We start from the raw sequence: 60,948 nt of genomic DNA on the forward strand, positions 1-60,948 counted from the left end.
AACCAAGGTAGGAAGACGATTAATAACATAAACAGCATGAAAAGCTGCTTCTCCCCAAAATTTTTCTGGACATGAGGCAGAAAGAAGAAGAGTACGTACAGAATCAAGAATATGGCGATGCTTGCGTTCGGCTCGCCCATTCTGTTGAGAGGTGTGAGGACAAGAACGTTGAACAACGGTGCCTTGTTGACTAAGAAACTGAAGCAAAGAAGAATCCCGATATTCCATGGCATTGTCTGTTCGGAGAATTTTAATGTCACAAGAGAACTGAGTTTTAATCATTTTTGCAAATGTGATGTAAATTTGTGATAACTATGATCGATGTTTCAAAAATATATCCAAGTAAACCGAGAATAATCATCAATAAATATTACAAAATAACGAAAACCATTTATTGAAGAAATAGGAGAAGGACCCCAAATGTCAGAATGAATTAAACCAAAAGGAGTGTCTGAAGTAGTATTATTATGGGAAAAAGATAATGCAGGTTGTTTTGCAAGCTGACAATTTAAACAATTAAATGACTCAAACTTAGTAGATCCTAATAATCCACGAGAAATTAAAGGTTGAATTTTACTGGTAGAAGCATGACCAAGACGAAGATGCCATTGGTGAATGGAGGAATTAGGGATTGTAGCTGCAGACACAAATCTCTGAGGAAGATGTAAAGATGTAAGCTCAAATAATCGACCCACTCTGCGACCCTCCCCAAGAATCTGTCCGTTTGTGGATCCTGTACCTGGACACCATGGTGAGAAAAAATAACATTTAGTCCTTTTTCACACAACTGACCAACAGAAATAAGATTGAGTGCCAAATTAGGGATATAATAGGTGTCAGGGAGATGAAGATTTGAGGTAGACACATGACCAGTATGTGTGATGTTCATTTTAGTACCATTTGCAGTATGGATTGGTGGTAAGGAAGATACAGGTTTTGCAGAAGACAAGAATTTAAGATTAGTGGTCATATGATTACAACATGCAGAGTCAAAAAGCCAATAAGAATTACCCGGAGTGGCAGACATGGCAGCAGGAGAATTAGAAGAGATAACATGTTTTAATAGTGCCTCAAGATCACTCATGGTGATGGCAGTAGAGCCCTCAGTAGCAGCAACAGCAGTGACAGAGGAAGATCCAGGCTTTGAGACATTCTTGAATTTAGAATGCCCTCCTTTTGATCTTGGAGGGCGTGTGGGACAATGTTCAAGAATATGACCGTAACCATGACAATATCTGCATTTTATGGTAGGACAATATGCAAAAGCATGACCAATTTGATTACAATTCTTACGAGTTGATTGCCGATTACGATGTGAGGATCGAGTAGTTGCAAGAGCGACTTCAAATTGAGGAGTTTTATCCAAACCGAGACGAGTCTCTTCAAAAATAATCTCTTGAATAGTTTCCAATGATGGGAGTGGATTTCGATGTAGCAGGACGCTCGAGCGGCCTCATATTACGATCGAAGAGCCATTAGAACTTGAATGAGATGAAGATGATCTTCACTAATTTTGGCCTGAGATATTTGATTCCAAATGGGTTGGACCTGGGCAAGAAAATCATTCATAGATTGACTTGCTTCTTGTTTCAGATTATGAAGAGTAGTCCACCACTGATAATAGTGGGCAAGTCCAGTGGTCCGATATTAATTAGCCAAAAAATCTCAGATTTCTTTTATAGAGTCATAATCAGCAAATTGGATGTGAATGGACAGGATAGAGGTATTACAAAACTAGGTGATGATCTGATGATTTTCACTATCCTAATCCTCAAGATGGCCAGGAAATTTTGCATCAGTTTCATTGTTCTCTCTTGTCGGCGTAGGGTAACAATACGCCAAAGCTTGCGACCTATCAAAAAACTTTTCATTCCTTGAACCCAAAGATTATAGTTGGAACCAGTCAGAACTGTTGCAATAGGTTTTGAAATATCAGATTTCTCCATTGATAACAAGATGAGGAGAAAAAAAAAAATGGTATAATAATAGGTATGAAAGAATGAACCAGAACAGGTTGTAGAGAGAGCAGAGAGACCCCAAAAAACTAGAAATAAAAGTTTTATGGCTCTGATACCATGTTAGAAGAAAGAATACAAGTAATGAAGAAAAGGATTGTGTATTTGTCTGTGTCTCATTTACAGAGATATTACATCTATTTATACATGAGAATATGAACTAATTTGGACAAGAATAATAATTGCTATAATTATGCTACACAAATCTCCTATAATCATGTTGATTGCTGTAATTATGTTACACAAATCTCCTATAATCATGCTGATTGCTGTAATTATGCTAACAAGAGAGGTGCAGGGTACACAATATAGTACAAACACGGGATCTGTTGTATAGAAGGAAGCAGCCTCCGTAAGAAAACTTTCAGCTTTTTCTTTTAAGACTTTCTCCGTCCTCATATACATGACAATTCAATACAAACACACATCAGTATTCACATCCCTTGCTCAATTCCTCGCGATTTTACATGCACGCGGCTCCCTATATTTACTTTCTTTTCACTCAATCCAACAACTTTTTAGTTCCATCTCATTGATTACCATATAGATTAAAGGGTTAAAGTTTACACACGCATGTGCATGTGTTCTAGCTCGTCAATTAAATTAACTCTATATATAATTACATAATGATTGATTAGTTAATCTACTGATTGCTCTTAGCCATGCTGTACGAATTAATTTATACATTTAATAAATAAAAAATTAAAATTTCATAAATCTTATTTATTATTTTTATAGAATCCATCATAATTTTAAATGATGTATCAATTTTAGATTGAATGATGTATATAACTGATTGCGTATAAAATTTTTTATCCATGAAATTATTGAGCGGATTGAGATAAAATTAAAGAAGGGCAGTACACTTACCTCATTGAATAGTCAAGTCTGTAGACCCTTTAGATAGAAAAAAAAAAAAAAAGCATGCATGCAAATGTGTTGTCAAGTGTCAACCAAACATGTGGTAATAAGAAAGAAATATACTTTAGATTATTCAACCCTTAGAAAGGAAAACAAGAAATTGGTGTAAAAGATCAGCTAAAATAGCAAAAACACAAGGAACCTCACCGAAAGGTTAAAGAACAAGAACAATAATAATGCAAACTAGAACAAAAGCATCAACTACTGTTACATATTAACCACATAACATGCATGTCACTTTAATTCCCTCTCTAGATCACATCTACATGAATGTAATTCGTACACCTTCAAATCTTTATAGGGAATCGATACCTAACCTTACGAGATGTAGCTTCCAAAGCAGACACTAAAATGGGTATATGTCATCTCCTTTGCTTCCCTACTGTATGATTATATGTGAAGGGATCAAACACTAAGTAGCTAGCTAGCTAGTTAGCCTAGTCCTTTGCTGAAGGGTCACGAACTTCAAAGAAAGAGCGATTCTTAACGACAATATCATACATGTGAATAGACTTGAAGTTGGAGAAATTTTTAGGGAGAGAGATGAGATCGGCAGAGTGATCAGACTTGTGGAATTGGATGAGGTTTGGCTGACTGGAGTTAGGGTAACGAGTCCAACCAAGTTCGGTGAGTCTTTGTTCGAGCTCAGTGTATGAGCGAATGACTTGGTTGGTTGGAAGATAGACAAGGACTCTCGGTCGAGCCCCTGGTGCCGTAGCTGTGCCAGGAGAAGGTGGCTCTTTTTGCTCGAAAGACTCTCTTGTAGGGTTGCTTATCAAGCGAGCCACGCCATTCTTGTCGAATATCCACACACCGGACATTGAGATTGAGAGAAAGAGGGAGGAAGGGAAGCGAAGTGAGAGTGTAAGATGTGTGCAGTTGATGAACATTTTATAAGAGGGAAAGCACAATGTGAGGAGTTTCTTTTCATTCCAAAAAAGGAAAAATCCGCTCAGACATGTTTATAATAGATTCAAACCATCAATACATAGGCTATATGTGTTGAGTGCTGTCACGACCCAACCTATGGGCCGGACCGGCACTAGGACCTGGGCCAGCTTAAAGCCCCCGAGGCCCGTAGTAAGCCTAACTATTCCTCAAATCCATAACCAGGCCCACAATTTAGGCCCAATATGCATATAAAATAATTTAAATCAAACTGTTATAATTTTATTTCGGGCCAACTTAACCCAGAAATTTTCTGAAACTAAAATCAGGGGAGCCCAGTTCAACCCTGTTACCTCATTTACAAACTGTTTAAATACCATACAAATCTTCATTTATTAATCTTAAAAATTTAAGTTCACACAACCTCTACCAAGGTCCACACTATTTCTAACACATGCGGAGTTCTAGATTTTTAATTTAGAAAAGATAGTAAAACAATTAAATAATTGACGTTAAACCTGCGAGGAAGAAACCAGGTTGCTCTGTAAAATAACTCCTTCTGTGGCCTGGAAAAATATTGAACATGAGTGAGCGTTCGACTCAGAGAGTAAAATATCAATTTTAACCATAATCTCTATAACTATCTAAAACTAATGCACCCTGTAGAGTGAAATGCAACATCAACAACATTTTCACATCATAACATCAAAAAGGTAATTTGGAGCACTCACACACCCTGTAGTATCAATCATAACATATGGGAGCTGATCCCCTATACAGCTCTCTTAAATCCAACCTGGTGCCAGCGAATTAGTCAAGCTCGGACTTCCACTTAATAACCAAATCGAGGGTCCCAGCGAATTACTCAAGCCGTGACTACCCCTCGAAGGATCGGGTCCCAGCGAATTACTCAAGCCGTGACTACCCCGTCCTATCCATAGTCCACACCACATCACACGCACGCCAACGCACGCACACTGCTCCAAATTACCACAACAACATCCATGGCACATCAACAGTTATGAATGCAATATAAATCGTGCCTAGAGTTTAACTACATAAATATATGCATATAAGTGATGCATGGGCATGCTTGAACATATAATAATATCGAAATTACAATTAAAATTAATATTCTATTCACAGTACACCGATGACTATTGTGGCTGCTGGATGCAGAAAAATAGCCGACCTCGATCACCTAATAATTAAATTATAAATTTATTAGTACTAAGTTAAGATAAAACTCTAAAGAGGCAATAGACAGCCTAATTCATGCCGGAAATCCGGCAGAGTTTCTCCTATACCTAGGACCTACCCAACCTGCAAAAAGGCTCAAATAACACTTCTAAATTCTCAATTTCCACAACCACATCTCATCAATATCACATGGCCCCTCCTGGGCCCTCCAAATTAGACAATACTCAAAATTTTAAAAATTATGTTTTAGTCCCTATAATTGACATTTTTCCAAAAATCCACTCAAACAAGCTCTAAAAATTCTAAAATTTCACTCCGCGGTCCCTAATAATATTATAAGACTATTGCAAAAGGAATTATAATTTTTCGATCATCTACAAATATTTTATGAATTTTATTCTAAATCGATATTCGTCGAAAATGAGCAACTTGGAGTTCGGGTTTACCTATGTCAATTCTGACACCTGGAACGCGTCCAGAACGTCTGAAAATGCTAGGATTGACTGTAATATTGACCATGTTCTGAGACGGGCCGTCTGGCAGCCGGATCTGGCTGAAAATGCAGTCCCGACGCCGGTGAGCTATCCTCGATCCGATCGCACCTAATTTAAGTGCAAAATTTGTTAATAATTATCATAAAATTATTTTTAAATTTTAAAAATAAAAAAAGTTCGAAAATCTCACCAAGCGATCTGGACCGTCCGATTATCGCCTTTTTCAAACAGTGTCCGATCGGAGCGGGACCAGTCATATCTCGAAGATCTCGTCGTCCTGAGTCCATCGGTGGCCTCGGATTTCCGATCCGATGGTCGGATCTCCGGAAAAGTGATCGGAAACCGAGAAATCCATATGATTTTCTTCCAACTTTCCCTCGTCGGTTCTCTTTCCTCCGGCCACCAAACGAGGTGCCACTGGTCTCATCTGAAAGTTCATCATCTTGGGAGTCCGTAGCACTTGAAATCACCGGAAATGGCCGCCGGAGTTGGCCGAGGCGACGCCGAGAAGTCGGGCCCCCGGTCGTGCTCTCTCCCTCTCTCCTCTCTTTCCTCTCTCCTTCTCTCTCCTTCTCTCTCCTTCTGTTGTCCCCTGCTCGCTGCTGCCGCCGCCTGGTGGTTGTTCCGGCACGGGGGAGGGCCGGCGGTACCTCACCGGCACTGACGCTGGCCGGCCGGACGAAAATGGGAGGGAGAAAGTGAGGGGGAGAGTGGAGTCGGGGAGAGAGAAATGGGGGGGGGGGCTGCTGCGTTTTGTTTTCTGCAGTTTTTTTTTTTGGGTTGTTACATTCTTCCCTCCTTATGGAAAATTCGTCCTCGAATTTTCGAATAAACAAGAGATATGAAAAAGAAGATTATCGGAACAAGTGCAATCATTACTCCTCCAGCTATGCAGAGATTGGTAAAACATTTATTCTTCAAACTCTTTGTATATTATATATGACATTTACTGCTCTCTGATTCTACTATTCATTGACCATTTTTTTGACATTTCAAGTATTTGCTACACTTAACTGTTCTTGACTTGATGTCTCATAACTTCAATCGACTTTGGTGCTTACCTCACTTTTATTACGCCTCAACATGTCTCTTGGTGACTTCAGTCATCATTCCTTTGTTTTAATAATTTCTGTTTCCCCAATGACATAACTTATGTTCCTTATTTCATGGTATCCTATGAGTAGCTTTCCTGTAGCACCTAATCTAGGCATCTTGTTCGAGATCTTCACTCTTCTTATGACCTCAGTGGTCAATACCTATAAATCTTCTCACTCCCATAATACTCCAAATTTTTAATCTCTTTTGTGTCATTACTAAGGTACTTAGACCAACCTCTGTCCATCTTATGTAACTAGTCAGGTAGAGTCTCCTCCAGGGGCCAAGTGTATCATTTATCAACATTGGAAAGTAAACTGGGTCCCTCCTTCTAGGTAACAAAAGTGTTTATATTCCCTGACAACTCAATCCAATGCGACTTTATCAATTCTCACTCCTTCTCTGGAATGGAAATATCTAGACTTCTTTCTTTAGCTTCTTAGTATGTGGCCTATTTCTGACACATTGGCACTCAGATCGAGGCTCCACTACTCCTTTAATCTATCATCTCATAATAATTTATTTTAAACATCCCTTAGTGTGTTCCTAGCATACCTACTCCTCCTTATCCTCATCATTATAACTGGCTCTATCGAGCTTTCTTCGTGTCCTTTGCATCTTATCCACTTCCCTTTTCCTATTTTTGGTATTGTTGATATCTTTTCAACCTGCTGTACTTATTCCTTAATTTTTAGTCCTATCTCATCCTTACACCTTTTCCTTCAAGAATGTCCATCCCATCGTCAACTTTAACTTTCATTTTATTTCTTAGTCTTATCTTGATTATTAGTTCTATTACTTCAGGAATTCTAACCTTACGATTTTCTCCTACCAACACATTCTTCACCTTTTGTAACAATTAACCGTAGAAAATTTCTTTTTGTATCTCCTTTTCCCAACTTAACTATCGGAACATTATCATTCCCTACCAGCCTTAGTAGGAAATTGCTTATCCTGGATGGATATGAGCCCCAGAACTATAAGTTCCATCTGAACTAACACGGCTATGGAAAATGTGTGCCATGCCTTAATTCTAAACAAGATACTTTATGTGTTCATTCTCCTTAATATAATCACATATACTGCCCATAGCTTTCCAAATTTCAACCTCAACTTTTTCCATTAGAAACAATTTTATCTATTGAATCTCATCCATAAATAGTACTTCCTCTAGCTCATAGTTTAAAACAGTTGCAAGCCTTGGTAGCTAACTCCATTTGACTCCTGTCACTATTCTGATCGTCCTTTCATACTTAACACTAGGTACGTACTTACTGTCATTCTCATATCAGGAAATTATGTATGAATTAGTGCCTACCAAACTCTCAATTAACTAGGTCTCCTTGCCTCAGTCTCTGCTCCTTATATAACGCTCTAGAATCAAAAACACGAGCTAAACTTGAAAAGAAAGAAAAATATTCTCTTATATTCAACTACGCTCGATTGTCCATATAATAATGTTTAACCTATGTTTCTTGGTTTTTCTCTCCAAATTTCATTATCTCCTAGCACAATTGTGCTCTACCTATAAGGTATCATCTGCATGAACCCTTTACCGTACCATTGTCCTTCCTGACATAATATTTTATAATTTATTAACTTTACTTATATTCGACCTATGATTCATATCTATTATCATTTATATTGTGCCCTTAACTTTTGTTGATTCCTGAAAGATTTCTCTTACTAATAGATTCTTCCAACACTAATTCCACCCTTATCTATGGTCATTAATTTGATGCTTGAACTTTCTAGTGATTTATAACCACCCATACTTGTCACTTCTCGTTCTACCCCTACTGTTGTTCTGCCATCATTGCTTCACTGCAAAGTGATTCTGTTGATCACACTAACAATGCTTGCCTGACATTCATAATGAACTTCTACTATCTTCTCACTATTTCAAAAGTTTAACCTAAAACCTATGTGTCATTGTCTATAATTCTTTCCACTCATCATACCTATTCGATCCCTTAGATTAACTTTTATTCAACTTACTACTTACTAACTTCTTTTTCTCTGCCTAATTAGATAGTCCGCAATATCATCGCATACCTTCTACTTTTTGCTCATTATTATTGTATTCCTCGCCTAATCTTCTTGATACTGTTAACAAGTTAAAAGAATCTTGCCCCATCACTATCCACTTCACTTTAGAAATAGGGAATAAATAAAGTATGATCCAATCATGTAACTCCAAGCTCTATATTTTAGCCCCTATCACAATCTCAACTACATCATGCTATGAGTATCACATTACTAGATTCCACACCTCTATCACTATTCTCACTAATATGGTCCCATTTTGGGTTTTCCATCCTTGTCATGCACCTTGCCAAGAATAACACTTAGCCTACCCTATATCTTAACTTTGTTCCTTTTATTATGCGCTCTTCAGGTTGTCCTTCCGTTTATCTCCTTTGTCTTACCCAAAATAGAACTTGACTATTCTATCCCTGGTTCCATTCTTCTTCCTAACATGACAACTGTACCTGCAAACTATATCTTTCAGAGTTTCTACCACGTTATCACATGTCTATGCTACTCAGATTTGGTCCTTTGACCACTCTAGCTAGTACTTCCACTAGCATTTAGATTATATTGCATCTACAATCAATTGTCCAAACTTTCATTCTGCACTTTCTCTATCCATTGGCCTTCTATAATTTATCTTTGCTAATTTATTACTCTTGACACTATTATAATTAGATTATACTATTGTTTTGAACGATATGAAGTTAGAAAGGAACTCAGGAAATTGCAGTCATACCTTTATCGTATGATTTCTATTCTTATCCTTTAGTTTATATAATACCCTTACTACCTCGAGAACTGATTCTGCAGCAATTTTATTTATTTGTAAATGTTATTATCATTATTATTATTTTCCATGTTTACTCAATTAGCCAAAACTTAAGATTCCGGGCACCCAAACCCGTCATCCAATTCAAAGGATTTACATCCATTGTGATCTGATTATATATGATTCTTATAATGAAACTTGTATCCTCTGCAGGATACCCGAGCCAACTATTCTCTACCACACTCTACAGTCCTATCTGGGGCACTATTTTGTTGGTCACCATTATTAGTAATAACTTTCGATCCCTTCTGAAAAGATAGGACTATACCCTAACTTGCTGCAACAAAGGTACTACATTTACCACCTTGCCCAAAACCATGTCAAATTAATGTCTGCTTTATCATATCATAGCTCTGTAAATCATCAATTCATAGTTTCGACCTTCTCTAAGTAATAGGGTTGTACTTTATTCCATACTGATACCCACAAGATATACTATTCTCACTAAGCTCTAAGCAAAACGTCTGTCGTACTACAAAAATGATCCAAAATTCCATACTGATGACTAGATGATCTCACTCTATAGGTGTCACATTTACTTTGCAACTAGTCCGAAGCCTCTGGTCTGATGGCAACTCTTACTGTAACTCTAACTCATGCTAGGGCAACTGAGTCACTGACTCTAATTATCACCCAACTGTGGCCTTTCAATATTCTAACTCTAGACTCTTAACCAGGAGTTCCCAACTTCTCTGCAGATATAGAACTCTGTTCTGGTATTACTGTACCAAAACAGAGACTGCCTGCAACATCCTCATCATAAGCACTATAGGGAAGTACGCAACTCTACACAATAATCTCATGTCGGTACTGTAATCTGCAGCTTACAGAGCAGACATCGAGAACATTGTATAGTTACTACGATACGTCCTGACCAACTAGGTCTCTTAATCTCTTATCTCTCTTGAATCTTCTATTATCATAAACTTACTCGACTGGTCATCCATCGATGATCGCCGAAGTGGTATCCTCATCCTTATATAGGGCAACCGTACTTTTAAGACTCACCTTTATGTACTCGTGCCTTGCACGAAATGGGCACACCATTTAAACCCATACTGACAAAAATATAGCATTTCTTGGAGTACGTATCCTCATGATAGACCTCAACTTGTCTGCTAACTCTATTTCACATTTCTATGTACTCCACGAAAATCAAGACACTAACTGAGGCACTTTTATATTTCCCGAGGTATAACGCAGAATCTAGAAACAAAGAATTACAGAAAAAGACGAAACAGAATCCTATACTCCGCATGTAACATCCTAACAAGACTCCTTTTACACTCCCAATTATATTATTTCCCATGAATCTAGAGCCTAAGCTCTGATACCAACTTTGTCACGACCCAACCTATGGGCCGGACCGGCACTAGGACCTGGGCCAGCTTAAAGCCCCCGAGGCCCGTAGTAAGCCTAACTATTCCTCAAATCCATAACCAGGCCCACAATTTAGGCCCAATATGCATATAAAATAATTTAAATCAAACTGTTATAATTTCATTTCGGGCCAACTTAGCCCAGAAATTTTCAGAAACTAAAATCAGGGGAGCCCAGCTCAACCCTGTTACCTCATTTACAAACTGTTTAAATACCATACAAATCTTCATTTATTAATCTTAAAAATTTAAGTTCACACAACCTCTACCAAGGTCCACACTATTTCTAACACATGCGGAGTTCTAGATTTTTAATTTAGAAAAGATAGTAAAATAATTAAATAATTGACGTTAAACCTGCGAGGAAGAAACCAGGTTGCTCTGTAAAATAACTCCTCCTGTGGCCTGGAAAAATATTGAACAGGAGTGAGCGTTCGACTCAGAGAGTAAAATATCAATTTTAACCATAATCTCTATAACTATCTAAAACTAATGCACCCTGTAGAGTGAAATGCAACATCAACAACATTTTCACATCATAACATCAAAAAGGTAATTTGGAGCACTCACACACCCTGTAGTATCAATCATAACATATGGGGTGATCCCTATCTGACTCTCTTAAATCCAACACGGTGCCGTAATTACTCAAGCTCGGACTTCCACTTAATAACCAAATCGTGGGTCCAAGCGAATAACTCAAGCCGTGACTACCCCCCGAAGGATCAGTCCCAAATTACTCAAGCGTGACTACCCGTCCTATCCATAGTCCACACCACATCACACGCACGCCAACGCACGCTGCTGCTCCAAATTACCACAACAACATCCATGGCACATCATGATTATGAATGCAACATAAATCGTGCCTAGAGTTTAACTACATAAATATATGCATATAAGTGATGCATGGGCATGCTTGAACATATAATAATATCGAAATTACAATTAAAATTAATATTCTACTCACAATACACCGATAACTATTGTGGCTGCTGGATGCAGAAAAATAGCCGACCTCGATCACCTAATAATTAAATTATAAATTTATTAGTACTAAGTTAAGATAAAACTCTAAAGAGGCAATAGACAGCCTAATTCATGCCGGAAATCGTGAGTTTCCCTATACCTAGGACCTACCCAACCTGCAAAAAGGCTCAAATAACACTTCTAAATTCTCAATTTCCACAACCACATCTCATCAATATCACATGGCCCCTCCTGGGCCCTCCAAATCAGACAATACTCAAAATTTTAAAAATTATGTTTTAGTCCCTATAATTGACATTTTTCCAAAAATCCACTCAAACAAGCTCTAAAAATTCTAAAATTTCACTCCGCGGTCCCTAATAATATTATAAGACTATTGCAAAAGGAATTATAATTTTTCGATCATCCACAAATATTTTATGAATTTTATTCTAAATCGATATTCGTCGAAAATGAGCAACTTGGAGTTCGGGTTTACCTATGTCAATTCTGACACCAGGAACGTCGAGCGTAACGAAAATGCTAGGATTGACTGTAATATTGACCATGTTCTGAGACGGGCCGTCGGGCAGCCGGATCTGGCTGAAAATGCAGTCCCGACGCCGGTGAGCTATCCTCGATCCGATCGCACCTAATTTAAGTGCAAAATTTGTTAATAATTATCATAAAATTATTTTTAAATTTTAAAAATCAAAAAGTTCGAAAATCTCACCAAGCGATCTGGACCGTCTGATTATCGCCTTTTTCAAACAGTGTCCGATCGGAGCGGGACCAGTCATATCTTGAAGATCTCGTCGTCCTGAGTCCATCGGTGGCCTCGGATTTCCGATCCGATGGTCGGATCGCCGGAAAGTGATCGGAAACCGAGAAACCCATATGATTTTCTTCCAACTTTCCCTCGTCGGTTCTCTTTCCTCCAGCCACCAAACGAGGTGCCACTGGTCTCATCTGAAAGTTCATCATCTTGGGAGTCCGTAGCACTTGAAATCACCGGAAATGGCCGCCGGAGTTGGCCGAGGCGACGCCGCGAAGTCGGGCCCCCGGTTGCGCGCTCTCCCTCTCTCCTCTCTTTCCTCTCTCCTTCTCTCTCCTTACATTTGTCCCTGCTCATTCTGCTGCGCCTTTGGTGGTTGTTAAGACGAGGAGGCGTGTACCTCATCGGCCTTGTGGCCGTGGGACGAAAATGGGAGGGAGAAAGTGAGGGGGAGAGTGGAGTCGGGGAGAGAGAAATGGGGGGGGGGGGCTGCTGCGTTTTGTTTTCTGCAGTTTTTTTTTTTTTTTTTTGGGTTGTTACAAGTGCACAATAATTTAAGTCTTAAAAAATAATTATCATATATATTCAATTATTTTATTAGATTATTATAATCTCTTATTTTATATAAAAACAAGTTTAATAATTTTTAAATTAATAATACTTTAGCTAAAATTTATGTATTTATTATTTTAATTATATATAATATATAAATATCTATATAAATTTTTAATTTAAACACTGTCAAATTTATTTTTATATAAAATCAGACTTATATCACATTTACATTTCTGTTTAATCGAAATTGAATTGATTAAAAAAAAATTATAAATAGATTTTTTGTTTAAAAATTAATGATAAGTCCTAAATAAATAAATATATTAAAGTAGAAAAATTATAGAATATTTTCGGTATAATAGTCCATTCTCTCATAAAAAAATGAGTCTCACGTAATTATAAGAAATAATATATATATACTAGATGCATCAAATAATATCTCAAGTAAAGCTCTTTACATATATTTTATTATTTATTTATTAAAATATATATTTATAAATAAAATCTACCCGCACAAAAAAGGTTAAGGTAATATTATATGAATTGATTAATAATTGTAAAATTATAATTAACAAACAATTAGATATTAAAAAAAAGGTTTGGCTTAAAAAAAAAAACTTTTAACTTTTCTGAGAACCATTGCTACAATTATACAACATTTTTGTAATTGTGCTTGTTCTTATTATCTTTAATATGAAGAATTAAAAATAATTTTTTTCATAAATCCCTTTTACTTACTACCCTTCATATCTTTTAGAAATATTTAATGGTCGTACTTGTTAATTTAAAAGCCAAAAAATAAATGAATGCAACGCCGTCTTAGCTCAGCTGGTAGAGCGCATGGCTTTTAACCATGTGGTCGTGGGTTCGATTCCCACAGACGGCGTTTTGTAATTTCTTGACGAAGTTGAGGAGCCTTTCAAATTGTAACTGTGTTTCTCTACCTTCCTGTGGTTCTAAAATTACTCATTTTCATATCTTATGATAAGAATTTCAAACAACTTCCATTTCCTTTTGTTATCACGAAGGAGATTATTTGATAATCTTTGAATTTCTCCGCCTACAGCTGAGGAAAACAAAAAAAAAAAAAAATTTACTTTGAAGAAATTAATTAATGAAACCAACTGATTCAAATTTTATTTTTCCTTTCACATTTTATTATATTTTGTTCTGACAAAAGCCTTGAAAGAAATATTTGAGCATACCCCCAGTGGTAGGTACATATGGTAAGGAGGTTTGGAATTTCTAAGGAGAACAGAAAAGCAACACTGAAGGAGAGAGTAATGCATTTAATGAAACAGTGGAAGCTGTATAAGTGCATGTGTGTATGTGTGTGTGTGTATATATATATATGTCATCAGCTTTACATATCAATGCAAAAAATTTGTTGTTTTTGAGTTTATTTGCAATTTTTTTTCCTCTTAGTGGTTAAGGATTTGCATGATTATTGAATCGTTCATATCATGTACACTGTTGGAGAGAGGCGGCCTCTCTTATTCTTTCTCTTCTCTCAGAGATTTAGTCTCCATTTTTTATCGACCCTGTAGTTTTTTTTCTTGTCTCTTCTAGAAGGGGGATGGCTTCTTTCCCCCAACCTAAAGTGTGAGTTGTTTTTGCTTGGATTTTTTTATGTAGGTCAGAAGTTTCTCAGCAAAGATACTTTTGTGCAACCTGTTTGATGTAGTTTGGGCTTGCTCCCATTGATCCTCTGTTAAGATTAAGCATCTCAGGGAATCCTTGGCTCCTTCTGTGGTTTTCTTATCCTTCAAAGGCTAGATGAGAGTGAGATGTTGAGAGCTCTGCCCGCCTCCCCTGTTTTATGGCCTTTTTGCTCCTCTGTTGTTCTTTGGCTTCTAACTTGGCCTTTTGCAGATCCTTGGGTGTTGATTTGCTTAGGGCCTTTTGGTCAGGCTTTCAACCGTGCATGACCGCTAACATTGCTCTTTAATACCCCACGTGAAAGTTTGGCCGAAGAGTTGCGGTGCTGCACTCCCCTGCTGCCGGTTACAAGTCTCTGGCATAGATCTAGTTGCTCGTATGGTTTCTCTTTGTGGACTTTGGGCCTTCTTAACTTGTTGGGCTGGGTCTATAGTTAACAGTGAGATTCCTTATAATTTGCAACATGAACATGTATTTGTACTGGGGAATGTATAAGCTTTTAATTTAATGAGTCAGACTTTTGAAAAAAAAAAAAAATTCATGTCACGTCTAGTCAATAATGAAGTTAAAATTTATTTTTAGGGGAAGCCAAAATAACACTTAAAATATTTATACTTGTAAAATTTTTTTTTTATCCATAAAAATACGTGTGTATTCTTTTTTTTTTTTTCCAACAAAGTTAGAAGCCATGACACCCCAACTCCCCTCCCTCCATCAAAATAATTTTTATGTATATTAGAATATAACTATGATATCTTTATCACTCGACTCACATAGACTCTGAATTGTTAGAAGAAAGAATACAAGTAATGAAGGAAAGGATTGTGTATTTGTCTGTTTATTTGTGTGTAACATTTACAGAGATATTACATCTATTTATACATGAGAATATGAACTAATTTAGAAATATGAGCTAATTTAGACAAGAATAATAATTGCTATAATTATGCTATAAATCTCCTATAATCATATTAATTACTGTAATTATGCTAATTGCTATAATTATGCTAATTGCTATAATTATGCTAACACCCCCCCTCAAACTCAAGGTGGTAGCGCATGTGCCAACTTGAGTTTGCTTAAGAGATCCTGAAAGCGAGTGGGATGATGCGTTTTGGTGAATATATCAGCGGTTTGGCTGATAGAGGAGACAGGAATCAAACTGAACGGGTAGAGCAGCGAAGAGTAGTGCTAGGAGCGGATGCAGCGCAGTCTGGATCAACAATCGTGCAGATTCAACGAGACAGTAAGGGCGGGTAGAACTACGAAGAGTAGTGCTAGGAGCATGGACTAGGAGCGGATGCAGCGCAGTTTTGGATCAACAATCGTGCAGATTCAACAGACAGTAAATCGGGCCAGATAGAACTACGAAGAGTAGTGCTAGGAGCAGATGGCGCAGTATCTGGATCAACAATCGTGCAGATTCAACGAGACAGTAAATCGAGATAGAACTACGAAGAGTAGTGCTAGGAGCATGCGACTAGGAAGCGGGATCAACAATCGTGCGATTCAACGAGACAGTAAATCGGGCGGTAGAACTACGAGCGTAGTGCTAGGAGCGGCTAGGAAGCGGATGCAGCGCAGTCTGGATCAACAAGCGGTGCGATTCAACGAGACAGTAAATCGGGCGGTAGAACTACGAAGAGTAGTGCTAGGAAGCGAATCTGCGCAGTCTGGATCAACACGTGCGATTCAACGAGGCAGGTGTAGTTGGACTAATATTGAGCACATCACAATCCCCTGGATCAGGATTTGGAAACGGCACTTTGGTATAATAACAGAAATAAAAGAATGAACCAGAACATGTTGTAGAGAGAGAAGAGAGACCCCAGAAACTATAAATAAAAGCTTTATGGCTCTGATACCATGTTAGAAGAAAGAATACAAGTAATGAAGGAAAGGATTGTGTATTTGTCTGTTTATTTGTGTGTAATATTTACAGAGATATTACATCTATTTATACATGAGAATATGAACTAATTTAGAAATATGAGCTAATTTAGACAAGAATAATAATTGCTATAATTATGCTATAAATCTCCTATAATCATATTAATTACTGTAATTATGCTAATTGCTATAATTATGCTAATTGCTATAATTATGCTAACATGAATGATGTTCAATTCATTCACTTTATGTTTGGAGATGAGCTGCAAATGTTTGTGGAACTATGACAACTCGGTGTGCAGATGTAGACATTTAAGGGTTCCTAATCGGATGAAAGCCCTCTTTTGTCTGTCTACTTTGGGACAATGAACTGTCTGTTAATGCATTTTCTTTTGAAAACCATGATTATAATCCTATTTCACAAATTTGTGTTAATGACTTGTTTCTGCCGTCATGATATTATAGTGAGAGCGGACCAACGCTCCTTTTGGATGAAGTCATGTCATTAATTATTAAACGTTTAGATTTAAAAAAAAAAATAAAATAAAATTTTTTGAGTTTTTAATTATGCCTCAGCTTTCTTAATTTTAATAAATTTATTTCATTTTCAAAAGTAATGACAAATTTATTTAATGGTCAAAATTAATATTAAGGGTGCATATAGATAGAATGAAAATACTATTTTTTTTTAATTATATATGAATCTCACAATTTTAGAAAATAGAATATTTTAATTACAATTATATGTACTCACATGTTTAAAAAAATATATATTTTCATATATTAATGTTGCTACATAAGTATTACAATTTTAATTTTGACTATGGAATAAATCTACAACTAATCTTTAAAATTAAAATAAATTTATTAAAAATTAAAAAATATATAATTAAAAAAAATTTAAAAGTTCATTCTTTTTAAACATTAGGATTCTGTAATGAAAAAATTTAACTTTTGATAATATAATTATAATTTTAAAGTGTGAATCACTTAAAAAGTTGATATAAAAATTATCTTTGTCAAATATCCAAATTAGTAGTTGAAAGCCTACTAATAAGTAATTACAATAGAACAAATCCATCTAAATTTTAATTCTAGGGGGAGGAAGGAAAAATTCTAAAATATAATGTAATTATAAAAAAAAAGAGGAAAAATCAGATTCGAGAAAAAAAAGTAGAAGAAATTAAAAAAAAAATAAATAAATAAAACCTTGAGAACTCATCAAATCTATAATGGCCTTATTGGCCATTGTGTTTACCATTATTACATAATCTATGTTGTAATTATTATTTGGTATAGTGGTGCCTAATGAATGCCTGAGGCAGGCCAAATGTTTGTGCCACCAATTGAATTATCTGTGAATGCTTACTAGTGGAATTATAAATAAATGCTTAGTAGTGGTCCAAATGGATGATGCATAAGTTAGTGTGTGCGTGAGTCACGTAATTTTTTTTTTTATTTATTAGAGTATTTTTTATGTCTTTTTCTAATTTATAAAAAATTAATATTTTAGAGATATGTGATTGTCTATTTCAATGATATTTTTTTTAAAAAAATCAAACTTAAATTATAAGAGGGCTGATGATTGCACCCAACACTTATTAATTGTGAGTGATATAATATTAAGATGTAAATATATTTATACATATATAAAATAAATATATATTATTAATTTAATATTGCAATCAAATAATAAAAAATATTTTTTGTGAAAAATATTTTTCATATATAAATTATTTTTCATGAAATAAATAAATCTGAGTAAAAAAGATAAATTTATTAATAAATAAAAAGTAAAAAATTAATTTATTTAAATTTTAAAATAAAAAAACTAAATTATTGATCATATCAGCCCTCACAAATTAAACTATTCTGTAATTAATTTACCCCAAATTTTCAATACGTCAATTGAAAAGCTTGCTCTCCATTCTGTGTAAAAATTTTTGCTTTTAGTGGGCATCATCTCACTCGATTATTTGTTCTTGTTTCCACTAAATTTGTCCACTTTGCTCTCCATTTTATTTTATTTTAAGCATAAATACATGGCTAATTCGTGTAGCACGTACGGTTTCAACTGGCAATGTAAAAAAAAATGTCTAGTACTTCAAATGGAGGTTCGTGGCGCCAATAGAATAATCCCTAAGTGAAAAAACGCTTGAGATCCGTTTATTTAATACTATATATATATATATATATATATATATATATATATATATATATATATATATATATATATATAATTAAATTTAAATAAGAAAAATTTAAATTAATTGAGAAATTTTTATTTAAATTTGATTTACTATAAATTTAAAATAAAAATATATGAGATTTATATATATATATATATATATATATATATATATATATATGATAAATTAAATTTAAATAAGAAAAATTTAAATTAATTGAGAAATTTTTATTTAAATTTGATTTATTATAAATTTAAAATAAAAATATATGAGATTTATATATTGAATATATATATATGATAAATTAAATTTAAATAAAAAAATTTAAATTAATTGAGAAATTTTTATTTAAATTCGATTTACTATAAATTTAAAATAAAAATATATGAGATTTATATATTGAATATGCAGATTCTACTATATATTTTGTGTCTTAAGACCATTTAAATACATTTAAAATAAATAGTTTTACAATAATTTATAATAAAATTTAATTCTAATTAATAAAAAAAAAACTTCAAATTTTAATAATTAGATGAACTCAATTGAGTTTCTTAAATTTTTTAGTTTATTAATTTATCATGAAGAAAAAGCAGTAATCATAATTAAGGTGATAAAAGGATCATCCGCTCCCCTATAAAAGGAGATTAAATGAGAGGCAAAAAACCCATCTCATTCTCTTCATCAATTGCTCGCTGTAAGTGATGAAGCTGGCTTCTCTCTCTCTCTCTCTCTCTCTAAATTCAAAGAAGTTCAGATATAGTTGAATGATAATTTTAAAATAAATTTCTTTTAATAAAAGTGTACATTTTTTAATATTAAAATCTCTTCATTCTTTATATGCGATCAAATAAGCTATTTCTCTCATAAATTTTTTTCAATAATTTTCACATTTTCGTACACATATGTTGCCAACAATTTTTTATTAAGGTTTATTTTCTTATTTATTGGTAATTAACCATTTTCTATCTTTTGCTTGTTATTGTACTCCTGAATTTCAATAGATATTTCATTTCTTATTACTTTATCTTTTAGTGTTACTGTAGTCATCTCTATGTTGATATTTGTGATCTCATTTCATTTCAAAGTGGATAATTAAATTCACTTTGAGGCTTCAAATTTTCATTTCTCTAGGTCGTTTGATCTGATGATTTGCATATGCATATGCTTATACTAATTATATGCTAATATCAACTAATTAATCTCTTTTACTAACTTGTTCTGTTAATTCCTTGGTTTATTTTATTTTCATAAATGAAAATAGCTTATACGATATGCAGATAATATATTAATATTATGCTATTTTTAATAATTCGAAGTGTGCCCTGCTAAAAATAAAAATAACCCAATATTTAAAATAAAAAAGAAATTAATTTTGATGTATTAATATAAGCTTTTCTTTTTTATCCTTCCTAAAAAAAGTACAAATGAAGTGAGTAAACACATGCATGCTAGCTAGCTTAAGAAAAATAATTAGTTTGGTTAACTAATTGATAATATATAATCTAGATTCTGAGCATCAATATTAATTAATTAATTAATTTTGACAGTTATTAGACAGTTGGGGATCCATGAAAGGAACTATAATAGCATGGCTTTGGTTGAGTAGCATGTTCATGTTTGGAACAACCAATGGCTTCTCATCAAGAAGGTTGAAGGATGACAAGTGGGACTACCCTACGGTGACTTTTACCACTGCAAAAAGGAGTAACTATGCCCATTTTATTGAAAAATTGCGAGATCACTTAGGACGTGGGAAAGACGAGAGACATGGAATAACGGTGTTGCCTAATCCACATACTGTGCCCGTAACCCAACGCTTTCTTTTAGTGCAATTATCAAATCCTAGAGGTCATTCCATTACAATAGCACTGGATGTTACCAATGTATATGTGGTTGGTTATCGAGTGGGAAATCAATCCTACTTGTTTCAAAATGCTCCTTCCGAAGCATCTTTTTATCTTTTTCAAGACACCACTAGATTCTCAATCGGATTTGAAAGTAACTATGATGCACTCGAAGCTGTTGCAGGTCAACACAGAGATAGCATCAACTTGGGAACAAAGACTCCACTTGGGAGAGCTATCTCGCTTCTTTATAATAGTTCTGGGACAACTTCCTCGTCTCAACAGGCAACTTCTCTTATGGTTTGTATCCAGATAATATCAGAAGCAACCCGATTCAAGCATGTCCAGTTAGGAGTGCCGTGGGGAAAGCTGCGGTGGGTGATTTATCACAAACGAAGTGGTAAACCAGATGCTATGATGCTGAGCCTTGAGAATAACTGGGAGGCCTTGTCCGCAGCAGTCCAGCAAGCTAATGAAGCTGGTGAGTTCAGTGACAACAGGATAATTCAACTACAAAGGGAAGATGACAGCATAATTAACGTAACCAGGGTGAACGGTCCATTAGTTATCAACTTAGCTTTCCTCCTTTACGTATGCAGGGATCCGTCATCATCACCAAGAAAACTTGATGCAGTAGTCCTGCCAAATGATGTTGGTGGTGACGAAGTTTGTTCACATGATCCTGAGGCCACCGTGCATATTGCCGGTAGAGATGGCCAATGCGTTGAGGTGAGAAACGGAGATTACAGCGATGGAAACCAAGTACAATTATGGCCGTGCCATATGAATACAAAACCGAATCAAATTTGGACCTTGAAAAGTGATGGAACGATTCGTTCTAAGGACAAGTGCTTGACCGTTTCTGAATATTTACCAGCAAAGCCCGTGATGATATATGATTGCAACAGTTATAATGACACTGAGGCTGCCCATTGGCAACTACTTGACGATAGAAGCATCGTAAATCCTAAATCTGGGCTAGTTTTAACAGCAACATCAAGGTACGGCGGTACCGCACTTGCAGTGGATTTCAACATTCATGCCGCTAGTCAAGCTTGGCTTCCCACTAATAACCCTCAGCCATATCTGACATACATTTTAGGGGTTGCTGATCTTTGCTTGCGAGTGGTGAATGAAAGCGTGCAGTTAGGTTCCCAGTGTGATAGAAAATGGGCTCTTTATGCAGATAGTACAATAAGGCCTGATCAGAATACAGAAAACTGCCTCTCTTATGTTCCTTCTGCCCAGCAAAGAGAAGACAATGTAAATCTTGACTCTTGTAGCCAATCATCAAATGCGCAGCGATGGGTATTTATGAATGATGGCAGCATTAGGAATTTGTACTATAAACAAGTGCTGCAGGCTTCAGGAAACAATCCTAACTTTAGACTAGTAAGAGCCTCCACCTTCACTGGAAACCTCAATCAGAAGTGGTTAGCATTGCTTTGAATAGAGTGACCTCTCACGATGTAACAATTTCCTCTACTGTATCACAAACTATAGCACGTCCTTATGTATAATTGTACTACAATAAAAGAACATCAACTTACGTGTGTGACTGTAAGTGCTCACTCATTCACCCTTTACCCGATCACAAACTATGGCATGTCCTTGTGTGTCATTGTACTCCAACAAAAAGAACATCTAACTTACATATGGGAATATAAGTGCTATTCACTCAAAAGTTGAATGTATAAATTAATCATTTACTTTTACTTAAAAAAAAAAAGTCTAATGACATTTTTAACTTTTAAAACCCCTTATTTCATCTCTATATTTTCATAGTTTCATAAATTTAAAATATTTGAATATGTAAATTAACCTCTAAAATATATTAATATATTTTATTATATTATATTTATATTTTATTCATATTATATATATATTTTTCTATTATTTGTTATTTATTAAATTATAATAAAATTATTTATTAATTTACATTTCTATTTATTATTAATTTAATTATTATTTTATATTAAAATTAAATTAATTATTTATTTTATATAAAATTAAATCTACATAATCCATCTGTGAAAGAGAATAATAATAATTAGGCGTAAATCAATATGCTAAAATAAATGAAAAAATGGCCCATAAGATAAAAATCATGAATCATAAATAAATAGCAAATTCCATAGAAACAAAAAAAAAAAGCTTAGTGGCACTTTCAATTAATCTAATTTCTTTTTCAATTTTTTTTATTTTTTTTTAATTTGTAATGCTAATTAAAATGGCAAATTAAAAGTTCAAGCGTCAAGAATTAAAAATATGCTTTTGGCCTTTACATAGACATATATTATTAAGATGTATTGAATAATAATCTCTCAATTACTATTTAATTGAAAGGTAATAATTGTTAAATAACACTGATTGACCAATTGATTAAGCAAATGCACTAGAGAAAAAAAAAATCAATAAAAATGTTTATGTGAAACTTATAAAATTAAAATTGATTTTAAAATAGATAAATACAAATTATAATTTCTATGAATACGTAAAATTTAAAAAACAGAAGTTTAATCAAATTTGACGAATTTTTTTTTTTATATAATTCAATAAACTATTTTTATGGTATGTTAGAATTAACGGCTGCGATCAACAAGTAATTCTTGACAATCAATTATCATTATTCATTAATTGAAAAATTAAAAATTGATAATAAAAAAATTTAACTTTTAATGATATACTTATAATTTTAAATCACAAATAACTTAAAAGTATTTAAGTTAATACAAATACTAAAACTAATGGTTAAAGTTTAAAAAATTAAAATAGAAGAAATATATCTAAATTTGAATTCTTGGGGGAAATATATATATTGTTCTTCGTAATTATTAAAAAAAAAAAAAGGAAAAATCAACGATTCATGAGAGTAAATGAAAAAAAAAAAAAAAAAATCTTACTTCAAATCTACTATGGCCACCGTGTTTCCCAATATTATGGCCATTGTGCCTTGTGAATGCCTAAGGCAGGCCAAAAGTGAGTGCCACCAACGCTTAGTGGTTGACTTAACTATATGCGAATGCTCAATGAAAAATAAATGAGGCATGAGTGATGTAATTTTAATTCTACAAATATAATAGTAAAATTTTAAATTATTATAAAAAATAAAAATAAGAAATTTTAATTTAATAATATTAAAATTATTTTTAAAATTTTAAAATTTAAATTTTGATTAAAATTAAATAAAAAAAAGTAAATAAAACATTATTAAACTCATAAAAAAGGGTAAAAATTTACAACTCTATTACTCTTTTTGGTTGTAAAACCAAAGCCACTAGAGAATTAAAATAAATTAATTTTCAATGTCATTCAAAAAAAGTTGACATCCTTTACTGTGTACAAATTTTTGCCAAATTGCCTTTAGTGGGTTTCATCATCTCGCTTAATTATTTGTTCTTGTTCCCACTTTATTATCCACTTGGCTCTCCATTTTATTTTATTTTAATCGTAAAAGGATGGCTAATTCGTGTAACACGTACGTAGGTTTCTATTGTTAATGGAAAAAAAAAAAAAATAGTGTCTAATACTTCAATTGGAGGTTCAAGGTGATGGCCTAATCCCTAGTGAAGGGACGACTATTATTAATTAATTTTTATATTTATTGCGAAAAATATTGTTAGAAATTGATTAAAGAAAATTTTAATATTTATTCTTATTTATATGTTTTTTACTTATTTTATTTTTTATTTGATGTGAAGATTTTAATATTTAAAAATTTATAATAAATATTTTTAATTAATTTTTTAATATAATAAAATTAATTTTTTAATAATTTTAAAAGCACATTTCTTCATATTAATTGACTATATTTAAAATAAATAATTTTAAATAAACTTATTGTAATTAATAAAGAATAAAAGCTCTCAATTTTGTCAATTAAATTAAGTTTATTGAGTACATTAATTTATTATAAAAAGAAAAATGCAGTGATAAAAAGAAAAAAAAAAAAAAAGCATTCATCATAATTATGGGATAAAAGGTTCATCCGTTCCCCTATAAAAGGGAATCAAATGAGTGGGAGAAAACCCATCTCATTTTCTTCCTCAGCTACTCGCTCACTGTAAGTCATGAAGCTCCCTCTCTCTTTTATATATATATATATATATAATATAATTTAGAAATAATATTTTCTCTTAATAAAAGTGTACATTCTATCTCTTATTATTTTTCTTTTACATATGATCAAATGAACTATTTCCCTCATTTTATTATCCTTTTTCACATTTTCACAAACATATAGATGTTGCCAACAAATTTTATTTTCTTGGTAACCATTTTCTATGTTTTGCTGGTGTTATACTCCTGAATTTCAGTAGATATATCGTTTCTTACTTTACCTTTTAGAGCGTTATTGCAGTCATCTATGTGTTGATACTTGTGATCTCATTTCATTTCAAAGTAGATAATTAAATTCACTTTGAGGTTTCAAATTTTCATTTCCTTAGCTCGGTGTGTTCGTAGGTTATGTAACTTGTTCAATTAATATCAATATTCAATACTTGTTGTATTAGCTACTGTATATGCGCAAGAAAATATTTTGTTTTTGTCAAGACAAATTAAAATTGCTGTAAATTATAGAAAAAGTTAAGGGTAAATTAGACATCACAATATGAAAATAAGATAGTCAAATTTTCTCTAGAAGTTGCCACATAACATTTCCTAAGAAGAACCTGAATTACTAATTATTAATTTTTTCAACTTATATATATACGTGTGTGTTTGCTCTTATGCTAATTACTATCATCAACTAATTAATCCCTTTGTAACCTTGTTTTATTAATTTGTTATTGTATATTATTTTAATAAATGAAAAAAAGTAAAACTTAGCATTTACGAGATTATGTACATAATATGTTAATATTATGCTATTTTTAATTACTCGAAGTGTGCCCTGCTAAAAAATAAAATAACTCAATATTTCAAATGAAAAAATAATTTTGATGTATTAATATAAGCTATTCTTTTTTATCCTTCCTCAAAATGGTACAAATTAAGTTGGCAAAAAAGGAAAATTCACTTAGTTAACTAATAATTATGGCAATAATTTAAAGAAAATTTTTTGCTTACATTCAGTGCACTATGAATGTTATATATAAATACATGAAACTTATATATTTGATAGATCTGTCTCACAGTATATAATATATATGGAAGAGTTATATCATTTTTTATTTATTAAACTAATTTTTTTTAATGTACAATGTATATTTTCTGTACTTGTTATACTGTAATTTAATATTTATATATATAATTTTTTATTAATTTTTATATGATATAATATGATTATAGTATATTAATTATTATTATGAAAATGTAATAATTTTTTGTTTTTCATGTCTTGTATTTATATGTGCACTAATATTTTTATATTAAGTTAATAAAAATGAAATTATATTAAGAAAAATAAGAAAATATAGAGGTAAAATTTATTATGAAAAATTTATTATTATAATATAATTTTATAATTGTAAGTATTTTATAAATATATAAATTTAACTATTTATTATTTTGTTTGTTCATATATTTTCATGTTAAATTTCTTCAATAATAAATTGCCTAGTTTATAAGACTGATTAGTTTTTAACATTTATATTTTTCATAAAACATATATAATTAGCATAAAAAATTTAAATTTTTTCCAACACTATTTAAGAGTTTATACATATAATATTAAAATAATTTTGTTTTAGTAATTTCAAAGAATATTGATTTTTTTATTATTTTTATTTAATTTTTTTAATTTTATTTAATATAATTAATTATGTACACTCATATTAATAAGTATTAATATTATTAATTTTTATTTGATATATAATATTTGATGTTACTAATATTTTACTATGGCGTGCATGATCTACTTGTAAGAGTTGTACTATTTTTTATTTATTAAATAAATAGGGAGAAAAAGAATTCTGGATCAAATTAGGACATATGTAAGACTAATTATCATATGGAAGACAAGTATTTTGAGAATTTCAATTATTTATTTAGTTATTCCCTGGGGCTGGGAGGAAGCGTTCATACTTAAGAAAAATAATTAGTTTGGTTAACTAATTGTTTTTTTTTTTTTTTTTCCCGATGGTTAACTAATTGTTGATAGTCTAGATTTTGAGCATCAATATTAATTAATTAGTTAATTTTGAAAATTGTAAAACAGTTGGTGATCCATGAAAGGAGCCATAGTAGCTTGGCTTTGGTTGAGCACCATGTTCATGTTTGGATCAATCAATGCCTTCTCATTAAGAAGGTTGGAGGATGACGAATCGGACTATCCTACGGTGACTTTTACCACTGAAAATGGGAATAGGGAAAGCTACGCCCAGTTATTGGAAACTTTGAGAGATCACTTAGGACGTGAGAAAGACGAGAGACATGGAATACTGGTGCTGCCTAATCCACAAACCGTGCCTATAAACCGACGCTTTCTTTTAGTGCAATTATCAAATTCAGCAGGCCATTCCATTACACTAGCACTGGATGTTACCAATGCAGATGTGGTTGGTTATCGAGTGGGAAATCAATCCTACTTTTTTGAAAATGCTCCTTCCGAAGCATTTTCTAATCTTTTTCGATACACCACTAGAGTCTCAATCGGATTTGGGAGTAACTATGATGCACTTGAAGCTGCTGCAGATCAACACAGAAATAGAATTGGCTTGGGAATGATTCCACTTGAGACTGCTATCTCATATCTATATGATAGTTCTGGGACAACTTCCCGGTCTCAACAAGCAACTTCCCTTGTAGTTTGTATCGAAATGATTTCAGAAGCAACCAGAATCAAGCTTGTCCAGTTAGGAGTGCGGTGGAGAATTTATCACAATAAAAGTGATCAGCCAGATGCTAGGATGCTTAGCCTTGAGAATAACTGGGAGGCCCTGTCCGCGGCAGTCCAGCAATCTAATGATGCTGGGGAGTTCAGCAACAACGGTATAATTCAACTACAAAGAGAAAATCTCAGCATAATTAACGTAACCAGGGTGACCGCTCCATTAGTTAGCAACTTAGCTCTCCTCCTTTACGTATGCAAAGATCCATCATCATCACCAAGAAAACTTGACGCAGTAGTCTTGCCAAATGATATTGCTGGTGACGAAGTTTGTTCACATGATCCTGAGGCCACCGTGCATATTGCCGGTAGAGATGGCCAATGCGTTGAGGTGAGAAACGGAGATTACAGCGATGGAAACCCAGTACAGTTATGGCCATGCCATATGAATACAAAACCGAATCAAATTTGGACCTTGAAAAGTGATGGAACGATTCGTTCTAAGGACAAGTGCTTGACCGTTTCTGAATATTTACCAACAAAGCCTGTGATGATATATGATTGCAACAGTTATAATGACACAGAGGCTGCCCATTGGCAACTACTTGACGATAGAAGCATCGAAAATCCCAAGTCTGGACTAGTTTTAACAGCGACATCAAGGTACGGCGGTACCGCACTTGCAGTGGATTTGAACATTCATGCTGCTAGTCAAGCTTGGCTTCCCACTAATAACCCTCGGCCATATCTGACATACATTTTTGGGGCTTCTGATCTTTGCTTGCGACTAGAGAATGAAAGCGTGCAGTTAGATTCCCAGTGTGATCAACAATGGGCTCTTTATGCAGATAGTACAGTAAGGCCTGATCAGAATATAGAAAGCTGCCTTTCTTATGTTCCTTCTGCCCAACAAACGGGAGACAATGTAAATCTGGACTCTTGTAGCTATTCATCATCTGCGCAGCGATGGGTATTTAAGAATGATGGCAGTATTAGGAATTTGCACTATAAACAAGTGCTGGAGGCTTCAGGAAACAATCCTACCTTTAAACAACTAAGAGCCTCGCCCTTCACTGGAAACCCCAATCAGAAGTGGTTAGCAGTGCTTTGAATAAAGAGACCTCTCTCTCTCTCTCTCCAACCACAACACCAACACCACACACCACCACCACCACCCCCACCGCCACCCCCAATCCCAACCCCAACCCCCCGCGCCCCGCCCCCCCTCCCCCCCAACCATGTATGGTATAAGAATTTCCCCTTCTCTATCAAAAACCAGAGCTTGTCCTTAACCCTAATAGTAATCCCCCCTTCGATAGAAAGAACAGCTTAAATAATTTAAAATAAATTTAGCTAAGTTGGAGCTTTAGTGTTACCATCATGTATATGTTCATTAAATACAATGTTCTGAATCCTCTGATAGCATATACAAAGCAGCTTTACCAACAGTCAAAGCTAGAGCATGTCCACAACAATATTCTATTGCGTTGGGCATTTCAAAATTGCATACTTGACAGATGGTTGTGTCTTAAATCTTTGAGAGTTGGAACCTGCCCCCAGAGACCAAGATAAATTTTTGGGTGGAGCAAAACAAAGTAATGCAACACATATCATGTCAGTGACAGGTACCAATCATCTGCACATTTATGATGGATAAGATATGTGAGAAAATGTAAATATTTCAAGCTAGTAATTGCTGTTTTAATTAACATACTATGTTAAGACAGACATCAGTACAAGACAAGTTTTATATCAACACTCTCTATCCTCCACTTCTCGTAAAAAAATTATCTCAACTATTCAAATATGAGTTGAAACTCCGCCTAAGTAGTTTGCGCTTAGCCGGTCCCAAGCCCGGATAAAGGAGGAGGGTTGCGGTAGGTGACAACCAGCGTAAAAATTTCGTCACACCCTATGATATGGATTCAAATGATATAAACGTTGGGGCGTCCTCTACTAACGACGCGCTACATCGGAGCCCGGGTGTAGTGATAAATATGCAAGGGTGTAGGGCGTTCACCGAAAGCGACGCGCCATGCCGGCGCCCGGGTGTGGTGTTAAGTGAGCAAGGGTTCCCACATCATGGACGGGTGTGGGTAAAGAAGTTAGTCCATAGGACAGATAATAGAACAAATAGTGGAACAGAACACAAGATAGACATAGAAAATAATAGAAGATATCATAGAAGGAGACCAATTAGGAAGGAGCAGGATAGGAGGAGGATCAGGGTTGGTACTTGGAATGTTGGATCACTTACAGGAAAATTAATGGAGCTTGTGGATACCTTGGAAAGGAGAAGGGTGAATATTGCTTGCATTCAGGAGACTAAATGGGTAGGAGAGAAAAGTAAGGAAGTGGGTAATTCAGGGTACAAATTGTGGTTTACCGGAAAGGAGAGAAACAAGAACGGAGTGGGTATAATCATAGACAGGACATTGAAAGACGCAGTAGTAGCTGTGAAAAGAGTAGGAGATAGAATTATACTAGTAAAGCTAGTACTAGACGGAGAAACAATAAATATAGTTAGTGCTTATGCCCCACAAATAGGACTAGACAGTGAGAGTAAACAAAGGTTTTGGGAAGATATGGATGATTTAATGCAAAGCATACCGAATGAAGAGAATGTTTTCATTGGTGGAGATTTGAATGGACATGTAGGAAGTGATAGGCAAGGTTATGAGAATGTTCATGGAGGTTTTGGTTTTGGCAGTCGAAATGAGGAGGGAAAAAGCATCCTGGATTTTGCTATGGCATACGACCTAATACTAGCAAATACCTACTTTATAAAAAGAGAGTCACATTTAGTGACTTTCAAAAGTGGGCAACATAGAAGCCAAATCGACTTCCTCTTAACCAGGAAGACAAATAGAGCTCTATGCAAGGATTGCAAGGTCATTCCAGGAGAGGCTTTAACAAGTCAACATAGGTTGGTGGTCTTGGATGTCAAGTTTAGGAACAATTCAAGTAAGGTCAGAAGAAATAGTGTAGCTCGAACAAAGTGGTGGGAGTTCAAAGGAGTAAAGCAAGTGAAGTTCAAAAATGAGCTTCTTGAGTCCGAAGTATGGAAGCTAGATATGGAGGCCAATGATATGTGGATACAGATGGCATCAAAGATTAGAGAAGTAGCTAGAAAAGTACTTAGGGAGTCTAAAGGACATGGACCACCCTCAAAAGAGAGATGGTGGTGGAATGAGGAAGTACAAAAGGCAGTGAAGAGAAAAAGGGAATGGTATAAGAAATTACCTAAATGTGATAATAATGAGGCATATGAACAGTACAAGATAGCAAAGAAAGAGGCAAAAAAGGCAGTTAGCCAAGCAAGAGCACAGGCCTTTGAAAAGTTATATGAGAAACTTGGAACTAAAGAAGGGGAGAAAGATATTTATAGATTAGCAAGGAGTAGAAAGGAAATGTCAAGATCTCAATCAAGTTAGGTGCATTAAGGATAAAGAAGGAAAAGTGTTGGTGAAAGATGAGGACATTAAAGAAAGATGGAGAAATTATTTTAATGATCTCTTTAATAATAGTCAAAATGGAAATAGCGTGAATATAGATTATAGAACAATAGAAAAGAATGTAAATTATACTAGAAGGATTAGATCTTTAGAAGTAAAGGAAGCACTTAAGAGAATGAAAGTAGGTAAAGCCTGTGGACCCGATGAAATACCAATTGAAGTGTGGAAGTATTTGGGAGATATGGGAGTGGCATGGTTAACTAAATTATTTAATAAGATTCTAAACTCAAAGAAAATGCCTGATGAATGGAGGAAGAGTATTTTAGTACCTATTTTTAAAAATAAGGAAGTTGCTCAAACTATAGGGGAATTAAACTCATGAGCCATACTATGAAGTTGTGGGAGAGAGTTGTGGAGCATCGACTACGTCATGATACTTCTATCTCTCTCAATCAATTTGGTTTCATGCCTGGTCGTTCAACTATGGAAGCGATCTTTCTCATTAGAAGCTTGATGGAGAAATATAGAGATGGGAAGAAAGATCTACACATGGTTTTATTGATTTGGAGAAGGCTTATGATAGTGTTCCAAGAGAGGTCTTATGGAATGTGTTAGAACAAAAGAGGGTATCTATTAGGTACATACAAGTATTGAAAGATATGTATGAAGGAGCAACTACTATTGTGCGTACAGTGGGAGGGGACACAAGAGATTTTCCGATCTCAATTGGATTACACCAAGGATCAGCCATAAGCCCTTACCTTTTTACATTAGTTTTAGATGAACTGACGAAACATATACAAGATAGTATTCCTTTGTGCATGATGTTGGCGGATGATATTGTTATGATAGATGAGACACGAGAAGGTGTCAATAGGAAGCTAGAACTTTGGAGAAGTACTCTAGAGTCAAAGGGTTTTAAGTTAAGTAGAACGGAGACAGAATACATGCATTGCAAGTTCAGTGAAGGCCAAACTGGTGATAGGGAAGGAGTTAGTTTGAATGGAGTGGCACTGTCCCAAAGTAATCACTTTAAATATCTAGGCTCAGTCCTTCAAGTAGATGGGGATGTGAGGAGGATGTTAGTCATAGGATTAAAGCCGGATGGTTGAAGTGGAGACGTGCCACGGGAGTTTTATGTGATCGTAAGATTCCCAATAAGTTGAAAGGAAAATTTTACCGTCTGACCATACGATGGCTATGTTATATGGTAGTGAGTCTTGGGCACTGAAAGAGTCGTATGCATCTAAGATAAGAGTTGCAGAGATGAGAATGTTAAGGTGGATGAGTGGTCATACTAGACTAGATAAAGTCCGTAATGAAAGTATTAGAGAAAAGGTAGGAGTGGTGCCAATTGAAGATAAGTTGAGAGAAGGGAGATTGAGGTGGTTTGGTCATGTGAAGCGTAGACATACGGAGGCTCCAGTTAGACAAGTAGAGCACATTAGGCTAGAGGATAGAAAGAAAAAAAGGGGTAGACCTAAATTGACTTGGAGGAGAGTAGTACAGCATGACTTAGAAGCATTACACATTTCTGAGGATTTAACCCAAAATCGTTCAGAGTGGAAAAAGCGAATCCATATAGCCGACCCCAAATTTTTGGGATAAAGGCTTAGTTGAGTTGAATTGAGTATTCAAATATGAGTTGAAGTGACAAATAATTCATCATGTTTGTACCTTCCATCAGAATGGGAAGGAAACTATTAATTATGTGCATGGTGATCATCCATATTTCATTTCTCAGCCCAACAACTTAAGTAGATAAGGCAGCAAATTTTTAATTTCAATATTTTACCTCTCCCTCTACTTTAACAGTCATTGTTAATATTAACTCAATAAAAGTGCTCAAGGCACCAACTATGCGGAAGTGATTTTTGAGTTCAACTTCAAATCATTCCTTTCAAAATTCAAATATTATAATTTGATTCAATTTAGTATCTCAAGGATTCCAATTAAGCATTTGAACTGAAATTAAATAAAAACACAGGTAAATCTACGTTTCGTGATTCAAATTTTACAATTTGATTCAATTTTGATATTCTCATGACTCAAATAACAAACTAGGAAAATAATTTTCCTCTGTTGTTTTCTTAGTAGTAACACTTTCTATTTTAATTGCTCTTCCTCCCCAAACATTTCTTGTTCTTTTAACAGCCCTGTTCTTCTCTTTCTTTTTTCTTTTCTTCCAATTTTCTTTTTCTTTCACTTCTTTGTCTTCCTTTCTCTCCAAGCAAAAAGAGGACAACTAGAATTGATTAATAGGTGACGATGGGCTTGTTACTACTCTAATTCTGGTTTACATTTGTTTCATAGATATTTTGTAGAGCACGCAAGAGAAAAATTTTGCTAATTGCTATTTTATTGAGAACAAAAACACTATATCTCAAGGAAACAGAAGTTCTAATTTGATGAGTAAGACTGAAAGTGAGAACAAATTACCAAAGGCATACTAGAAAAGAATCGGAATATAAACACATATTACCTATACACATCAATTTTGTAAATGACTCAAGACCCTGCTAAATTTATATCCATCAATTCCTAACATCAGAATTTCAATCCACAATGCAAATCTTATGATAACTATGAGTTCAAACCTTATCACTTACAATTTCCCCCTAAATACCTTCAAATATCCTTGTCATTAGTCATTAGTCACCAAGAAATATGTTTGTATTGTGTGCAGTCATGATATTGACCCGAAGCTTTAAAGAGTCCACATATGGAATGTTTAATGTAGTGCATGTGACTCAACAAAGTGCTTGATCCCACCTGCAATGCGAAAGACACCTGGTTTTTTATGGGGGGATGCAGTCTGATTGATAGAACAGAATACTTCTTTGGACATTGGCATACCTTATCATATGTCTATAGGAACTCTCAAGCCATCATGTGCAAGCTGCACTGGTATTCCTTCCCTATAAAAATAGTGACAAAAAAATGTTAGCTTCTTAGTTTTCAATCAAAATAAAAAGAAAAAATGCAGACAAAATAAAAAACAAAATCTTAATCCTACTGGACTATGCAAATAAGATCTTATTTCAGTAAATAAATTTATTAGACAACCAAATCATGCCAATTGTGCTTCAAAATGCATGTCATCATCAATCACAAATTGCACACCTCTTAGACCATTCTGCTAAAAAGTCATTGTCTTTGTAATGATCAAGCTCATGACCCATCCCAATAAAAAGAGCTTGCTTTGGACATAGTCTCTTCACAGCTTCAAGGCTCTACAGATTAAACGGCAAAAGTGGCAGTAGAAGCTTCTAAAATAAGCATAATGACCAAAAAAATACAAATTTTACATTTTTTGCAATTTTGCCACAAATTTTAATTTTTTCAACTTTTTCTTGATTTCAAATTTCAGTTGCAATTATGTCCAAAATCTTGGATATAATTGCAATTGAGTTTTAAAATCAAGATAAAATTGCAAAAATCATAAGCTTTGGGAAAAATTGCAAAAGAATGTGAAGAATTGGATTTTTTTCCTTTTTTTTTATCAAGATTTTAAAATATTTCAACAAAATATCAAAGGTTGCAGAACTGGTGAAACTTACCTCAGGTAAGGAAAAGTGAGCACCAGGGAGTCCATACTGCAGAGAAAAAGAAAGCAGAAGATCAATGGTATTTATTCCTGAAACTATCAGATATGAAAGCAGACTGGCAACACAAAATTGGCTAAACACATGTTATCAGTATCATATAAAAAAAAAATATAGAGAGAGAGAGAGAGAGAGAGAGAGAGAGAGCATGAGGAGAGCAACAGAACTGAGGTTTCTTGGAAGTTTGAAGAAAGGACCTACACATTACACAACTTCGTCAAGATTACCATACCAATCTCATTTATTCATCATATTTCAAAGATTAGCTAGTATTGTAAAACTACAAAAATTCTGGGATTCAAAATGGTTAAACTGAAACATGGGGACCCAACTGAAATCCAGAGCTAATTCAGAGGATGATTAGTACAATTATCCTTACTTTTTATACTTATAGTGGCTTAGTTTACTGGAGTAGGCATATTTGCATATATGTGTTCACATGTGTATGCAGACACTCATACTCATTTTCTGGCTGCTCATGCATATTATGCACAACTTTAAATCAGAATGCATACAGAACAAAAGGATGAGTCTACAACTCTGCAAAATTCTTTTTTTTATTTGTTAAATTGCTCAGAATTTCAATTTCCATAGAAACTTGGGCGATCAAGAAAGTACAACAAAAATAAATTTGTGACCTTTCGCGAAGCATCCAAGATAAGAAGATCCAACTGCCCAGCCCCAGCTTTTGAAATTACTGCGACAATCAAGATTCATTAAATCAAAAAACTATTAACTATGTGATAAATATCAGAAAATTATCCTCAACTAATCAAATCCAACCAAACTGGAAAATGTTTCTCCAAAAATAAGATAAATCGATCTCGATTAGTTTCAGAGTATTTAATAGACTCATAGGTCATGTAAATGGTGTAAAATATGAAAAAAAAAAATTTACCATCCCAAGCAACATGAACAAATAATACTCACCATATTCTGTGCTTGCAGGAAAACGTGAAACATCAGATATGTAAGCTACTCTACTTTTTTCACCAAAGAGAAAACCTAAGCAAATATAGTCTTCTCCATGCATCACCTGCATTAGAAAACATAAGAATAAGGATATATATTTTTGTGTGTTTTTGTGCATGTGTGTCTTGAAGAGAGTTTCAGGGCAACTAACTGGCAGAGGAACAAATTTTACTCCTGATGCAACAAATGGTCTCTGACAGTCTTCCTCAATAATATTCCAATCCAGCTGTGCTGCCACTTGTCTTATTTTCTGGCTTTCCCTTAAATTTTTCTTTATCAAGTATGGAAATCTCAAAGCAATGCTGTTTCCAAGGTAAAACAAAGACAGACATGAAAATAATGTTTTAAGTTAATTTGGCATGTCAACTTTCAAACTTTAGCATGGGTTATTAAGGATAACAATATTTCCACTTCCAATGGAAAGTAAAGTATCCTGGAATGAGGATGGCTTTAGCATGCTCCATTTTTCTCACTAAATTTAATTAGTCCTTAAAAAACAAGAAAACAAAAGGATCAAACCAATGGTTATGATTTTTTACTTAGAGGTTATTTTAGATATTCAACCTTTCAAGTTTCTCAACCTTTATATTATTAATGTAGGTCATTTAACAGAAGACCACTTCAAATGATCATCTTTGAAACCAACATACATTACATAATCACATTGTAGGGATTTTAGTTTGATAATAAACTAGAAACATCTTGTTAACAACTAAATTTTCACTCTAGTTTCATAAATGCAGATTTCATCACAAAGAACAAATAAACATTGACATACCAAAGCATCACATATATTTTCAATGAAAAATATGTGTCCTAAAAACAAAAGATGAACAAACAATGACAAATGAACTTGATGAAAAGATGCATGCTTGCAGCTGAGCAGGAATAGCAAACTTACCTGTCCATGGTAAACTGACTTAGGTAAATGGGGATTGGATCAATATTATTTGTAGAACTAAATGGTAGTACAGCACATATGTCATCAAGACCAAGAACTGCATCAGCATGTTCATGGCTCAAAATAATCTGCAGTTCACACAGACTTAGTCCTAGTACTGCCATTAATATATGTCCCCAGTTGTGAAGGAAGACGCGAAATAAATTATGTACAGCACAAGCATGCATCATATATGTGAAACCATGTAAAAATCCACGGCTCTTAAATTATAATATTTCACAGGAGATAGTTAACATCTACAGTTTATTTCATACTCTTAAAAGAAGCTATGCACAGCACTCATAATGAAAAGAAAGCACACTGATTTGGCAAATAACATGATGTCACTTCTCAAGCACATTAAGATTTATTTAAAAGCCATAGGGGTATTAAACAAAAGGCTAAACGAACTGGCCATTTGGCTCTTAGTTTTATGAGATTAAACTCAAAAAATGCACATATCATACTTCTCCACTTCAGAGAAGGATTTCAAATATTGGCATTTGTTGACATCCTCCCCCACCCACCCTCCCTTCCCTGTAGTTCAAAAGTATTCAACTTTATGCTTGTATTGGTCATTCAATTATGTAACAGATTAGTAACAGCAGCCTTAAGGAGATAGCTGAACGTAACATTAAAACAATGGTTTATTGCCAAATGCTCCACCAGAAGTGATGCAATAAATTGCCGGAGACAAAATGCTAGCCGTGCTATAATTCAGAAAATTAACTTATACTGTTTGTTAGATAAATGGACTTGATGATAATTCAGAAAATGGACTTGATATAGTGTTAGTTAAAGTGGTTGCCAGTGCTTTCTTATGCTCCTTTCCAGAAGAGTTTCTTTCCTCCCTATTCTACCATTTTGCTAATGAGGTATCCATAAATTCTTAAATAAAAAATTAAAAAGCAAAATGATGCTCAAATCAACTCGATGTAATCTCGGGCACCAGCTACTTGGAGCTGCTTAATAATTATTCTTCTGATATCATGCTCAATCAGATATCATATTTACCATTGTCACTCCCAATCCTGATCTTATCTTGTTTCACAATTCGGACAATGCCCACTAATATAATAGAAAAGCGATTCCTTCCATTCATATAATTGGACCTGATACAATTAAATTAACACATTGCATTTTCAATACCAATTCAATTCCTTAAACAAACTTGTGAGTACTTTATCCAACATATATGAGAAAATGCTTTCATGAAAGTAGCTGAAAGTTTGGATCAATGAATTAATCATCAACGGGAGTGTAAGGTAAGTAAAAGATGACTCACAGAATCCACTCGAGGAATCTTGTGGAAAGTAAACCACCTAAGTACTTGCTCCCTGAACGTCTTCCCAATATCAATCAATATATAGCTGTGTTTTTCATCACTCTGGCAATAATCTATAAGAAGAGATGTATTGCACCTGTATATTAAATAATTAAAAAAAAAAAAACACACCAATTTTACTTCCTAATTTTCTCAGCAATCAAACATAGCAACTAAAAGAAATTTACAAAAATAATAATTCAAAAAAATCTTTTGCAAGAGCAATTAAAATAAGTAACAGAACCTGTAGTTGGGGTTTTGCTCAGGTGGGACAGAGAGGGCCTGGTAGCAAACATGGCAGGGCGGATCCGATGGCTGGATGAGGCACATTCCAAAGGGAACGGTGTTGGAGCACCCAGTCCCCAGAAAGATCAAAGCTGATCTAACCGCATCATGAATGCTGTTTTGTGTGAGATCTTGAGTTTCCATTGCAGTTGAGTTCTTACTCGGCTTACCAGAGACAACTATATAGGCTAAAAGGTGGATGTAAAAGATGTTTTCTGGTGTGGATTATTGCATGGACGCTTGAGTTTGGAAGTAGGAAATTGAACGGCAATGGCAATTTGCCTAGTATTCTTTGTCACTTGAAGCTTTTAAGATTTACAGATGAAAGAAACTAATAAGAAACTCCAAGAGGACCAAGATAGTCTGGTGCTTTGACCTTTTCTACTTGCTATTCAAACTTATTAATTTATAAACAAACAATAAATTAGGCAGGTCTCCGTGAAATTTACTTAAATTGTAGTTAACCCCAGAAGCCAACAGTATTTATCTCCTTTGAGAAAAAAAAAAAAAAAAATCCCTGCCAAATAATTGGACTACACTGCACAATATATCGATCTTCTCATTTTGTGTTAACCATGTCATGGTGTGTTTTTCTTTCTCATAGTAGCAAAAGAAAAATCCAGTATTTCGATCCTTCTTTCAATTGAAGCTCTTGATATTCACCTTGCGATTGTTAGCAACCTTTCTTATCAGCAAATTAATCAAGGACAAACTACACAGGCTCGAATCCGTTGAAATTCCGGGCACCTATTGCACCCAGCAGCCTCTCCACCGCCTTATCCGGCATCGCGTCGACCATCAACGTTCACGTGCCCCACACCACTCGCAGCCGATGAAGAATTCCAATTTTATACAGTTCCGTTCCAAGAACAACAACAATTAGGGACTTTAGTTCTCTTGCTGAAACTACCGAAATTCTCCTAAAAGAAGATGTACATAGCCGATGAAAGCATATCATCGAATACATGATGGGCATAAGAGAAAAAGAACCTTGAGGCGAAGCCTTGACAACCTTCTAAAATGACGTCGCTGAAAGCAAGACCAATAAGGAAGATTGGAACTTGGAACCAGAAATGAGGGATTTTACGGTTACAGCGGAACTGTGCCCATTTAACTTGGTTTAAAAAATTACACAACGGGTAATCTGGTTGGAATCTTGGAGGTTGAAGAAGATAGTAAATGTCCCATTTTGTCATTTAGCAAATCCCAGTGTAAGTTAATGTGAAAGGAGGACGATGAAAGAGTGACCCAGCTCTTCTATGCTAAGAAATAATTATAATTTTGAAAGCTTCTATGCACTTGGAAAAGAGTAAAATAGTAGACCAAATGCCATATAGAAAATGCAAGAAAATTACAATTGTACAAGGTTCTGATGGTGAAGGACATATAAGTAACAGCTTCATAGCAAACCTATATTTCATTGGATTATCCATATCAAATTGTACACTTGAAACATACATCTTAAGTTTTTATTATTATTATTATTATTTTATTTTTTAACCATGTCACCGCAGATCCAGATTATAATTTTAACCTAGAGCAACCGCGGCCCCCCTGCCCTGATTAACAAACACAACACAATCATGTCATGCGGAGGGCACCAACCATTCCAACATTTATGCAATTAAAGCCTAAATATTTCCACCTAGACTTTGCTGTTTTTATCAATCAAGTATATACCACAAGTTAAAGAATGCCAGAGAACTTCTATATCAATGCCACTCATTAGTATATACTTCCTGCAATTTCTCTAGTTAAAATATTGTCTAAATTATTGAATATAGCTGCTGAAGCCATATATAATATTTCACTATGTTTATTCCTCCCTTAAGAATGGGATGGAAATTATAGAATACATATCTGGTGATAACTGATAGTTTACATCTTTATTCCTGCCTTCATAATGGTGTGGAAAATATAAATCACGTGTCTGGTGATAATTGATAGTTTACATCTTTATTCCTCCTGTCAGAAGAACGAGATGGAAACTGTGAATTATATCCAGTGATAAATGTCACTGATAGTTTATATCTCATCCTGCAAGCAAAAGTACAAGCAATTTATTAGTCTCAACCCATAACCCCTTCGGTGAAAATCTAAGATGAACATAATTCAGGATGGACCAGAGGCAACCAGTGGGATTCACACATGGGTCCCGCAAGTACTTATATCTGCAGTTCATGGTGAACTAAGTCCATACAAAAATTTCACCGCATACTGACATAATAAAAATGATGAAGGGACCAAAGATTGGAAACAAACTCGCTCTATTTACAATCACTCCATTTAAAATCAGTCTTACAATTCAATTCATTTCAGATTTCGAATGATTCCAATCAATTATGCGAATTGAAAATGAGAAAAATCATTGGTGAATCTACAATTTGTTATTAGAATCTTATTATTTGATTCAAATTTTTTTTTTCATAATTCAAATAATAAACTAGGAAAGTAACTTCTTTTTTTTTAATTATTTTCTTATTATTTACATTCTTTTTTAATTGCTCTCTCCATCCGCTTCTCCTCAGTCCCCGCATATTTTGGAACTTGCTAGTTGCTAACTGCTAGTCGTCTAATTTTGCAGGAATTGGATTCACACCACATATAGAAATGGCAATGGGGCAGGGATATGTATAAAATTGGATAAAAAGTCAATTTGCCCCCTATTATTTTGGCAGCAAGGTTCAATTAAACCCAAAACAAAAAAGTTATAAGTCCTTTCGTATCTTTTCATAAACTTTGGGGAGAAAATTGTAAAATTTCAAAACACTGTTTTTCGTCCTACAGTGCATCTTTCTACATAGCCCAGAATTTGGGACATGATGGTCTAATTGGCCCAACTTTTGAGTTTTGGGTTTAATTGAGCATTGTTGTCAAGATGAGGGGGCAAATTGACCTTTCATCCATACAAAATCACATGGGGAATGAGCAAGGTTGCAAGGATGGGGAAATTTTTCTCCCTCTAGAGAAAAGGATGGGGAATGGCTACTTGCCCTTGCCCCATGGCCGAGTCCCCTTTCAATAGGACACATGATCGATCATTCCCATTTTTTAATAATAATAATAACATTTCGTTTGTTGTTGTGTGTGTGTGTGTGGGTGTCTTGTTTGAAATTGATTTAAGAATTTCTACCAAATCTTCCAATTCAATCAATTCTCCACTTGTATAATTAGAATTTCAATTCACAACTCAAGTCTCAATTTGAGAACCTTTAGTTCAAAGCTTATCATTGATGCAAACATAAAATATTGGAAGAAAGTTTATTTTTGCCCTTAAATTTTTTTGTCCATATTCAATTTTACCCATTTTCAAGTTTTTGACCGATTAACCCAACCTTTAGATTTAAACTCAAATTAGCCCCTCTCCTATGGAAGTAATTAACCCATTTTTTTATTATTAATGCTTAAAAATATTTAAAAAATAACTTATGCACTACTTCTATAGGAGGAAGGGCTAATTTGAGCTTAAATCAAAAGGATTGAGTAAATTAGGCCAAAAACTTTAAAATGGACAAATTGAAACATGGGTAAAAAGTTCAAGGACAAAATGAGCTTTTATCCATAAAATGTCAAACTAATCCATGCATGTTTTCTACCACTCACTAAGAAACACATTTCTGTGTTGAAAGCAGTTTAATATCAGTCCACAGTTTGAAAGATTAATGTATGAGGTGCTTGAGGATGTAACCCAAGCAACTCAACAAAGACTATGATCCCACCTTGAATGAAAGAGTTTTAATGCCCCCAGTGACCAATAAACAGATTACTTGATTAGGACACTGGCTTACCTTATCATAGATCTATAGGAACTCTCAAACCATCACGTGCAAGCTGCACCAGTATTCCCTCCCTACAAAAAAAGACATTGACAAAAGAATATCAGTTGCTTAGTCTTCAATAAAGATAAAAGAAGAATGTGGACATAATATAATACAAAACCTTAATCCTACGAAGTACTGAACTATGCTGATATGATTTTGTAAATGATTTTGTCTCAATAAATGCATTTTACCCAACAGCCAAACGATGTCATTTGTAATTGAAAATGCATGTCAACAAGAAGACCATGATCATCAAGAGTAAATGTATACCTTTCAGACCATTCCGCTAAGAAGGCATTGTCCCTGTAATGATCAAACTCATGATTCATTCCGACTAAAAGAGCTTGCTTTGGACATAACCTCTTCACAGCTTCAAGGGTCTACAGATACGCAGCATAAGTGGCAGTAGAAGCATTTAAAATATTCTAAAAAGATAAAATGATGAACTAAGGAAAAGAAAAAAACCTGAGGTAAGCAGAAGTGAACATTATGGGATCCATCCTGTAGAGATGACGCAAGCAGAAGATCAATAATATAAATTACTAAAACCAATAGAAAATACAAAGCAGAATGGCAACACAAAATTGGCTAACCAATGTTATCAATAGCACAGCAGGAGAATACAATCAAGGAGGTTTCTTAGAATTATGGGCCTATGCATACAATTTGGTGAAAGATTGCCACACCCATGACTGTCCTAAAAATCAATCAAATCATCTTTGAACTCTATTTAATCTCCAATCATTCTAATGAAAACGATAGCAACCACCCTCACTTGCATGACCAGAAAAAGGTGCACAAAATTTGTTCGAAGGAAAAAAAGGGAAAAGAAACAGGTGAACGAAACACATTAAATATTGAGATAATTTTGGCAGAGTTTCAAATGGTATCTTCTTGTCCAGTTGAGTTGGGTCACACCCCTAAAACAAATATCTTCTGGACCTGCATCAGGTTTTGTCCAGTTGACTCAACTGATGTTCAGACTGAGTTGTGGCTCCCCTGACTCAGTCCTGGTTTTAAACAAAAAGAGTTTTGAGGGCAGACTGAACTGAACAGATAACCAAGTATCTGAAACAAAACAACACAATAGGAGAAATAAATTGGAAAAGGGATAGGCTGATGAAGAGTGAGTGGTGGTTACTTGAAAAAGACAGCAAGAAGCAAAACATGCATTGCAAAAATTGTTTATAAATTTGAATCAGTAAAAAACTGTTTCAGAATGCAGCAAGAAATTCAAGAAGCTGTCTTTGATGCTGGCCCATCTGTGGCCCTTTTTGCTTATAGGGCATACATTTATTGGAATTGCAAAGACTGAGGCAGGTTGGTTCTTCTTTTATTTGTAAATTTGGATTTTCGCATTTCTATATCCTGTTTTCTCATTGCCATCAATTGATGCTCTATTTTTTCCATTTCCCTTGCTAATTTTACTCTGTGTCTTGCAAGAGGAACAGTGAAGCAGGGCAGCTGTTTTTCTTCATCCTAGGACTTGATGCAGTCCACTTTAGTCTTTTATTCAATGAGCAAAACAAAGTTAACTGATTGGATAGCATTGCAAAACTACTGAAATTCTGAAACTTGAATTGATTAAATTGAAACATGGAGAACAAACAGAAATTTAGAACTAACTCAGGAAATGATAAATGCAGTTATTGTTATTTGTTTATATGCTTTGTAGTAAATGACATGCTTTACTGGAGAATGCATATTTGTACCTATACATGCACAAATGTCTGCAGACACTCATTTTCTGGCTAAGTTGGAATGCTAGCAGAAGGATCAGTCAGCAGTCAGCATATGAAATTTTTTTGTTGGACATCTAACCATTAACAATTCTCACAATTTCCAAATCCATGTAATCAAGAAAATATAACAAACATAATTTTTATGACTGACCCTCAGCAAGGAGTCCAAGATAAGAAGATCCAACTGCCCAGCCCCTGATTTTGAAATTACTGCAAAACCAAGGCATGATTCAATCTCCATTCATTTCACAGTATTTAGGAGACTCATAACTTGTGCATAGGGTGCAAAATATGCATAAAAATTTACCATCATGAAGACATGAACTGGATGAACAAATAATACTCACCGTATTCTGTGGTAGCAGGAAAACGCGAAACATCAGATATATAAGCTACTCGACTTCTTTCGCCAAAGAGAAATCCCAAGCAAATATAGTCTTCTCCATGCATTACCTGCATTAGAAAGCAAATGTAAGAAATAAGGATGTATTGTACGTTTGTGAATGCATATTTGAAGGGAGTTTAAGAGCAAGTTACTGGCAAAGGAACAAATTGTATGCCTGATGCAACAAATGGCCTCCGACAATCTTCTTCAATTATCTTCCAATCTAGCTGTGCTACCCGCCTTATTTCCGTGTGTTCCCTTAATTTTTTCTTTATCAAGTAGGGAAATTTCAAAGCAATGCTGTTTCCAAAATAAAACATAGAGAGACATCAAAACAATGTCACAGATCAGATTGAAGATGAGATAGCAAAAAGTAACAAATAAAAAAATGCTGAATTCCACTTGCTTAAGTTCTATTGTCAAGAAGCCTACATAAGAGACATCACTTTATTGTTCTGCAATTGATAAACCAGCTGACTTTGGCAATGTTTTAATAATTCAGGCATAAAGCTAGTCCCAAATTATACAATAACTCATCCACATTGACTCACCAAAAAATTAAATAGAAAAGGTAAAACCAGGCATCCAAGGGACTTCAAGTGCTTGAATATTTTATTACAAAATTTTCCTAAATTTACAGTTGCATATTTCATACAAAGCACCATTTACAGACAAAAGACATGACCATAATTATTACCCCTAACAAGTATGACAATGAAGATGTATAAATGATCTAACAACTTGTTGAAAGCTGAAAGTATGCAGCTGAGAAGGAATATCATACCTATCCATGGTAGATTGGCTTAGGAAAACTGGGGTTGGATCAATATCATTTTTTGCACTAAATGGTTCCACAGCACGTATGTCATCAAGTCCAAGAACTGCATCAGCATGTTCATGAGTCAAAATAATCTGCAGTTCACACAAAATCAGTCCCAGTACTTCTCCATGGTTCAAAAAGTATACAACTTGATACTTCTATCGATTATTCTACTACATAAAAAATAATAATAACTGCCAGCAGCCTTAAGGAAATACTGAATGTGACATTTAAAAGGGGGAAAAATTACTGCTAGACCTGAAGTCATGAATTGTGGAGCAAATGCAAAATGCTAGCTGCATTCTAATTCAGAAAAAAGGAACCTATAATGATTTGTCAGAATGCTGACTATTGCTTTCTTATGTTCCTTCCATGGTAACGTTCTTTCCTCCCCATTCTACCCTTCTTTTTATGAGATCGCCACAGATTCTTAAACAAATAATTAAAAGAAAATGAGAGACAGAGACATAAATCAACACAATGAAAATTTAACACCGACAACTTGGAATGGAGCATCTGATATCCATTATCCTGCCCCATCAAAGACAAAATTATATGACGATATCATTGCTCCCCATCCAGGTCCAGGTGTTCCCTTGTTCCCCAATTTTAATTTGTCCTCTCATATAATAATAATAATAATAATAATAATAATAATAATAATAATAATAATAACTTTTGTATTCATATAATGGGACCTAACACTCTCAACAACTAGTCTTTTCGAAATCAGTTAAGTCCATATACAGACATGTAGTGAATACTTTATCAAACCAATATGAGAAAATGCTCATCAAAGAAACGGGAAGTTTTGTCCAACAAATTATGCCATTAATGAGATCAAAGATTGCTTACAGAATCCACTCGAGGAATCTTGTGGAAAATAAACCACCTAAGTACTTGCTCCCTGAATGTCTTCCCAACATCAATCAATATATAATTGTGTTTCTCATCACTCTGGCAATAATCTATAAGAAGAGATGTATTGCACCTGTATTAAATAATTATAAAGAATTAAAGACGAAAGAAACAAAAGCACGTGCACACATACAACGACTTTTTTTATTCCTCCATTTTCTCAGCAACCAAAAATAGCACAATAAAGAAATGCCCAAAAACAATCGTCATGAAATTTGACACTTTTTACAATCATATCAATTGTTTATTAATTCATGACATAAAATTTCGTTAGCGTTACTCTTGTATCCCTATTAGTTTTCACTTAATAACGAGTTATAGGCCCAGACTTTACCAAGATGAAGCGGCATGAACTCTAACTTAGTGGCTTAGTCCAGATGAATCCAAATTGAGGATCATTTTCATGGATTTGATGCCACATAAACTCTGATCAACGTCACTGATTAAAATTTACAACTCGAATAAAAAATTTTTACAAGACTTGGACCAAAATAATCATTAAATAGGGAAGAAAACCTATAGTTGGGATTTTGCTCGGGCGGGACAGAGAGGGCCATGGAGCAAACATGGCAGGGAGGATCCGATGGCCGAATCAGGCACGTTGCAAATGGGATGCAGTTGGAGCAACCGGTGCCAAGAAAGATCAAAGCGGATTTAACGCCACCATCATTATTAGCAGCCATCAATGGAGACTCCATTTCAGTGAAGTCGGTGTGAAATGGAGAAACTTTTGCGTAAGGAGAACAAAGAGGACGACAGATTTATAGCGGAGGCCTACCCGCGAAAGTTGTGCTTTGGCGGCTTCTTTTTAACATAATATTAAATATTTAATAAATTGAAAATTTAATCATCATACTCTATATTATTAGAATAACTAATTCAACAATCAAATTATGAATATATAAAAATATTGATTTATGCAAAACATTATCTAATCCATATATATAAATTGATTTGATTTTAGATTATAAATTTTCATATTAAATTGAAATATTAAAATAATTGTATAAATTTGTATGATAATTAATAATTACAAATTTTTATTTTAAGTTATAATATTTTTTTTGTCAATTCTTTGTAAAGATCCACTTAAATTTGTGCATAATACATATCAATTTTTTTATAATATATTTAATTATAAAATTATTTATAAAAACAATTAATCATTATGTTTGTAATTTTATTATTTATTAAAAAATTAAAGACCAATCCAATAAATTAGCTCTGAGACTATTTAAAATCAATATTTAATGCACTATTGATCTTTTTGTTTTTATTTGGTATATTCTTATTTTTTAATTTTAATATATTATACTTTTCGGATTTTGATTTAAAATTAATATTTTTACATTATTGATAAAAATAATTAAATATGTCACTTAATTTTTTAAATTTAATAATGTATTCAAATATTCATTATTAATATGTTAAAGATTATGCTTATTAACTAAAAATACAAAATATAAATTAAAATAAAAAAATGGGCTGCATATTTTAAATAGTTAAAATATTAATTTATATATTTAATCAAAATTAAGTAATACTTCAATGATGAAAATGCTTGTGAAAAATCTTAAATATGCATAAGAAAGCGGACTTGACCTTACAAACATTTGTAAAAGCTTTTAAGTGCATAGTAATTTTTATTTTTTACGAATTAACACTCTCAAACTTTTTAATAATGTTTAATAATTTATAATTTAAATTAAAACATTAAATTTATTTAATTCTCTCTAATAAGTAAGAAAGTTTAATTAAAAATTAATTATTAAAACTATTATAATTAAAAATTAAAATTCCTTGCCATATCATCTCAAACAAATGAGATTTATCCGTTTATTTTGCTCCATTTTTTTTCTAGATACAATATATCTTTTTTTATTTATATTCTATTTCATTTAAATCTTCAATAAAACTAAAAAAAAAAATCATTAGATTTATGCAAATATATAAAATCAACAGTCTTAATTAATCAAAATTTTTTTTTGTGTTACTAAGTTATTATTTTCTAATTGTTATTGTAACGACCCAGCCCAGCCCAGTCAGTATTGTCCGCTTTGGCCCGTGGGCCTCACGGATTTGTCCCTTGGGAGGTTTCGCCCCCAAAAGCGCGCTGACTAGTTTAGGCTGACCCCCACATATATGGCCCAGATTCCCTTCTCCCATTTCCGATGTGGGACGGGCGGCACTGCGAGCGTTACGCCGTCCCCACGATCGTTACAACCCACCAACTTCTGGGGCGCCTCGCTCCCACTGCATCTGGAGGAGTCGGCTCGATACCAATTGTAACGACCAGCAGCCCGGTACCGCTTTGGCAGTGGGCCTCGGATTGTCCTTGGGAGGTTCGCTCCCAAAGCGCTGACGATTAGGTGACCCCACATATATGGCCCGATTCCCTTCTCCCATTTGGACACCGCGGCGGGCGTTACGTGTCGCCGTCCCCACATCCGTTACAACAACGGTGTGGGGACGCGACACGTAACGCTGCAGTGCCGCCGTCCCACATCTAAATGGAGAAGGGAATCTGGGCCATATATGGGGTCACCAAACGGTCGCGCTTTGGGAGCGAACCTCCCAAAGGGACATCCGTGAGGCCCACGCCAAAGCTGACACACCGATCAAACTGGTCGTTATAATGTGGTATCGAGCTTAGCTCAATTCATAGGGAAAAATCATCTAAGTGTTGGGAAGAGTCTGCTAGGAGTCACATGCGGAGTATAGGATTCTGTTTCGTCTTTTCCTGTAATTCTTTGTTTCTAGATTCTACGTTATACCTCGAGAAATATAAGATTACCTCAGTTAGTGTCTTGATTTTCGTGGAGTACATAGAAATGTGAAATAGAGTTAGTAGACATGTGAGGTCTATCATGAGGATACGTACTCCAAGAAATGTTATATTTTTGTCAGTATGGGTTTAAATGGGGTGCCCAGTTCGTGTATGGCACGAGTACATAAAAGTGAGTCTTAAAAGTACAGTTGCCTAGATAAGGATGAGGATACCACTCTTGGCATCATCGGTAGATGACCCAATGTAATAAGTTTGTGATAATAGAAGATTCAGGAGAGATAAGAAATTAGGAGACCTAGTCTGTCAGACGTATCGTAGTAACTATACAATGTTCTCGATGTCTGCTCTGTTAAGCTGCAGATTGATCTGACATGAGATTATTGTGTAGAGTGCGTGCATCCCCATGGTGCTCCATAATGAGAGTGTTTGAGATGGCTTCGCTTTGGTATAGCTTATGCGAACGAGTTCTCAGATTTGCAGAGGAGTTGGGAACTCTTGGTTAAGAGTCTAGAGTTAGAATATTGAAAGGTCACGGTTGGGTGATAACTAGAGTCGGTGACTCGATTACTGACATGAGCTAGAGTTACATCAAGAGTTGCCATCAGACCAGAGGTTTCGGACTAGTTGCAAAGTAAAGGTGACACTTATAGAGTGAGAATAGTATACCTTGTGTGTATCAGTATGGAATAAAGTACAACTTTACTACCTAGAGAAAGTCGAAACTATGAATTGATGATTTATAGAGCTATGATATGATAAAAGAGTCATTAACTTGACATGGTTCTGGCAAGGTGGTAGATGTAGTACCTTTGTTGCAGCAAGTTAGGATATAGTCCTATCTTTTCAGAATGGATTGAAGGTTATTACTGATAATGATGACTTATGGAATAGTGTCCCAGATGGGACTGTAGAGTGTGGTAGAGAGTAGTTGGCTCGGGTATCCTGGAGAGGATACAAGTTCCATTATAGGAATCATATATAATCAGATCACGATGGATGTAAATCCTTTGAATTGGATGACGGGTTTGGGTGCCCGAAATCTTAAGTTTTGGAATTGAGTAAACATGGAAAATAATAATAATAATAATAATAAAAATAATAATAAATAAAATTACTGCAGAATCAGTTCTCGAGGTAGTAAGGGTATTATGTAAGCTAAAGGATAAGAATAGAGATCATACAATAAAAGTATGATCAGTAATTTCTTTGAGTTCCTTTCTAATTTCAAATTATTCAAAACAATAGTATAATCTAATTATAATAGTGTTAAGAGTAATAAATTAGCGAAGATAAATCACAGAAGGCCAAGGGATAAAGAAAGTGCAGAATGAAAGTTTGGGCAATTGATTGCAGATGCAATATAATCTAAATGCTAGTGGAAGTACTAGCTAGAGTGGTCAAAGGACCAACCGAGTAGCAGGACATATGATAACGCGATAGAGACTCTGAAAGATATAGTTAGCAAGTACAGCTATTATGTTAGGAAGAAGAATGGAACCAGGGATAGAATAGTCAAGTTCTATTTTGGGTAAGACAAAGGAAATAAATGAAAGGACAACCTAAAGAGCGCATAATAAAAGGAACAAAGTTAAGATATAGGATAGGCTAAGTGTTATTCTTAGCAAGGAGAATGACAAGGATGGAAAACCCAAAATGGGACCACATTAGTGAGAAAAGTGATGGAGGTATGGAATACAATAATAATGAGTAAATGTTAGAAGGTGTGCGATGGTATTGCGGACTACCTAAATAGGTAGAGAAAGAGAAGTTAGTAAGCAGTAAGTTGAATAAAAGTCAGTCTAAGGGATCAAATAGGTATGATGAGAGGAAAAGAATGATAGATAATGACACATAGGTTTTAGGTTAGACTTTTGAGATAGTGAGAAGGTAGTTAGAGGTTCGTTATGAATGTCAGGCAAACATTTTTAGTGTGATCAACAGAATCACTTTGTAGTGAAGCAATAACGACAGGACAATAGTAGGGGTAGAACGAAAAGTGACAAGTCTGGATGGTTATAAATCACTAGAAAGTTCAAGGATCAAATTAATGACCCTAGATAAGGGTGGAATTAGTGTTGGAAGAATTTATTAGTGAGAGAAATCTTTCAGGAATCAACAAAAGTTAAGGGCACAATAAAAACGATGATAGATATGAATCATAGGTCGAGTATAAGTAAAGTTAATAAATTATAAAATATTATGTCAAGAAGGAAAATGGTACGGTAAAGGGTTCATGCAGATGATACCTTATAGGTAGAGCATAATTGTGCTAGGAGATGATGAAATTTGGAGAGAAAGACCAAGAAACTTAGGTGAAACGTTATAATATGACAATCGGGTGTAGTTGAATATAAGAGGATATTTTCTTTCTTTTCAAGTTTAGCTTGTGCTTTTGGTTCTAGAAGGTTATATAAGGAACATAAACTGAGTCAAGGAGACCTAGTTATTGAGAGTTTAGTAGGCACAAATTCATACATAATTTCCTGATATGAGAATGACAGTAAGTGCATACCTAGTATTAAGTATGAAAGGACGAACAGAGTAATGACAGGAGTTAAATTGAGTTAGCTACTAAGGCTTGCAACTGTTTTAAACTATGAGCTGGAGGAAGTACTATTTATGGTTGAGATTCAATAGATGAAATTGTTGCTGATGGGTAATTTGAGGTTGAAGTTTAGAAAGCTATGGGCAGTATATATGATTATATTAAGGAGAATGAACACGTGAAGTATCTTGTTTGGAATTAAGGCATGACACATATTTCCTAAAGCCGTGTTAGTTCAGATGGAACTTATAGTTTATGGGGCTCATATTCATCCAGGATAAGCAATTTCCTACTAAGGCTGATAGGGAATGATAATGTTCTGATAGTTAAGTTGGAAAAAAGAGGTTACAAAAATGAATTTTCTATGGTTAATTATAAGTGTTACAAAAGGTGAAGAATGTGCTGGCAGGAGTAAGCCGTAAGGTTAGAATTTTCGAAGTAATGGAACTAGTAATCAAGATAAGACTAAGAAATAAAAAGAAAGTTAAAGTTGATGATGGGATAGACGTCTTTGAAGGAAAAGGTGTAAGGATGAGATAGGACTAAAATTAAGGAATAAGTACAGCAGGTTGAAAAGATACCAACAATACCAAAAATAGGAAAAGGGAAGTGGATAAGATGCAAAGGACAGGAAGAGAGCTCGATAGAGTCAGTTATAATGACGAGGATAAGGAGTGTCTAACCACTGCCCCTGTGTTAACACTACCTATGAGAGGTGAAGGATACACCGTGTACTGTGACGCCTCCAGAGTTGGCCTAGGGTGTGTTTTGATGCAGAATGGAAAAGTAGTGGCTTATGCTTCAAGGCAGCTGAAGAGGCATGAGCAGAACTATCCCACCCATGATTTGGAAATGGCGGCTGTAGTCTTTGCACTAAAAATCTGGAGACACTACCTGTATGGTGAAGTGTGCGAGATATACACCGACCATAAGAGTTTGAAGTACATCTTCCAACAGAGGGATTTAAACTTGAGACAGAGGAGATGGATGGAGCTTCTGGAAGACTATGATTGCCCCATCCAGTATCACCCTGGGAAGGCCAATGTAGTAGCAGATACTTTAAGCAGAAAATCTTCTGGCAGTTTGGCGCACATTTCAGCAGAGAAGAGACTGTTGATTCAGGAGGTACATGAGTTGATGGATCAAGGTTTAATCCTAGATCTTTCAGATGAGAAGGTATTGTTGGCTTACTTTTCAGTGAGGCTAGACTTGAGGGACAGAGTTAGAGTTTCCCAGCACAGAGACCAACAATTGATGAAGATTATAGAAAGAGTACAGCAAGGTGAAGGTGGTGAGTTCGGATTTGCCAATGATGGCGCCCTAGTGCAAGGTTCTAGGATATGTGTATCCGATGTGGACAACCTCAGGAATGAAATCATGCGAGAGGCACACTATACACTGTACAATGTCCACCCAGGTTCCACCAAGATGTACCATGATGTGAAAGATAGCTATTGGTGGAATGGCATGAAGAGAGACATAGCAGACTTTGTGTCCAAGTGCTTGACTTGTCAGAAGGTGAAGTTTGAACACCGAGACTGTCGGGAAGTTGCAAGAGCTCCTATCCCGAATGGAAGTGGGAAATGATTTCTATGGATTTTGTGACTGGGTTGCCTCGTACCACGCGAGGATATGATTCGATATGGGTAATTGTAGACCGCCTAACCAATCAGCTCATTTCTTGCCTGTGAAGACTACATATTCTGTTGCACAGTACGCCCGACTCTACATTTGAGAAATCGTCAGATTGCATGGAGTTTCAGCTTCCATAATATCTGACAGAGGGCCTCAGTTCACTTCTCGATTTTGGAGAAAGTTGCAGGAGGCACTTGGCACACAGTTGAACTTCAGTACGGCTTTCCACCCTCGCATGCACGGACGGTCCGAAGGACAATCCAAACACTGGAAGACATGCTTCGCATGAGTGTTTTGGATTTTGGAGGTCAATGGGATGATCAGCTAGCTTTGGTGGAGTTTGCCTACAACAACAGTTACCATTCCAGCATAGGGATGGTACCCTATGAGGCACTATATGGAAGAAAGTGTAGGTCTCCTCTGTGTTGGACAGAAATGGGAGAAGCGAAGGTGCATGATGTAGACCTAGTGCAGTACACTTCAGAGATAGTTCCTTTAATCAGGGAACGATTGAAAACTTTTCGAGGCAGAAGAGTTATGAAGACCCCAGACGGAGGGATATGGAGTTTGCAGTAGGCGACTATGTATTCCTGAAGGTTTCTCCGATGAAGGGAGTCATGAGATTTGGAAAGAAGGGCAAGTTGGCACCTCCGTATATTGGACCTTTTGAGGTTACTGATAGAGTTGGAGCAGTTGCCTACCGGTTGGAGCTACCACCCAACCTTTCTCATGTTCATCCCGTGTTTCACATCTCCATGCTCAGGAAATACATTCCAGATCCTTCTCATGTACTACAACCAGATGTAATAGAGCTAAAAGAGAACTTGACATTTGAGGAGCAACCTGTAGCCATAGTGGACTACCAAGTGAGACAGCTAAGATCAAAACAGATCCCTATGGTTAAGGTTTTGTGGAGGAGCCAGTCAGTGGAAGAGTGCACCTGGGAGTCAGAACGGGACATGCGTAGCAAGTACCCTTATCTGTTCAATGTGTAATCATGTACTTTATTCTGCCTTGTGTAAAATTCGAGGACGAATTTTCTGTAAGGGGGGAAGAATGTAACACCCCTGATTTTTCTATATATTATTATTGGGCTTCGTGTAGGTATCCTCAATTCGCGGAAATTCGACAATTGTCCGAATTTGTGAATTTCCGGCCAGACAGACTAGCTACCGGAAAAGTCTCCGAATTTGATCGAGATTTTGGCTACCCCACCATTGTCAGGCATCCCGAGCGCGTTCCCGAAGTCGGAATCGGCAAAGGTAAACCCGAACCTTGCTTTTTCGTAATTTTCTAGTGCTTAAATAGGATTAAAAATCCATAAAATATTCGTGGTAGCTTAGAAAATTACGATTCTTTTTGCAATAGCTTAGTAATATTTCTAAGGACCGTGGGGCAGAGTTTTATAATTTTTAGAGCTTATTTGAGCAGTTTTTGCAAAAATGATCAATTATAAGGACTAAATTGAAATTTTACATATTGTGATGAATGATTGATTTGATGGGCCCAGGAGGGGCTGTGTGATGTGATTGAGTTGTGGATATATGGATTGTGGATATAGAAGTGTGTTTTGAGCCCTTTTGCAGGTTGGGTAGGTCCTAGGTATAGGGGAGACTCTGCCGGATTTTCGGCACGACTTAGGACGTATTGGGTCTTTTCTTGATTTGTATTGAGTCATTTGTATTAAATAATTGTAATATAATTGGTATCAGAGCCGGACTCCCTCCAGTACGAGTGGGAGCGAGGACGCCCCCAGCGGAAGTTGGTGGGTTGTAATTTGTGGGGACGCGATCATGCGCTGCAGTGCGCCGTCCCACATCGGAAATGGGAGAAGGAATCGGGCCATATATGTGAAGTCGGCCTAAACCTGTCGTGCGCTTTTGGGAGCGAAACCTCCCAAGGGACAAATCCGTGAGGCCCACGGGTCAAAGCGGACAATACTGACTGGACTGGGCTGGGTCGTTACAGTTATGTATTATTAATTTGGATAATAAGTTTTTTTATATTATTATACAATATAATTTAACTCTGAAATTTATATTTATGTTTTTACTTTTCGATCCATTAATGTTAAGATTTAATATAATATTTTAATTTTTATTTATTTAAATAATAAAATTTATATTTTAAAATTGCATAATAATCGAAACGATTTTGTAACATTTAAATTTATTATAAAATTTTTATTATGATTTTTAAATTGGTAAAAAAAATTTGTATATTTTGTATTAATATATTATTATTATTATTATTATTGTTATTATTATTATTATCTCTTAATAAAAATTTTATGACTTCGTCTTGATTGTGTCGAGTGTTGACAAAACGGCACTGCCCCACTAGAGCCAACCCTAACAAAGAAGCTTGAACAGCAGCACTACATCGGTCTGGAGGAAGCGCGCAATAGTTGCCCAAGGGAAGTGGAAGCTCCAGTTATTGCTTCTCTTGTGCATAAGCCTCTTCTATTGAAATGTTCTTTGGTTTCAATTCTCACCCCGCAATTCGCAAAGCAATTACTAATCCTCACAAGTTCGCTGATTTCTTTCTGCTGCCTGCGTGTATTCATGGTATTGATTTCATTTATAGATCCACATGCAATATTTGTGCTCAGCCTTCTGGATTCATTGTGTTCAATTCGTTTTTCTCTTCATTGACATCAAGAAATGGAGAAAGAGAGGATTTTTATGATAGCAACGATGGCGCTAAGAAGTTTAGACAAACGGATTTCGGTGATGGCGAGTGCAAAATTAATAGTTTTGACGAGATTGAAGGAGATGGAGAAGGAGAAGGTAGTGATAGTGATAATGATGATAGTGATTTTATGGTTTTGAATTCTATTAATAGAAATAATGATCAAAATGAAGGAGTTAGGAGAATTGAGATAGAAGAAGAAGAATTTCGACACCCTTTGGTGAGAGAAATTTGTAGGTTGATTGGACTTAGGTCAACTTGGAATCCTAAGCTTGAAGGGGATTTGAGGCGTTTACTAAGAAGCCTCAAGCCTCCACAAGTATGTGCTGTTTTGCAGTCCCAAGATGATGAAAGGGTTGCTTTAAAATTTTTCTATTGGGCTGATCGGCAATGGCGGTATAGGCACAACCCAATTGTGTATTATGTGATGCTTGAGGTCCTTAGTAAAACTAAGTTGTGTCAAGGTGCTAGGAGGGTTCTTCGGCTCATGGCACGTAGGGGAATTGAATGTCAGCCTGAAGCTTTTGCTTATGTAATGGTGGCATATAGTCGGGCAGGTAAGTTGAGGAATGCAATGCAAATATTGACTGTGATGCAGAAAGCAGGTATTGAACCTAATTTGTTTATATGTAACACTGCCATTCACGTTTTGGTAATGGCAAATAAGTTGGAGAAGGCTCTGAGATTTTTGGAGAGAATGAAACTTATTGGAATCACACCAAACATTTTCACTTATAATTGTTTGATCAAGGGATACTGTGCTGTTCATCAAGTCGATGATGCCATGGAGCTGATTGCTGAAATGCCCTTCAAAGGATGCTCCCCAGATAAAGTTAGTTACTATACTGTGATGGGTTTTCTTTCCAAGGACAAGAGGATCAAAGAAGTGAAGGACTTAATAGAGAAGATGATGAAGGATAGTAAACTGTTTCCTGATCAGGTTACTTATAATACTCTAATTCATATGCTTTCCAAGCATGGGCATGCAGATGAGGCAGTTGAGTTTTTGAGGGAAGCTGAAGAAAGGGGATTTCAGGTTGATAAAGTTGGACACAGTGCTATAGTTGACTCATTTTGTAAGCAGGGAAAGATAGAACAGGCAAAAACAATTGTGAATGAAATGTTCACTAAAGGTTGCTCCCCTGATGTAGTGACATATACTGCTGTTGTTAATGGACTTTGTAAGGTTGGGCAGGTAGAGGAGGCTAAAAAGATGCTTCAGCAAATGTACAAGCATGGCTATAAGCCAAACACTGTGTCGTATACAGCCTTGCTAAATGGGCTTTGTCGAAATGGGAAATCATTGGAGGCAAGGGAGATGATGAACATAAGCGAGGAAGACTGGTGGACCCCAAATGCTATTACTTATAGTGTTGTGATGCATGGGCTGCGAAGGGAAGGGAAGCTGTCTGAGTCTTGGGATGTGGTGAGGGAGATGCTTAGAAAGGGATTTTTCCCAACTCCTGTTGAAATTAATTTATTAATCAAGTCACTCTGCTGGGAGGGAAAAACAGTTGATGCAAAAATATTCATGGAGGAGTGTTTAAAATGGGGTTGTGCTGTCAATGCAGTAAACTTTACTACCGTAATTCATGGATTTTGCCAGAATGATGACATAGATACTGCTTTGTCATTGCTGGATGACATGTATCTAAACAACAAACATCCTGATGCAGTCACTTATACAACGATAATTAACGCACTGGGTAAGAAAGGTAGAATAGAAGAGGCTACTGAATTTACTATGCTGATGCTTGAGAAGGGATTGGATCCTACACCTGTGACATATAGAACAGTGATCCACCGGTATTGTCAAATAGGAAGGGTTGAAGATTTGTTAATATTATTGGACAAAATGCTTTCACGGAAAAAATGCAGAACAGCATATAATCAAGTTATTGAGAAACTATGTAGCTTTGGAAAACTGGAGGCAGCTGATAAACTCTTAGGTAAGGTTTTGAGAACAGCCTCGAGAATTGATGCTAATACATGCCATGTGCTAATGGAGAGCTATTTGAGTAAAGGGATTCCTCTATCATCTTATAGAGTAGCAGTTAGAATGTTTAACAGGAATCTGATTCCTGATTTGAAGTTGTGTGAAAAGGTGAGCAAGAAACTGACATTAGAAGGAAAAACAGAGGAGGCAGATAACCTTATGTTACGTTTTGTTGAACGAGGAAATACCTTGCCTTATGGTCCACATAATTTACAAAGCCTGTGAACATCATTTTTTGCCAATGATAACCTTCAAGGGCTTCAAATGGTAATAATTTCTCATTTTATTGTCTTTGTTTGTCACAAAATTCTTAGATCCCATTTTGCACTGGTAGAAGAATCTTGGCATCACTTTTAGGGTTATTAAATAACGGTCTTGGCTGATACTCATACCAGTTGCGGCCAAAGTATAATGGTATTGGCCTGCAGTAACATAATTTTCTTTGAAAAAGATTAGCAAAATGACTCTTTTAATGAGATATGTAACATAATGGTGCTTCCAATACCTAAAATAATTACTTTCTGGAAAGATTTATGGTCATATGATATATTAATTTTTTGAACATGAAAAATCCAGCAATAACAGCCAAATAATTTTGGCAAGCATACACATGCAGCCATTGTTTGTAGAGAAATGGCTAATAGCACAAATGAAAAGCTAAAAAGAAGGTCCATTGTAGTCAGCCTTTGGGAAAAGAAAAGGTAGAGGAAGAAGAAAAGGGGAAAAAAATGATAAGGGGCAGCCGTCTCTTCTCCATTGCTACAACTCTGCCCTCTTCGTTTGCCATTGCAAGCAGACTGCGAGGAAAAATGACAGTTAAACAATGGACTGAAACAGCCATAACAGCCGTGTCTCCTGTGATCAAAAGTCAAGATAAAAAAGTGGCAATAATTTAACAGCCCTGGTCATTTTATTTTTTCAACTTGTTCTACTCTGATTTCATGCTACAGGAGGTGTCAATGCAATATATTGTTGTCCATGGGCCAAAGTGACTCTCAAGGAGCTTGTAGAATGGAATTACAATTTTTAGCAAATGAACTTAGCTCACCAATCATTTGATATAAACTCTGGAGATGTTTTCATTACTAGTAGTAGTAGTAGTAGTAGTAGTAGTAGTAGTAGTATTGTTGGAATCCATTTTCTTTTTGAGCACTTGCTATGATTATGGTGAATGTGGTTCTTGAAGTTTTGTTTGTGTGCACAAACATGCATGTGTATTTTCAATTTTTGAATTGTGCAACATTATGTGCTGATGTTATTTATTGCTTGCCGCTTCGCTTATTGCAGGTTGATTAGTGAAACATGGACATAACATAAATTTTTGATGTTATCTACACACAAACATGGAAAGGGAAAGACCAAAACAAGCTTTGTGTTTGTCGTATCAGGCCTACAGGTAAGAAATTTCAATGTGATTTGATGAAACACTGCTAAACTTCTCTGTATGTATAAATTTGTTGTTGAAACTGAATTAGTCTGTGGAAATGAAACTAAGAATCATATTGATAGAAATACACTAGGAAAATAAACCTTAATGTATTTTTTCAAAAAAAAAAAAGATTAAAATAGAGAATTCTTGTCAACTAAAATTGAAGCGTATGCATAATGCAACCATTCTTTTTCTCTACATAGTCCCCCAAACAGCCAAAGGAATTATTACATTCCTAACTTCTTTAAGCTTAGCTTCAAGTTGACTAGTTACCATCCCAAGTCTCAAGCAAGCTCCATCTCCATGGACTCGTGAAGGGCTTACAAGAACTTCAATACCATTTGCATCTCCATATTATAGATTCCTTTTGATAACATGACATGCTATCATTCATATTGAAACAATTGCTAACCAAAGCATCCCATTTGAAACCATCAGAAAAATTATTAGTGGTTGATTCTCAAGAGATGGGTTCTAGAGATAAACAGAGGATCCTTTTCCATCGAGAAATGCAAGCAAAGAGGTCATCCCACCTCTCTGATTATCCTTCATAACCTCACACCATGAAGATTTCTATTAGGCAATCAAATCCACCTGTGCTGATGTGCTACAGGTGTGGTCATGATCATCAGTCACCACCTACAATAAATAAGTCTCTACAATCACAGCCAAACAAATCTTTAGGTAATGGGATTTTCCTCTCATCTTTCTTCATATTTTCAAATAAATGTCATTGCAAGTAAATAAGTGAATTTGAAGTGAATATCCTTCATTGTAATTCAATTTTATTTTTGCGCTCTGCTAGTAGTGGCTAGTGCAAATGGTTTTAATATGCTAATTCTGTGTTGCACTTGCTAAATGACTATCTGTTGACTGTTGATGCATATACAGTTAATTTACTCTAAAATCTGCTTGGAAAACTTTAGGATGGGATCTCGTTGACTTGGTCAACACCATGGAAAGCAACAATCTCCTATGGCTTTTTGACCTGGAACAAGAAGTTAGCACATTGGGAGTCATGTGATGGGGATTTCCTGATGGTAGCTGGGAGGTAATTTTTTACTTATTTAGGTGTTGTCTTCGCTAGCTGATTACAGTTTGTGATACTGTCTTTGCTCAATTTTGTGGGTCCTTGGCAAGGCAGAAAGAACTATAATTTGTTTTCCATGTCTAACCATTAACTACAGTTTCCTGAAGTGTAATTGAACTTGCGCATGCAGGAAGCAGCTTGTTTAACGGCTTAGAATTCTGCATGGTCAAGAAGCGAACAGGTCTGGAAACAGAGAGTCTTATGTTGTATGTGCACTGGGCTTTGAGAATCTTGCAGAAAAAGTGTATTTGAATATAATAAGAAAAAGGCACAGAAAGGATTGGCACTGGATTTTTTGGTGGTATTGACTATAGAGGGGGAAAAAGCATTGCTACAGGCAGACAATGCTTGACAGATGGGTTCTAAGAAATATTCATCATGCATAGTTGTTGAAGCACTTTAAGTGCTATGTCATATTAGGGTGACATATTCTGCATCGTTGTGTATGGCTATTTATTGAGGGCATCTGTCACTCAGTAGTCAGATGGAGCCAAATAATCTGGAAAGATGGGAAAAAGAGAAATAGCCATGCAATTGCTAGAAGATTGTATGTGTGTTATGGCCAACCAAGCAATTGCTAGAAGATTGTATTGCAGTTGAATGCAATTATGATCTTGTTTTGTTAAAGAGATTGAATTGAGGATATAATTGGTTTCGGTAGATATGAAACTCGGGACATATTTATTTATTTGGAGTGAAAGATCACACTTGTTCAGAATTTTGTTTACACATACTCCAATGAATTTGTGCGTTTATGCTTAAAATGTTGAAAATTATGCCTTCGTTTGATTAATGTGCATCATCTGGATTACAATCAAAGCTAAATAATGAGGGGGTGATTTTCTGACCTCAATAATGTATCAATGCGGCATTCATCTTTTAAATATTAAATTAGCTATTTTAATTTTTGGAATGAAGGCCTAATTGGCCCTTGAGTAATTATCTGAATGATTTTATTAGTTATAATGTCTTCAATGCCCTTTGTATGTATATCCA

At 35.0% G+C, this 60,948-nt stretch overlaps 5 protein-coding genes and 1 non-coding gene across 16 annotated transcripts; 3 read left to right on the forward strand and 3 right to left on the reverse strand.

Moving 5' to 3' along the window:
• Window positions 1–3,373: 3,373 nt before the first annotated feature.
• Window positions 3,374–3,757, reverse strand: LOC110640587 (flowering-promoting factor 1-like protein 1). Its single transcript, XM_021791933.1, has one exon. The coding sequence runs from the start codon at window positions 3,755–3,757 to the stop codon at window positions 3,374–3,376; it is 384 nt and encodes a 127-aa protein (XP_021647625.1).
• A 10,210-nt stretch (window positions 3,758–13,967) lies between these two features.
• On the forward strand, window positions 13,968–14,040 carry TRNAK-UUU (transfer RNA lysine (anticodon UUU)). The gene has a single exon. It is a non-coding gene; the product is annotated as a tRNA-Lys (tRNA).
• A 5,517-nt stretch (window positions 14,041–19,557) lies between these two features.
• Window positions 19,558–22,337, forward strand: LOC110640613 (ricin-like). Its single transcript, XM_021791982.2, has 2 exons — window positions 19,558–19,589; window positions 20,443–22,337. Exon 2 carries the CDS (start codon window positions 20,464–20,466, stop codon window positions 22,186–22,188), a length of 1,725 nt encoding a protein of 574 aa, XP_021647674.2. The 5' UTR covers window positions 19,558–19,589; window positions 20,443–20,463; the 3' UTR covers window positions 22,189–22,337.
• A 6,503-nt stretch (window positions 22,338–28,840) lies between these two features.
• LOC110640605 (putative hydrolase C777.06c) lies at window positions 28,841–39,503 on the reverse strand. Of its 5 annotated transcripts, XR_009151243.1 has the most exons (11): window positions 38,052–39,492; window positions 37,769–37,904; window positions 36,445–36,572; window positions 35,695–35,845; window positions 35,502–35,607; window positions 35,210–35,268; window positions 34,527–34,562; window positions 34,090–34,199; window positions 33,823–33,884; window positions 33,576–33,738; window positions 28,841–29,147 (listed from the first exon to the last, which is right to left on the reverse strand). XR_009151243.1 is itself a non-coding variant. In XM_058152978.1 (10 exons), the coding sequence occupies exons 1-9, from the start codon at window positions 38,234–38,236 to the stop codon at window positions 33,827–33,829; spliced, it is 969 nt and encodes a 322-aa protein (XP_058008961.1). In that variant the 5' UTR covers window positions 38,237–39,493; the 3' UTR covers window positions 28,841–29,061; window positions 33,823–33,826. The 5 variants fall into 5 exon arrangements, 4 of the variants coding, with proteins under 4 accessions (XP_058008961.1, XP_021647658.1, XP_058008960.1 ...); XM_058152978.1 differs by lacking the exon at window positions 33,576–33,738 and having other exon boundaries at window positions 28,841–29,061; window positions 38,052–39,493; XM_021791966.2 differs by lacking the exon at window positions 33,576–33,738.
• A 334-nt stretch (window positions 39,504–39,837) lies between these two features.
• Window positions 39,838–46,567, reverse strand: LOC110640606 (putative hydrolase C777.06c). Of its 3 annotated transcripts, none has more exons than XM_021791969.2 (10): window positions 46,295–46,567; window positions 45,716–45,851; window positions 44,825–44,952; window positions 44,193–44,340; window positions 44,003–44,108; window positions 43,807–43,865; window positions 42,379–42,414; window positions 42,184–42,293; window positions 41,881–41,942; window positions 39,838–40,129 (listed from the first exon to the last, which is right to left on the reverse strand). In XM_021791969.2, exons 1-9 carry the CDS (start codon window positions 46,474–46,476, stop codon window positions 41,885–41,887), a joined length of 963 nt encoding a protein of 320 aa, XP_021647661.2. In that variant the 5' UTR covers window positions 46,477–46,567; the 3' UTR covers window positions 39,838–40,129; window positions 41,881–41,884. The 3 variants fall into 3 exon arrangements, with proteins under 3 accessions (XP_021647661.2, XP_021647662.2, XP_058008963.1); XM_021791970.2 differs by having other exon boundaries at window positions 45,716–45,828; window positions 46,295–46,516; XM_058152980.1 differs by lacking the exon at window positions 46,295–46,567 and adding an exon at window positions 46,113–46,254 and having other exon boundaries at window positions 45,716–45,828.
• Window positions 46,568–55,037: 8,470 nt separating this feature from the next.
• LOC110640610 (pentatricopeptide repeat-containing protein At1g09900) lies at window positions 55,038–60,725 on the forward strand. Of its 5 annotated transcripts, none has more exons than XM_058152983.1 (5): window positions 55,038–57,700; window positions 58,721–58,829; window positions 59,301–59,546; window positions 59,754–59,913; window positions 60,083–60,725. In XM_058152983.1, the coding sequence occupies exon 1, from the start codon at window positions 55,217–55,219 to the stop codon at window positions 57,656–57,658; it is 2,442 nt and encodes an 813-aa protein (XP_058008966.1). In that variant the 5' UTR covers window positions 55,038–55,216; the 3' UTR covers window positions 57,659–57,700; window positions 58,721–58,829; window positions 59,301–59,546; window positions 59,754–59,913; window positions 60,083–60,725. The 5 variants fall into 5 exon arrangements, with proteins under 5 accessions (XP_058008966.1, XP_058008965.1, XP_021647671.2 ...); XM_058152982.1 differs by having other exon boundaries at window positions 59,789–59,913; XM_021791979.2 differs by having other exon boundaries at window positions 59,313–59,546; window positions 59,789–59,913.
• The last annotated feature ends 223 nt before the right edge of the window (window positions 60,726–60,948 follow it).

The sequence above is a fragment of the Hevea brasiliensis genome, chromosome 9, assembly GCF_030052815.1.
Source record: "Hevea brasiliensis isolate MT/VB/25A 57/8 chromosome 9, ASM3005281v1, whole genome shotgun sequence".
Taxonomy (NCBI): Eukaryota; Viridiplantae; Streptophyta; class Magnoliopsida; order Malpighiales; family Euphorbiaceae; genus Hevea; species Hevea brasiliensis.

Excerpts from the sequence above, each read along its gene's own strand:
- LOC110640606 (XM_021791969.2), bottom strand. The coding sequence starts at position 46,476 with ATGGAGTCTCCATTGATGGCTGCTAATAATGATGGTGGCGTTAAATCC. Across the intron at positions 45,852-46,294 it reads GAGCAAAATCCCAACTATAG|GTGCAATACATCTCTTCTTA; the intron begins GTTTTCTTCCCT and ends TATTTAATACAG. Across the intron at positions 41,943-42,183 it reads TTAGCGGAATGGTCTGAAAG|GGAGGGAATACTGGTGCAGC; the intron begins GTATACATTTAC and ends CTTTTTTTGTAG.
- LOC110640587 (XM_021791933.1), bottom strand. The coding sequence starts at position 3,757 with ATGTCCGGTGTGTGGATATTCGACAAGAATGGCGTGGCTCGCTTGATA.
- LOC110640613 (XM_021791982.2), top strand. The coding sequence starts at position 20,464 with ATGAAAGGAACTATAATAGCATGGCTTTGGTTGAGTAGCATGTTCATG.
- LOC110640610 (XM_058152983.1), top strand. The coding sequence starts at position 55,217 with ATGTTCTTTGGTTTCAATTCTCACCCCGCAATTCGCAAAGCAATTACT.
- LOC110640605 (XM_058152978.1), bottom strand. The coding sequence starts at position 38,236 with ATGGAAACTCAAGATCTCACACAAAACAGCATTCATGATGCGGTTAGA. Across the intron at positions 35,269-35,501 it reads TCCTGCAAGCACAGAATATG|TAATTTCAAAAGCTGGGGCT; the intron begins GTGAGTATTATT and ends TGATTGTCGCAG. Across the intron at positions 33,885-34,089 it reads TTAGCAGAATGGTCTAAGAG|GGAAGGAATACCAGTGCAGC; the intron begins GTGTGCAATTTG and ends CTATTTTTATAG.